At 48.4% G+C, this 71,712-nt stretch overlaps 1 protein-coding gene and 2 non-coding genes across 4 annotated transcripts; 1 reads left to right on the top strand and 2 right to left on the bottom strand.

The window, feature by feature from the left end:
• Positions 1–8,138: 8,138 nt before the first annotated feature.
• On the bottom strand, positions 8,139–8,212 carry Trnai-aau (transfer RNA isoleucine (anticodon AAU)). The gene has a single exon. It is a non-coding gene; the product is annotated as a tRNA-Ile (tRNA).
• A 12,459-nt stretch (positions 8,213–20,671) lies between these two features.
• On the top strand, positions 20,672–20,794 carry LOC144163436 (U5 spliceosomal RNA). Its single transcript, XR_013320938.1, has one exon. It is a non-coding gene; the product is annotated as a U5 spliceosomal RNA (small nuclear RNA).
• A 5,636-nt stretch (positions 20,795–26,430) lies between these two features.
• On the bottom strand, positions 26,431–52,452 carry LOC144162126 (pancreatic triacylglycerol lipase-like). Of its 2 annotated transcripts, XM_077692616.1 has the most exons (10): positions 52,249–52,452; positions 48,881–49,158; positions 46,266–46,412; positions 43,949–44,057; positions 40,142–40,264; positions 37,881–38,000; positions 36,486–36,755; positions 32,914–33,028; positions 29,343–29,516; positions 26,431–26,602 (listed from the first exon to the last, which is right to left on the bottom strand). In XM_077692616.1, exons 1-10 carry the CDS (start codon positions 52,358–52,360, stop codon positions 26,521–26,523), a joined length of 1,530 nt encoding a protein of 509 aa, XP_077548742.1. In that variant the 5' UTR covers positions 52,361–52,452; the 3' UTR covers positions 26,431–26,520. The 2 variants fall into 2 exon arrangements, with proteins under 2 accessions (XP_077548742.1, XP_077548743.1); XM_077692617.1 differs by lacking the exon at positions 36,486–36,755.
• Positions 52,453–71,712: the final 19,260 nt, after the last annotated feature.

The following is a 71,712-nucleotide window of genomic DNA, read 5'->3' as shown; positions in this document are numbered from 1 at the left end:
TAACCGAGGTCCGGGACCTCAGTTAGCCGTGGTTAGCCGCTAAATGTCATTTGCATCAAATGTCGTTCGGTATTCTCGTGTAGCGCCGAATTAATGACATTTGGAGCGAATGACATTTGCTCTAAATGTCATTAGATCTGCTTTACTTTAAATCCGCTTTACCGGAAATTTTGACGGTCCGCCCCATTTATTTTCTATTTCTAAGACACCTGCAAACGCCTGAAAAATTTGGTGTTCGTAAGCCGCGCGAGGTCACGGAGCTATAAGACTCCGTGTTCGCCCTTGCATTTCGCTCTTGCGTGTAGCTCGTGCTACAAGTGTTTGTGTGTAGGAAACGAGGCGGCAAGAGTGGCTGCGAAGTTGGATCAAAACAAGCCGGTGCTCGGTTGCCGGGGGGCGGTGGCACCGACCTCGATGTCTCGGTCGGTCGGCCGGTCACAGGTCTGATCCCCGGCAAACCAACCACGCTTCGAACGTTGGCGGTGGACGAAATAAAATGAGGTGCATGTCTTTTGGCTGGGTGGCCCTATAACGTCCACCTTGGTCTCCTGAAAATTTACTCTTTCCCCGAAGTCAAATAATGTAGGTGGGGTGATTGTCTTGCTGAAATACCTAGCCACGACCACAATCCTGTTTTTAGTCATGTGAGGACGAAAATGTTCTCATCAATGATTTACTCGTGACACTAGGGGGTCGACGCCATGAGCAGATCAATTTTGCCAGCGATATATATATATATCACACAGAAATAAGGGTTGGCAGTCAAGAAAACCTCGGAAAGCAAAGGGGAGGTTGTGGTTCGTCATTGAAACAGATAAAGAATTTGGAAAGAAAGAAGGAAAGCGGAGAAAAAATGCCCGCCAGGTGGGATCCTAACCCACGACCTCCGGTATTCTGGAGGTCGTGGGTTCGGATCCCACCTGGCGGGCATTTTTTCTCCGCTTTCTTTCTTTCTTTCCAAATTCTTATCTGTTTCAATGACCTACCACAACCTCCCCTTTGCTTTCCGAGGTTTTCTTGACTGCCAACCCTTATTTCTGTGTTATTTCTACGAGCCCCTCATTTCCTATTCTGATTCGCTACACACACGCACACACGCACGCACACGCACGCACGCACACGCACGCACGCACACACACACACACACGCACGCACGCACGCACGCACGCACGCACGCACGCGCGCACGCACGCACACACACACGCACGCCTGCACGCACGCACGCACACGCACACACACACACGCACACGCACACGCACTTACACACACACACACATCCGCCCATTTAGCGCATGCTGTTGGGCACTGCGAAGGACGCGCTGTTCCCCGTGTGTGTATTCTATGGCCATGCGCACTTAACGGGATGATCGTACGCTTTGTGAACGTCCATGCCCAGCACAGAGCGAACACGGTGGGATCGGCCGTCAATAAGGATAATCTCGGAGAGGTCGCTCAGACCATCCTCTGCACCAAGGTCGGGACGAAATCCAATTTGGCATGGGTGGTATAGATGGTGCTCGTCGAACCACCACTGAAGGCATGTGGCAATCATCCGTTCCAACAACTTCCAAATGGTCGCCGTGAGTGCTATTGGTTGGAGGTTGCGGATATCTGTACTCGGTTTACCGGGTTTCGGGATAGTGATAATAGATAGATAGATAGAAACTTTATTGTTCATGGGATGGTGGGGCGAATCAGCCGCCTCGACCCAAGCAGCCGCTGAGAGCCCTGATGATGTGGGCCTCCAGTTACAGTTGTTGTTGGAGACTCACCGCAACAGCCAGCCACTCTCCGGTGTAATTGTGTGGTTGGGTAGGGTTGTGGGGGCGCTCCCACAGAATGTGGTCCTGGGTAGGGGTAATAAGGCAGTGCGGACAGAGTGGGACAGGGGTGTCTGGCGTGCGTTGGAACAGATGGAGCCGAGTGGGTGTGTGCAGTTGCGCCTGCCGAATGACTACTTGCTCGCGACGGGTAAGCCCGGAATGGAGGGGAGGGAACGTGCGGCGTATGCTTAGAATGTCTGCTAAGGTGGGGAGCGGAGGGGGAGGACAAGGATTTGTGTCGCGAGCGTCGACAGGGGCCCGGAGGAGAGCTTCGGGCAAACATGGATCCCTGGTCACGCAGGCGTTGCAGGGAACGAACGCGGATAGTGATAACATCCGCTTGAAGCCAGGCCGGGGGGATCGTATACACGTGAGCCAAGCCCGGTTGTACGCCTGTAGGAGTCCCTCCAGAGAAGAATCGTCGAGGTTCTTGAAATATTCAAATGTTACTCCGTCAGGGCCGGGAGCTTTGCGGAGTGCAGCCGCGGTTAGTTCCGCAATTGTAAATGGTAAGAGTATACCCTCGGTTGCTGCTTCCGATGGTGGCGTACTAGCACCGGGCGGATTTCCTCATACCTACGAAACCGCACCTTCTCCATCCGTCTCAACGGATCTCCCATATGTTCCTTACGGTATGGTCTGTTCACCAGGACCTTCACGTCCAAAGTGTCCGCCCGCAACAAGCTCTAGATGAAACCAATTCTTGGTGCAGGCATCTTGGCCTCACGCTCTCGCCTAACAAAACAGCCCTTCTCACCGTGGCCAACGCTGGGGGCCGTCGGCGCTTGGCAACCTCCCCTATCCGTCTTTCGGTTCAAGGCACGCCTATACCAACAGCATCTACCCCATGGTTGTTGGGCTTGGATATTACGGCCACCGGTTCCGCAAAACCTTGCATTCGCTCTGCAACGCATCAAGCTTCACAATCGCTACATCTGTTCCGTCGCACGTCTCAAAAAGCCGGCAGTGCGGCCTCCAAGATGGCCCGCATGCTTTTTCGAGCAATTCTTCAGCCTCGCATAGTTTATCAAGCGCAATTCCACTTTCTTACAAAGCCAGACTGGGCACTACTCGAATCAATAAACAATTCGGCTATGCGAGCTATAACTGGTCTTCCAGCCCTCACCCCCGTCTCTATTCTCCAACAGGAAGCACAGCTCAACACGTTTGATGAGCTAGTGCATCAGCGTTGACAAGCCCGTGTCCGAAAACAAGCCCTTGACCCAGATTCCGCCGCTTTTGCAGCGAACATGATTGGTTCGCCAGCCCCACCGCTATCAAACACCAATATACGGCCCCCATTGAAGTTCCACCAATTAACAGATACACGACGTGTTGCCGTATTCATCCACGAACAGTTGGTGCTCCAATTCCGCCTTCTATGGACATTGCTAGCCCTTCCTCTACGCTGATGTTTGTCGACGCCAGTGCTTCCGATACCTTACTTCATAGCGCTCTACTCTGCCCGACTGTGGCTCCCGATCCAGTGACCTGCACTTACATAACAACGGAGAAGTGGCCATCAACGCAGGCAGAACTCCTTGCAGTGCGGGATGCTCTGCTACACACATCGTTGATAATCAACCACGCTTCACCACAGTGTACAATTTACACTGATTCGTCGGCAGCTGTACGAGAGCTTCGCAAAACTCTCACGTCCAACGAACTTCTGCTAGAAATCCAGAACATCGTGGACACTTACCCATGTCGTGTGCGCGTGTCATGGCGCAAACGGAATAGCCACCCCGCAATGCAGGCTGCAGATGCCGGAACACACCCCGTGCGTGTGCAACATCCAGCTCCTCTTGCACCTTTGTCAAATGGTGTTCGCCTTGCCAGTGAAAAAGAACGTCTACGGCGCACCGCGCGTGCTCTCATGCCCGCGTGCTGTCCCTGGCGGGTTGTCTCGCCAAGATGAGGTCCTGCTCAGACGTCTTCGCCTGGGAGTCGTCCTCACGCCGGCTGTGACGAGGCCCTGGCCACCTCAATACCATGCCCTGTTCAACTTCACGTGCCTCTTTTGCCCCGCTCCTGTTGACCAGGCTACAGCAGATCATTTGGTGTGGAGTTGCCCGCCCTGCACCACCTGCTGCCCACGCCCCGGACGTCCGCCAGATTTCATGGCGTGGGTACAAGGTCCACATCATGGCCCCTGCTCCGGTTCCTTCGGGAATCCGAAGTGTATCTGTACATAGTTTTCCACATGCTGAATAGCAAACTTCCGCAATAATAATAATAATAAAAAACATGGCAGAGGTATTCGCTCTGCAGTGGATACAAACAGGCAGGATGATGATGACGACGACGATGATGATGATTTACAAGATCGTGTTACGACACGTAACTATAGACTCGCTCGGCCGGATAGCTCTTCTCCTCAGCATGAGCCGCATAACCATTTTTTGCTTTGTGATGCGGCGCTTTTTTGGCTGGCCTCCAGCAGCGCGCAATCAGTTCTTTACAGTTGAAGGAGCCATTCAGGATTTCTATTTCGCTCACAGCATACTTCAATGTCTGACAGTGCCCAGCGGACGTAATGAGGCTTCGACCTCTGCTGTCCTATAGTTAATTCCCGCTTAAAAGTCATCACCCTCGGCTTGTTTTGGGAAATTTAAAGTCCCTGTCCTGGAAAAAAAAAAAAAGAAAATGCGAAACTTGCGCAAAGTCGTGCAAGGCTTGAACTACAGCGAAGCTCGAGGATTTCTTTTTATGTAAGCACTGATGGACACACTACAACGCATTGCTTTAGGTTTGAAATTGTTTACATGTTCCGTCGTCGCTTATTTTCACTGTGGTAGTAGTAGTCATCGTCATATCCATCTATATCGTTGTGTTCCTCGTGCATGAAGGGTGCGCACGGATCGTTTTTTTTTTTTTTTCGCAGGCTTTCACATTTCTCCCAAAGTGGAACGCCTCAGCACGCGCTAGAACCGGCGGCAACCGGCTATGCACGCGCAAGCCTGGACGACACGGGCGCTCCTCGCGAGGCGCGTGCTCACGTGCGCGGTAAGCGCCGGGAGTAACTGTGACCAGGGAATTTCTGATGACGCCGCGCACATTACGGCCAGCAACGACAGCTCCGCTGTATAAAAAGCTCGCGGACAAGGAAACCCTGATAATGGCGGTCTGTGTAGCCGTTCCCTTCCGAATTTCGGACACAGGTACGTGGGACAGTATCGCGGAAATTGCGATATTTATCCGCGACATTCGAGAAGGCCACACTACCGTACTTTTTCGATTCTAAGCACCCCCTATTCTAAGCAACATCAACTACTTTCGGAACAAAATTGAAAAAGGAAGTTTGCAAGCGAATCTAAGCTCCCCCTTTTCTAAGTAACGATCGCAAGGTGGGTTTCAGATGCGTGGAATGTCCGTACGACGATTATTCCAGGGCCGATGGACGTCCCGTCTACGTCCGTGGGACGTCCGGATTTAACACTTCCGTACGTCGAGTCGGACGTCTGAAATTGGATGTATTTTGGATGTTCAGTAAAAATTTCCAGAATCACATAAGGAGAAGAGTATATCCCTACAAGGAATATTACACCGCCTAAGACCAACGCAATACCGGGCAGACAGGCATACATGAACATAGTAAACTTGCTTCACATGTTTTGTTAGCGGTTCTCAATTCTTACATATCCTTCCACAAAGATATCATCGTTGGAGTCGGCGAGGCGCTTCATTAAAGTAAAAAAGTAAAAAAAAAATCGGCTTAGATTTAGAAATATCCAGATGAAACTTGCAATATACAAGTCAGGAAGTTGATGTACAAAATCTTTTTAATTAAAAAGTAAAGTAGCTTTTTCGTTTTTGCTTTTCTATTCAATATAATTAAGCCATTATTTTATGCTCCGTAGTAACTTTGTACGTCCACTGGCGGATGTCATTCGGACTTGTATATCCGCTTCTGGGTGTCAACTGTACGTCCGAAAGTGTACATCTAGATATGGACGTACAGTGGACGTACAGTGGACGTCCAAAGTGGGCATTGGATGTTCGGCTGTATTTCGGACGTCCCACGGTCGTCCGTGGTTGCTTGGGCGAGCTGACGTTGTGGCCAAGTCATTTATGGAGTTTTCATTTACAGATTACTTCAACGGAACAGAAGACGACCTACTGGGGGACACTGAGAGCGGCAGACCAAGAGGCACAACGGACTCGAATGGTAGTGGGGTTGACTGAGTATCATACGTAAGCAAAGGGTTAATAGTTTGTACCTATTTTTGGTTTGAATTTTTACCAAATAAAACATTATACCTTGCGCCCGTTTCGTCGAAATACGGCTGCGAGAAAAAGTGGTGCTGAAGGGGGGTAATTTGTTTTTTGAATCTAAGCACCCCCAGCAGTTTAGGAATCGCGAGCGTGGAAAAAAGGAGGTGCTTAGAATCGAGTAAATACGGTATATTGTAAAAGGCCGTGCGGGATGTCGGTGCGCATTGTACGCCGCATCTGTGAACACTTAACTTCGTACCCTTACAAATTACACCGGGAAGGAATTATATGCCTATGTGATTACAGACATGCACATCCTCGGCGCGTGATATTCACGGCACCCGTGACATCCGGACGAGCCCTCTTCGCCGCGTCAACACCGCGCAGGTTCCGTCGACTGCAGGGTCGGGCTGTTTTGCGCATTGTGGGCGACGCAAGCGGTCGTTTGTCCAGGCCGTCCCGTTATCGCTAACTGCCGCCGCTGAGCTTTCGGCGCATTTCCCATCCAGGAAGCGGCGCAACGCTCGAGCAAAACAAAATCAAACTAAACAGAAATACGTTGCTGGAGCACGTGTACACTGCGGGATGTGTGACCTGCGTCCAGCGTTGGGGGAGTTTCGTTGGGGGACAGGTGACACGCATGGTCGCTGACGTTGTGCTGACACGCACGGTCGCTGACTCAGGCGTTGTGCTTACGTGCCCAAGGACGAGGGTTCGATCCCGTCCGCGGCGGCCGCTTTTCTGGTGGAGGCGAAAAGCAAGAACACCCCTGTGTACGAGATTTCGGCGCACGTCAAAGAACCCCGGGTGGCCTAACTAATCCGGAGCCCTACACTACGGCGCGCCCCGTAGCCCAGATGTAGCTTCGGCGCGTTAAAACCCTACAGTCAACAATCAAGCAATCTTCTGAGTAGAGTGAGAAGGCGCCCTCACTTGACACTAATGCGCAGAGGGGGATCACCCCATCCCGCTCCTTAACCCTTTCTTCGAGGAGTGGCAAAACACGGCAGCATCGCGTTGTCGAAAGTATGCGGGGACCCGAAAGTTTCATTCCGAAAGTTTCGTTCCTGCGGATATACAATTTGTTCAAAAAAAAAAAAAAAAAAAAACCAAGCACAAGAGGGAGGGAAGCCTAGCAAAGCTGCCGCTCTGGCGGGATTTGCTACTTCGGGGTTTGTTGAATTGTAAGGACAGTGGCGCCATCTATTCGTAAAAGACAAAGGACACACACGATTGGTGGGTAGAGACAATGACGTTTCTAGTACGACGCGCAGGTGGCCGCCGAAGAGGGCGCGCGGCATCGTGCAATGTCGGAGGAGGGAGACGCCGCACGTGGCAGTGGAGAGGAGAAAAATTGGCCGCGTATCTGCTCCATTCGTTGCAAATGTCGACAAAAGACGGTAGACTCTGTCGATATTTGTAAAATAAGTGCCTCCCTTCGCTTTCCCGCTCACCTCTCCAGTGGTGAACCGAGCGCACGTGAGCGGGCGCTTCGTGAGGAGCACCCGGCGTCGGCCAGCTCAACCTTCGAGAACACTCTGCCAGCGTTCGCGGCGCGATACCTGGCGTGCTCTTCTCCTCACCAGCTCACGTGCGTCCACCCCTTAAGTGGGGAGCGTGGGACAGCTGGCGCTACACACGCAGAGTTCGCGAAGCCGGTTGCCGCCGGTTCTGACGCGGTCCACTTTGGACCGCGTCAGAACCGTCAGCACGCGGTCCAAGTGGACCGCGTGCTGACGCGGTCCACTTTGGGATACACGTGAAAACCTGCGAACGAAACGCTCCGGGCCTGCCAGGCATGGAGAACTTTCAGCGGCAAGTTAGGAAATTCTTGTGAGGCGCAAGAGCCTGGTCGCCGACGAAGGGAGAGGGGCCGCCGGCTCTGCTGTTTCTCTAGCCTCGCACCACTAGTACAAGCTGCGCCAAGTTTTTTTCTTTTTTCTTCAGTAGCAATAAAGGCCTTCTTTTATCGAAAAATTGGGGCCCCAGGGCTCTTTTTATTTGTTTGTGAAGGTCTTTTTCTATACGCTGAAAATCATTACCCTTGTTCTGTCTCTCGCCAAAAACAATAGTTTGCTGCAAAAAAAAAAAAAGAAAAGCTGGCCTGCGCAGGGATCGAACCTACGACCTTCGCGTTATTAGCACGACGCTCTAACCGACTGAGCTAGCAGGCCGGGACGAAGCTCCTTCGCTTCTGGGTCGGATCCAATTCAAACGAACAGTTTGTCGCATACTCGCGAGCAGACAGCGCGAACCACGCGTGTTAAAGTGAAATTGAAAGTGAAACTTGAAGTGAAAGTGAAACTGAAGTTCCGCAATGCTTTCCTCGTGCACTAAATTTCACGAGATGGCGATCGTGAAACACGATCGAGTGCCCCAAAAAAGCGCTCCAATTTCTATTCTCCCGAATGCGTTACCGGCTTTCGTAAATGTCTCAGTACCAAATGAAATACATTAGAACATATTACTAGAACCGCAGATGCATATATATTGGCACCGCACGTAAAAAACTTTATAATTATCATCGCTGCACCGATGACATCGGTGTCCCGTCATCACGCGTGAGCTGCTTCGTCGGTATAATCATAGCATAGAGTTAATTGGGTAAGCAACGTTTGTCTTCCTTGATTCGCCATATTGTAAATATAACCACCTAGGTATCACCGGTGCGTAGCGGCCCTTGGTCTATATTATTAAACCACAGATAAATTATTTTCTTTGAATATACTGAAAAACAGCGCGAAGTCGGAACGACGGAAAAGGCAAACACGGGCGCTGACTAACGACTGGCTTTTATTTATCGGGCAGGCAATAAATAGAAAAATACACGTGACGTTCTACTCGGCGTCATAAAATAAATAAACAGAACGACGAGTATTAAAAAATGGGAACACGATGAAGGATGATACACCGACGACCACGGCACCAAAAGGTAAATGCACTGAACTGGCTGCAACGTAAAGCCCCTGATCCGTCAAAATATTGAATCGCAGTGGGAAGCAGAGCCACAGAATGGGCGCGGACGCAGCGATTACCGTTCACAGTGATCACAGAAGCTTCATAAATTTCGCGCGTGCGCGTACGTGTTGCCGGTACTTTTCCAGTATCTGGGTCGCCTCAAATTGGGGTGAACAACCTGCCAAGGGCTTGCAGTGCTGCACACGATGGCTGCCTGCGGTAGGTGCTGCCGGCGGATGCGAATTTTCTTTTCATTTACGTTTGACGATTGATTGCAGGGTTTAACGCGCCGACGCAACGCAGACGATGAGGCGCGCCGTAGAGGAGTGCTCCGGATTAATTTTGACCACGTGGGGACCTTTAACGTGCGCAGAAATCTCGTCCACACGGGCGTTTTTGCTTCTCGCCTCCATCAGAAAAGCGGCCACCGCGGCCGGGAATCGAACCCGCGACCTCGTGCTCAGCAGCGCAACGCCTTAGCCACTGAGCCACCGCGGCGGGTTTTCATTTACGTTTAGTAATATATCACGGTGAGGAGATACTTTTTTCTTCAGCAATTACGGCTCATTGGTGAAGTAAGTGGCAGAATCTTGGTTTGGTGTGGTTAGCCACTAAAGTACCTTAAGCCCTGCGCTGTCAAATCACACGTAAAGTGGCGCGAAGTGTTGCAACATTTTCAAAATCCCATTCGGTGCAACATCCACTGTGTGGAGGTGTCGCAAGTAGGGCAAATAGTTCCGCGAAACAAGACATTTCAAGTATTCCGATATGTACTCAAAAGTGGGTCGCTGACAAAAAAAAAAAAAAAAAAAGAAACCGCCAATTTTCTTACCTCCAGAGCGCATATACGCCCCTGCCCGTTATCAGGGTGCTTAAAGCTCTCCCCTTCGTGTACCCTGGAGCTTAGCGAAATGACCCGCTGTTTAGATAAGGGTTAACGCTCGCGCAGCTGTCTAGGGTAAACACTCGGGCCATTGCGCACAGCAGCAGCGATAAAACGGGGCTCCTGACAGGGGTTTACGCCCCGAAACAACGCCGCGTTTATGCTATATGGGCCTGCTGTACAAGTTAGAGCCCTGATATGCGCTCGAGCTGCACGACGTCAGCACGTGTATGCGTTATGGTTGAGGTGAACTTTACACACGACATTTTGAGCCCTGGATCGTTTTCCTAGTGCGCTCTTAATTACAGCCGTGTTGGGGTCAAGGAGGGTGCGTATATCACGTGTACAGTGCGGGAGGAGGTTAACTGCCTTTAAGCGCACGTGTTTCAGAAATAGAAAAAAAAAGAATTAATTTACACGAGCGTAGCTGCGACAGTTGGCATGTAGTCAATTAATGCGAGAGGGCACAACAGCGGGTTTTCACCTCGCGTATATTATAAATATGTTCTATTCGGGAGTAAAGTAGTGAGTTGGCGTGAATTTAGCGCGAACACACACGGACTGAGGTATGTGGAAGAACTTTGGGAAGAAAATAAATTTGCATTATGTATACATAGAGGCGTCTTCTAAGCAGCCATCTTGGCGCCTCGCCTCGTCGTCTTCTCATTCTTCGCGCCTTATGCGTCTGTTAAGCTCGGTGCCAGCTTCGTACTCGTCTTCGTACTCATCCGGACTTTGCCTTTCTTCCGACTTTGGGCCTATGTTTCTCCATACCACGTGCGTTTGCGCTGTTTCACGATATCTACTTGGGAGGGTGTGTTGGGAAGTTGGCGGGTATTATAAGCTCTGACCCTTTGCTCACGTGAGCTGCTTCGAAGGGCGCATCGCAAGGACGTATGTATATACAGGTGCGGACGCTCAACTGGCAACGAATTTCGGTTTCGTGGAACGCACAGTATCAATGCGCAAAGGCCATGGAATATAGTGTACAGAAAGAAGAAGAAAGTACGCAGACACAGAGCCGAATTGGGCTTAGCAGACACGGATAGTAAATGTAAAAATACGGGGACTTGCGGCAAGGTTGCACGTAACATGCGCGCACAGAATCACTCGAATCGGGCAGGACAGACGCACTGCATGCTATTTCTTCAATTGGAAGTAAACTAGATGCAAAGCTGACACATTGCATATTTAAAGCGGTCGTCTTTCTTGCTTGTAGTTTGCCGCGTGTTAGATTTTTTTTTGTTCCTGTAAAACGAGTGTTTAAAAAAACAAAAAAAAAATGAAGGAAGGTCATACTAACGCGTAAGACTTGAAGGTAGCGAAGCTGTGCGCAACCTTCACGACCATCGCGACGGTTTAAGTCCATGATTGCAGCCGACTTGCTTCTCGTGCGGGACCCTCGACACGCACTATCATTTTTTGTGCGAGTTCCCAGCAAACCCCTTTCCCCCCTTTCCTTCCCCCTCCCTCTGGGAGCAGGCGCTGCGCAGCCCGGAGGCATCGAGTCAAGACTTGGTGACCACCCGAGCCCTGGCGGTTGCGGCGGCCCTCTGGACCGGCCCCACCCCCCTCACCTTATCCCTGAGTATCAATAAAGTTGTTTAACTCTCTCTCTTCTTTGCTGCCGCAACGACATTTACTCCATCATTGTTGCTATAAGTGTGAGCTTCTTCAATTTTTTTGCAAGTGATAATCATTGGACATCACCTTCGAGGGGCGTACGTTATGACGTGTCCGTCTCGTTCTGGGCAAGTGTTGCCACGATTACGGCTAACGCTGGAGTTTTTCCTTTTTTTTTTTGGGGGGGGGGGGGGGGGTGTGAAGGGGCAACCTTTGCCAGTCTCCCTAAGTAGGCATGCTTGGCTTGATGAACGTGCGCCCGAGCGCTCGGTTTTCTTGGTTCTGTTAACTGCCGAGCGGCCTGTGCGCGCGCTCGGCGATTTTTTGGTATTTTTACCGGGGACACGAAAAATTACGATTCGCTAAACAGCTTCGCCGTAAAAAAAAATTGGCCGCGTATCTGCTTCTTCCGTTGCAAATGTCGTCAAAAGACGATAGTCTTTATCGACTTTTGCCAAGTAAATGTCTCCCTTCGCTTTCCCGCCCACCTCTCATGTTGTTCCTCTTGCGTCGCGCTCCTCTCAAGGTAAAGACGCCAGAAGGTTTGCTTAAATAATTTTAAACTGTGAATCCTCTATGCGTGCTCTGACGCGTGGCAAAGTGTTACGCATACACACAGAGTAGCACGCACCCTCACTGGGGCGTTGGAGAAAATTTGATAAGCAGATATGTACGCTTCTTTCACACTACATTTCATTGTTGGCTCAGATAAACCTTCTGCCAATTTTTCAATGCTGATAGCTTGAAGGTAGGTTTGCCCAATTGTCTCGAAAACGCGCCATTCTTTCAACCTTTATTATCTCAGTGCCATCCTATCTTTACTAACAACTAGGTTACATACGCCTAGTCGATCCTTTCAGCGTTACCACAGAGTTAATGATTATGTTCTGCACAAAATGCCAATGGCAGAGAATTGCTAAGGACATGCTAGGGCAAGTGATCTCAGCCCACAGGATCTCACTCGTGATGCTTAAACTCCGAATACCAATGTTTTTGCGGGCGAAGCACCTTAGGACCTCGCTTTGTCCGAGGCCCTTGGCATCCGTGTACACAGTATTGCGCATGTGCGAGGAGCATTGGATTGGATTGTACTGGATTGGATTAAATTGAATTGTATCGGATTGCATGTGCAACTTTCCCGCTCACGGCAGTCCTTTCAACAGTGATTACTCCGTAGTTCTTCAGCGAAATGTAAAGTTATTTTGCGCAGCTAACATTGGGGGAGAAAACTTGCTTTGTGCGCAGTTTCAAGTCTCGCACATTGCGCGACTAGGTTCCTGAGCCATGGAAACTGTCCAATAGAAATGCATGGGGAGTAAGATTTGACATAGAATTACCCACAAAATATTCAGAATCCTGGAATGTTCTTTTAGTATTTTGATGTTCACGTTGACTCCTTGCTTTATGCCAAATATCACTTTCGTGAAGTGGTTTTGCTAGGTTCCTCAGAGGTCGGAATGTTGAGCGAGAAAGCTGGGTATGGAATTGGATTGGAATTGTATATACTGCACATACTCGTTGTTACTCATTTACATGCGCGAGTGGGCAATGCCACGTGTGATTTACGGTAAGAACGATCCCAGTGCTCCGCCCACTCGTCATGATTCACTTCGTGGAGATGCGTGAATTTTTTTGTTTCATTGTTTTATATCCCCGCAACAACGCTGCGTCTACGGCTGTGCGCACCTGTGATGGTTGTAAGCGACGCACCTGCTTGCTCAATGAACTCGGGGGAAGACAGAAATGCAGTTGGTCGGGTTGTTCGTCCGGGCTAATTGCGGCACTCTTATTTTCGCACCTGTATCGAGTCAAAAAACAAAACAAAAACAAGCGATCCCGCCGAGAGTTGCCAAGCGGATGTGAAGCATATACATATGTCGCTTTGAGATATTTGCAGTAAGTGATTTCATATTGTGCGTTCATGCCCACGATGAGAACATTCATAGGCTTAAAATGTCAAATACTACATAGAGGTGTGGTCTGACGGTGCACTGAAATCACGTATTGCGACTGAAACCATTCTCCCTTGCCATTTCTATCAACGATATATCAACAAGAATCACTCACCTCGTTCATATGTTCCGTAAGGGCCTTTGATCAACGCTAGACACACGTGCTTTTCGCCTGAGAACTTCAAGACTGACTCTTCGTATCTCAACCGTGAGCCGGCGTTTCAGAGTGACCCCCCCCCCCCAGTGCGTCAACTGGTCAACACATTGCAACCTTTGTTAGACCGCGTGAAAAATCGTACAATAAAAGTTCGTAAACCAGTGGTGAAGTTTCCCATCCTAAATGCAACGTCGAAATACAGTTCACAGTCTGCACACGGCGAGTTCCGTGATGTCTCAAGCTGACCCAAACTGATTGCACTGAAAGATGCTCCCGTCCTGTTCCTCTGTTTCCGCTAACAGACTACAGCTTAGGCATTTTCTGTGCCAAGATATGCCTTTCATCGTCATCGCAGTGGCTAAGCGTCATGGTTTCTTCAATATATATTATACACCACGTGGCTGCCACTATACATGGCATCCACTGAAAAGTTTAGCTGTCAATTTCTTCGCTTGACAACACTGGAAACGGTCACGGACATGGGGTGGCTTGTGCCACTGCGCCCGCACGCCGCAAAGAAAAGAAAGAAAAAAGAAAAAAGAAAAAAAATAGAGAAAAAAAAAAAAACACCGGCGTGCGTCGTCTGCTGCGTTTCAACCCGATTCTCAATGGTGGTGTCACAGATAGGTTATTAATCGCACTGGCATTGGAGTCGAGGCATTACTTTGCGTTGGGTGGGGTAGAGTTTGGAACATCCAACACACCTCACGTGCTTAGCACGGCCGTGCTAACCGTGCTAAGCCCGACGTAACCAGTGACAGCGCACTCACATGGTTGCCTGCAAGAGTGCCTCGCCAGTGAATACAGCCTATAGCCTCAGTTAAATGATTCGCTGAACACGTTTGACCCGGTTCGATCTGAATTATGGACTTTAGTTCTGCGGAGTTATTTGCAACTCCGAGTTAGCGACAGTCTGGCGGCAACAATCTGCAAAACAGCCAAGACGTCCGGAGTACGGAGGTTCGCGGCGCAACTTAGCGCAACTTTTCTTTGCTCCCCGAGTGAGACTTTAAGCAAAAGCTTTCTTAGTGGGACTCATGGCGTCCTGTCAATAAACCAATACATTTACTCATAGACAGGTTGGTCGACCGAAAAGCTCTGATAAGATCTCCGGACACACGGCGCGTGCATGAAACCGGTCTTACATTGTGTCAAAACGGTTACTTGAAAATCGCGAACAACGAGCGGTTCTAGATGAAACTATACACGCATCGATCATGAACAAGGAGTACAATGACAAATTTATCTCATAAACCACGTATCTGTATACATTAAGGTCGTTCGTATAGATGCATTTACTTAGTGCGCAAGGAATCGTCGCATGGGTTTGTTCTCCGTTTGCGACTTGGGTCTTTGAAGGTCTGGAGATCGACTGGGCGCACTTAGAGCTAAGGTTTTTGACGCACTTTTAGCGAAGGTTTTTTTGACGCGCTTTCGACGCAGTTTTGATGTGAGAAAGCTTTCGTTCTCTCAGCTTTCTTTGGGAAAGAATGGTGAAGTTTTTCGTTGCAGCGCCTAATCTCTGCTCCTTTTTTTAACACGAAAGTGTTTTATTCCCGGACACAGAAAGATTTCGCTGACGTCTTATCCGTCTCGGAAGTGACGCCAGTACAAGGAAGCAAGCGGCCTGTAAAGGGTGCACCCCTGCACACAGGTTCTTCTTGCGGAACAGCAACCTTTAGTGCTAAAGAAGACGTTATACTTAGGGTTGTTCGTTTTCGGGTTTTATATTTTAACACGAGAGTGTTTTATGTCGCGGTACCGCAAAATTTCACTGACGCCATATCCCTCACGGAAGTGACGCCAGTACACCTTTGCCGAAGCGACCCGCCAGCAGGATGACACTTGCCAGGCACACCCACAAGACAGCTGCCGACCCCCAAATCATGCTCAGCTGCAGATTTCGCTGCACATGTCACTTTCATTTTCTACTGGTTCCTATGGCAGAAAAATCAACAACTTTTTAGCAAAGTTTTTTTTTTCGTCGCGTAATGTACTGGCTAATCCAAAGTTGGTGTCCCACTTCATGTAACATTATTACTAATTCATTTTACGTTCCGGTGCCTTGCACTTGTCTAGCTTGCATTGTCCCACAGGTGCAAGACGGAAAATTCAAGTTTCAAGGGGCATTCCTGCTCCATTTTCTGGGAAATTTCACTCATTCGTGAGGGAGTAGCCGGGGCCCGAAAAGTGCAGGTGTTTTAGTGAGTTGTGCGTCTGCAACCTAGCTGGTTCTCCAGATACGAAACTAGTCCCACCGCATCTTTCCGTCCCGGTCGTAGTACCCTCCGTTACTGGGAAGCAGCTGGCGCGCCTCTTGCAATCTTAATGATCAATATTTTGCTCATTACCCTGCCATAAGTGAAGCCTAAATTTGTTTCACACGCAGTCTTTTTCTGTACGGTGCAGTTTTGTTTGTTTTAGCCAACGTCCTGCTGTACCAACTACCATCGTTCATAGTTCTGTAAACACTGATATCTGCACCGCACGGAGTCAGGAAAATGCGGCAGCGCTGGAATTAGTCGACTGCAGTGGACGTAAAAAAATTTGCTCCAATCCACGCTGTGAAGGTGGTTGGAAAGCACAGCTTTAAACGACATCCACATCAATTGCCCATGCGACGTCACTTGAATTCACACGCGTGGCTCGACAAAGAGTGAAATCAGATATTCTGCCAGCCGTTACCTGGAATGCGCAGGGGGCGGCGTCCCGAACGCAGCAGCAGCGTCGGCCACGGCCGGGCTAGAGCGGCGGACGCCACCGCTGTAGCCCGGCCGTGAGTCGGAAGTGAGAGAAAACGGAGAGGAGCGTCTTTCGAAGGGTAAGACAGCGGAACCTAGCCATCCTGGTGTGCTAGCTTGGGGCTACACCACCGCGCGACACAAGCGCAGACACCGAAACCATCCGGCATGTGAGCTTAGCTGATTCCCATTTATACGCAATTAAACTAGTTAGTTTAGTAAGTTGGAAATTTGCGAGAAAGCTGAGAGAACTTTTATAATCCCCATTTATCAGAACCAGTTGCTCCTTTCGCCTTTTGTAATACCTCTTGAAACACAACGGAATTGGTATTCACCAACTTAGAAAACGGAGTCCCATTCGTGGGTAGTAGTGCGCAAAAGGTAGTGTTTCTCTAGCGGCCAGATGTCTGTATGTGGTTTCTGCATTTTGTTTTCCCGCCCTGAAAACCGATCCTTAACGTATCTTTGCCGTACGACCACTTAATTCCGTCGGGGCCGGGTTACCCAGGACATGCTGTCGAAACAAGTTAATCCAGCCGTGCGAAGGAAGCACGCAATTCACGCGAAGCTGTTCCAAAACAGGCCCAAAACAACCGCCACTGAAGCAGGTGACATAGCCGACGGAATGCGTTACCCCGTGGCGCCCGCCGTGCTGAGCAGGCTCCGGCGCGCGGGGAACGCTGGGTACGCCGGGGAAGAGCGCGCCATCTGCAGTGTGCTTCGTAAGTGAAACCCCCCCCCCCCCCCCCCCTTCCCCCTGCCGCCGCCGCCTCCGCCGCGTTGGGAGTTTCTTGTCCCGCACGCCACGAAAGAATCGTTGGCTGGTAGAGCTAGAAAGTTTTGCTTTAGAAGAGTGCACATCTAAGAGTATACGCAAGCGTCAAAACAGGAACAACAAACAAGCGTAATGTGACACGAAAATGCCAGCGTGGTTTACGATAGCAGACGAAAGCTATGATTGCGGTTGTTAGGGTTGTTGTTGTTTGCGCTGTCCAGTTAAAATTGTTTCTCTGCAACTTCTCCACTCCTGTCATGTCATGTTTTCGCACGGAGTAACATGTAAACGTAGTCACATAATTATTTAACCCATGATTCATACGCAAACTTCGAATACAACTATGCATTTCTGTGTCCAAATAGACCGGTGCTAAATGCCAAAAATGTATAACTCAACTACGTCATAACATGTTGCCGCGTGATCTCGCTCTACGTGTGAAGGTCAAATGAAGTTATACGAGTCATAGATATGGCTGGCGAGCCCGGACAGACGTCGCGACGAACACGAAAAGCAGAAAGTGCAAGCCTGTAAATGCACAGCTGTGCATAGCTTTGCGCACCTGTAGTTGTGCGGAGGTCGTAGAGCCTCTTTGTTATACCATGCCTGATTATCTATGGTATGCGAGGCATTCATACTTTTGTCATTGTTCAGGTGCGGCCGCTGCATGATACGTGTCACATACCTGGACTAAGAATTGGCGTACTGCACAAATCTCTCGGCATTTACGGATGTTCGTTGTGAGGGACATAAGCACTGAGCCGCACGTAACACACAAAAAGGCGCACGTTGCAAGCTGCGTCAACTAACCGTGACTTTGTCACCAGGGAATCGCATGTATACACATACAGCTGCCCCTTGCCTCCGTCTGGGTAGACGTCGACGTGTCGCAAGTTATAGACATGCCCAAACGGCCCTGCAGGACGACGCTATTCCATTTGATTGTAGGGTTTAACGCGCCGACGCAACGCAGGTGATGAGGCGCGCCGTAGTGGAGGGTTCCGGATTAATTTTGACCACCTGGGGTTCTCTAACTTGCGCCGAAATCTCGTACACACGAGAGTTTTTGCTTTTCGCCTGCATCAGAAAAGCGGCCGCAGCGGCCGGGAATCGAACCCGCGACCTCGTGCTCAGCAACACAACGCCTTAGCCACTGAGCCACCGCGGCGGGTAATGCATTCACGATCGACCGCCTTGCCGGCGTTCTCCGCTAGCGGCGGCGGGCTTTCCCACACTGCTCCGCGAGCGTGCGGCTAAACGGAGGAGAGGCAGGTGCTTCTAGTTTTGGAGAGTGCCAGTTGGCTCCTTGGCATTAGGCCAACTCCGCCCTCGTGCTTGTCTTTTTGTATCCTGATAATGCGGTCGGGCTCAAGCTGCCCTGGTAAACACTTTGCAGATGAGAATTCCCAGCTGCGGGAAGTTATAGTCCTCGAGTCCCCTGTTTTCCGAGGCAATGACGCGCGAAGTGCTTTCAGGTCCAGCTTTCCGGCTCATCGCAGTTAATTCAGAAGTGATTACTGTGGAGTTATTGCTGTATCATGCTTTTGTTCAAAGGCAGGAAAAAGAACGGCCAGGGCAAGCCGGACAGCGCCCATCTTCCGAAACTAACAGCTGGCTTTTTTAAATGCAGAGCATTTCAGCAACTCACGATGTCACCCGCGTTGACGTCCGTAGTCCGCACCGTCGTTGTCCCTACTATATAAAAAGAAATACTATCCGGCGCCCGGTTTCGATCCCTCGACCCTGCGGGCGGAACGCAATGTACATGGTGCTCTACCCACTGCGCCACAAAGCCGACACAGAATGGGACGCTACAAACGCGCCTTATATCGTTGACTCATTCAAATTACTGCTGACGAGCGCTCTCTCGTCAGCAGTTGCCACAAGTTCAACAACATTAACGTAACGCAAACTACTTAACGTCGTGCGCCCCCGGAAATGCTCTGCATTTGATCGTGCCCCTCTCGAGGGGGATGTTTCACTGCGTCTTCTCTCGATCGCGGGACCCGTGGCGCCATCTGGCGGAGGCGCGGCACAACTCGTAGCACTTTGAAAAGATGCGGCGCCAGCCATCTGTGTGTGTGCGTGCCGCACTTGTACAAATGGCGAGTGCATTGGCTGTCCACAGAGCAAAGCATTCGTGCAAGTAAGCCGTTGCAGTCAGTCAGTCAGTCAGTCAGTCAGTCAGTCAGTCAGTCAGTCAGTCAGTCAGTCAGTCAGTCAGTCAGTTAGTCAGTTAACAACTCCACAAGCATTTGCGTTTCTTGCTTTGTAAACAGAGCGAAACACGCAAGAATGACGAAATTTCTGATAACGCCTCACACAATATGGCCAGCAATAAACGTTCCGCAGTTAAAACAAACGCGTGCACGCTACGAAGACACGAAGCCGGTGGAATTCGCGACAAAAGACGAAGACGGAGAAGCGAACAAACCGTCGCAGATACTGTGTCCCAGTGAAAAAGTTACTTTTTCATGCGTCATGCAATGTGTGGCATATTCACTTTCTTAAACCATTCTAAACAACATAAATAAAGATAATAACACAAATAACGATTTTTGTCGCGTATATGTTCTCTAACTCATATGAAAGCAAGCGTTTTATATAGTCCGGTAACCACAAGCAATTTATAAACAAATTGGCGGAAATAATTTTAATTTGGCAGCAAACTTCGTGAAATCGGAAGGGTGGCGGTTCGTAGTGTCGAAACTTGACACTACAGTATGTGTCCCGGTCACATGACCTGCAAACCTAGCCGCTACTGCAACTGCTGAAACGTTTATTTACGTATTGAAAACCTTTTAGCACAAGTATTGGTATAAGTTTAAAATTTATGTGTATTTTAAAACATTATTTTGAATTTTTTAAAGACACGCCGCCCGCCGTCACTGGGTTGCTCTCAGTGAGCCTCCATGCCCAGAATCAACGGCAGCGTTCAGTAAACAGACCCAGTAAAGGAGCCTTGACGATTCTGCCTGATTCAGGGGCGTTTTTTCTGCCAAAATATTTTATTTCAGTTTCCAAATACACGAACGGCAGCTTAAAAAAAGGAACAGGGAGCTACGACAACAAGGCGAGCCCCTAAAGTGTTCTGCACTTAAAAGTAACAGATTCAAGCTATTTTAAACAAAAGCGGATAGGTCTGAGCAACAAAGCTTTGTGTCATTTACTTTGGAGACTAACTCATCAATTGTGGCTACATGTATTACCGCGTCCGGTGTGCGGGAATACGAAAACTTCAAGCGGCATGCTAAAAGGTGTCCTATCATTTTCAGCAGTAACTGAAACTCCGGCTTCCGGTAACACGATATACGGTAACGTAAACACGGTAACGATATTCTAAAACTCCAGGTAGCGTAGCAGTTGAAAAGTCTATTTAAAACATTATGCCCAAACGTATTCTTAGTCATACTATTTACACGATCTACGCGCTTACTGGTTATAATTTTCATAATTTTGTCTGTACTTTGCACCACCAGCGACGCTTCTGAATACATGCCGCCGAAGGGCGCCCTGTGAAGCACGGTTTATGCAGGCATCGCTCAGGCTCAGGTCTCTCCTCACATCCACGCATTAATCTTTCGCCTTTTACTAAAGATTACCGTGGGGAGGGACATTCCAATGAGCCCATAGGCCAATTTTTGGGAGGTCTTGCCCGTTTGGGCTAGGCCTAATCTCGAAATCCAAAATCAGAAATGACACTACTCTACCCTCATCGTCGGGGTTGCGACAGTTGTGCCCGTTCCACATGGCAACTTCCAAATGGGACTTCAACCGCTGCAACGCGTACGGATACCCAACCTCACGTACGTTACTGAAAATTTTAACTCGGGGCACATGAAGAAAGAAAATTTCGTCATTCTTGCGTGTTTCGCTTTGTTTACAAAGCAAGAAACGCAAATGCTTGCGGAGTTGTTAACTAACTAACTGACTGACTGCAACGGCTTACTTGCACGAATGCTTTGCTCTGTGGACAGCCTATGCACTCGCCATTTGTACAAGTACGGCACGCACACACACAGCTGGCTGGCGCCGCATCTTTTCAAAGTGCTACAAGTTGTGCCGCGCCTCCGCCAGATGGCGCCACGGGTCCCGCGACCGAGAGAAGACGCAGTGAAACATCCCCCTCGCGAGGGACACGATCAAATGCAGAGCATTTCCGGGGGCGCACGACGTTAAGTAGTTTGCGTTACGTTAACGTTGTTGCACTTGTGGCAACTGCTGACGAGAGAGCGCTCGTCAGCAGTAATTTGAATGAGTCAACGATATAAGGCGCGTTCGTAGCGTCCCATTCTGTGTCGGCTTTGTGGCGCAGTAGGTAGAGCACCATGTACATTGCGTTCCGCCCGCAGGGTCGAGGGATCGAAACCGGGCGTCGGATAGTATTTTTTTTTTATATAGTAGGGACAACGACGGTGCGGACTACGGACGCCAACGCGGGTGACATCGTGAGTTACTGAAATGCTCTGCATTTAAAAAAACGTCACGCCCAGGGAGAATCGAACTGCCAACCTCCACAACGTGAAGCTAGATTCTACCTATCGTCTATCCCAACAGATGGCGCATTCGTGCAAAATAGATTGTTGAATTAAAAAAAAACACATAAAGGAATAAGGAAGCCTGCAATTCACACTTTTTTTAGCTGGGCACAGCTTTTAGATATCGTTTTTCATTTCGTATAGAGACAAAATCTTGTTGCCGCGCTACTGTACGTCATCGTTGCAGCATTATTTTTCGTGAGGACACATACGGCTCGTAGATCTGAAAATTTCGATTTAAAAAGTTCTATGGCGTTATCAGCAAAACCGTTTCTCGTTGAGGTGCTTTAAGTGATGCCCTTTCGTTTGAGATAGAGACTATATACTCGGCAAAAATCGGTTTTCTGTCCCTTTAAGCTTATAGGTGCTATTCTGAGTGCTAACCGTAACAAGACAACAGTCATGCAGCGAGAAGCCAAACATAAAGAAGCTTCTGCAAAGACTGAGGGCAACAGAAGAACCAGGGTGAAAGGGACGTCATCAATCGTTCCCCACGCCCTTTTTTTGAGGCTCAGCTTTAGAGAGAAAAATCCATGCAGCCGCGCATGTCTTTCTATCGTTACAGCGTGGAAAAATATTTAGTGAAAGCTGTACGCTTTATATGTGCAAACCAGTTGTTAAATGGGCGGTAACAGACATGCGCAGTTACGTTTCCAAAGGGGTAACGCCAATGTAATAGACTTGTCGCAATTCCACTAAGAATTGTCGAAGGTAGCGCTTGCCTATCGTCCAGTCTATCCGTGTAATTGTTCGCGGAATTCGCTGCTCTCTTGGTTTGGAAGAAAATGTGTTTAGCGTTTTTGTCGATTTTCTGGGGTTATTTCACTTGCGACCTCGTTTTTGTGCCTCTTCTTTATGGAAGCCGGTAGCACTGCTCAGTACAAATGGTTAATTTGGCAAATTCTTTAAAAATTCCCTCCAACCACCGCACTGTGAGGGTTGTCAAATATCCCCCACATCTTTTATTAAGGCGATGACATGTGTCAAGCGTGCAACACTTAATTCTGACGTAAATTTACTACGTGTGAGTACACTAAAATTGCTTAACGTTTGATATGCGAAATACGTTTTTTTTTCAACCAAAAATAGAATAATTTGCCGGTTAATAGAATAATTGATAGAATAGAATAATTGGTTCTATATTGTCAAAGGGACGCATACATTCAGTTTTTCGTATTAGTAGAGTCGTTGAATATATAATAGAAAGTGTGCATAAGATGAACTCCCAGACTGTGCAATAAAGAATAAAGAAGTCACCTTCATTATATTTTAAATCTGCTCATATACCCATTCGTGGTGGCTCAGTGGAAAAGAGCTGTGCTGCTCAGCCCGGGGACGCGGGTTCGATTCCCGACCGCGGCGGCCGCTTTTCTGATGGAGACGAAAAAGCGAAAACGTTTGTGTGTTCGAGATTTAGGCGCGCGTTAAAGATTCCCAAGTGGTCAAAATTGATCCGAGTACGAAGCCCTCCACTACGGCGCGCCTCGTCGCCTGTGTAGCATCGGCGCTTTGAGCCTCATAATCAATAAAATATGCTCATATACACATCGTCGTTTCTGTTCATGTATATGTTCCCGTACCTCCAGATTCGTTGTTTTTACAGTAGAGTGCTCGTACACTTAAGTTGATGATTACCACGTGTAAGAGTGGCGATTCAGCTAGCAGAGAGCCGTCTAGAACATTAAATTTGCTATTTATCCATCGGGGACGTTGAACGTGTGTCTATGCTTCTAATCAGATGTTACAGAGCACAATGCTTCCTGAAAGCAAAAAGGCAACGACCGAGCTTTGAAAAAAAACTGGAATCCTATGAAAACTCTCTGCGTATCGAAGCGGCTTGTCATAGTTCAACATAATGCTTGAAGCAGATGTGACACCAGCCAGTTGATTTCCGGTCGCTGCCCCCACACCGCATCCGAGTCACCCCGCGAACTGCTGTGCCTTTCATGACATCGGCCGGTGTAAAATTTCCCTGTTGAGCATAAAAAAACAACGCGAAGAACCTATGTAGGGGTGTCGTAACCGAAGAAGTTCAACTGAGGTTGGCTTCCGGGGCTTGTTGCGGAATTTTTCGCGCCCCATAGACAGTTATAGCTATCCAATAGATTCAGACTAAATCAGGTTCATCGCTAACGGAAGTTTAAGTCTGGCGAATGCGGGGTTTAACTGAAAATACAATTTAAACAACTACAGAAAAAATCAAATGCATAAAACTGAAATATTCTGCAAAAAAAAAAAATTCCCCGCTTTTCCCCGAGGGGAAGAATGTGAAAGTGCGAATGCAGGAGTTGAATTTGCGCGGTTCGGTAATGTTCGCGAAAGAGAGATCACACACACACACACAACTACAAAGAAAGAAAGATGCATTTATTCACGGACACCTATTTGTGTTGTCGTTGTACTTGATTGCTAGAGCGGATCTCAGCTTTGAAATTTCGTGTCAGTACTCCTTTAAGCGGGTGCATTAGCCCTTCTCACGCCCGATTCCTGGCCAATCCCCCACGTGAGTATGTGCCATGCACAGACACCTATTTGTGTTGTCGTTGTACTTGATTGCTAGAGCGGATCTCAGCTTTGAAATTTCGTGTCAGTACTCCTTTAAGCGGGTGCATTAGCCCTTCTCACGCCCGATTCCTGGCCAATCCCCCACGTGGGTATGTGCCATGTCAGCGGCCAGGCAGGGCGCGCCCATCTCCCCCCGTTGCCAAGGAAGACGAGGAGATTCCTGGCCAATCCCGTGGGTATGTGCCATGTCAGCGGCCAGGCAGCGCGCGCCCATCTCCCCGCGTTGCCAAGGAAGACGAGGAGCGCGCGCACCCGCAGCTGTTGCTATGTGGACGGACGGCGGTCACCGGAATTCAGGGTCGCTTATAAAGTGCATTCGCACTTAAAACTTAATTCGGCTAACTTTGCAACAGCTTGATATTTCTATCGGGAGCCAAACAAGCCTAATTCACTTTGAGGTCATATTCGTTAAAACTTCGGTCAGTTTTAAATGCCGTAATAGGATTTAATGGAGATACATGGCTATTGCAGTTTAATAAATGTTGATTTGATTGTTTGTATGTTGTTTTCGAGGTTCTCGATATTCATAAAAAAATGGGAGACGATTATATGCTACGGAGCGTCAGCCCATCTCGCAACCCTGCGTTATCGCCGAACTTTGGCTTTAGCGAGCAAGCTGTGGACCTGGTGATTGCCTTGTGGCCTTCGGCTTGAAAACTTGAGCCAGAGACATGTCTCCGAAGCCTACAGGAGTAATCTGAGCATGCTAATTACAGAATCAGTAAATCAACTTTACGCTAATAGGGAATACGTATACGGTTTACAAAGGCGAAGAAGAACAAAAAAGAAATGGCAGCATCTCGACTCCGTGGATGATGGCGAGGGTTCGGAGTACGGGTACTCGAAATGACATCCGATTTGCGCCACGACCGTCATTCGATTTGAGCCGTGAGGCACCTTGATTATTCCTAAGTGAAAGTGCAACTCACGGATCAAATCGAATTTCGCCTGATTTTCGCTTGATGGTGGTGTGTGCACGGATGGACGCGGACGGACAGTGGTAGGTCCTAAGTTACTCCGCACCGTTACAGGCGAGGGAGGGAGTAAGCCATTTGACTCTTACGGTCGTAACCCAATTTTAACTCACGGTCGTAGCCCAATGTGTAAGACGACTGACGCTAACTCTGTCTGGTCTGCCCGACACAGGCTCTAATCCTGCCGGTGCCTGTGTGATTTTTTGCCATTGTACATGCTCTGCGCACGGACGCGGACAGACATTGTGCGGTCCTAAGGTACTCCGCACCCAAAAGAAAACAATCGCCTTCTGTGCGCACGCGCCAATACCCTAAAGTAGTTGTAGTAGTAGTAACTTTATTTTGCCCAAAAGTTGTGGGGATTGTACCACTGAGTTTTTGGCTCAGCCATCTGGGCAGCGGGGCTCCCGATGTTTTGGGAGCTCGGTGTCATCAGCCAACTGGGCGAGAGCTTCTTGCACGAGGGGAGCTGGGCTAGATGAGGATTCATGAAACCAGATATAAGGAAACCGAGGAGAAAAAGAAGAGAAAATGACCATGACGATGGCAATGTGAGGGCACAATCCCACCTTTGGGGTTCAGCCTGCAGAAGGGGACGCGATAACGACGAAGCTACCATTAAACATAGAGGGTCGCACAGCTTAAAACTGAGCTCCAGAACTCGGGTTCGATTCCCAGCCGCGGCGGCCGCTTTTCTGACGGAGGCGAAAAGCGAAAACGCCTGTCTGTTTGAGATTTCGGCGTACGCTACAGATCCTCGGGTGGTCAAAATTAATCCGGAGCCCTCCACTACGGCGCGCCTCATCGGCTGTGTAGCGTCGCCGCGTCAGCTTGAAATAAATGTGCATCCGTGTTCCCACACGTAAGCAGTCTTCAGTTCCCCACGTAATGCGTTACAGTACCATTAGTGCTGGTACACTCTTTGCCAACATTTTCTAGACCATTCCAAGAGTGCGTAGGACACGGAAAGTCAAAAGTACAAGCTTACCTCTTGAGCGTGTCTGAAACGATTTATACCAGAAAGCGGGCAAAAATACCTTTCTTTCTTACTGTCTTAATATATTTCAGTCACAAGAAACTTTGAACATTTACTTTGAAGTCTTTGTAGCCCAGAAACCTTTGGTGTGGCCTAGAAAAAAGACCGTACCTCATGTGTGTTTATGGGCAGCTCGAGGAACGTGGGAACTCAACCAGTTACAAACCATAACATTCGTGAGCTTCTTTTATTGTTCTTCAGTTGCTGTACTTTGTACACACTCTATCACGTGCTTCGTGTTCTCGCCTTCCACAGTTCATATCGCCGACTTCCCTATCCGCTACGTGTCGCACCGGGAAAGCGTTATCCTTGCTTCATCCATCGATGTCGGCCTCAAACACGTTACCCTTTTCTTCCTGTACCTGGAACAAACGGTCGAAGTTAATCACCGTGAAAGCTTGTGCGCTCCCCTTTGCCGCAGTGCAAACACTTGCTAATTAGACGGCACGTGATGTCGAGAGGAAGTGAGCGCAGAGCTTGAAAATGGGCCAGGTTCAATGCTTGTAAGCCTGCAGTCAAAACGAGCGAAAGGTCTGTTTGGCCTGTTTTGCAAACACTGCGCTGCTTAAATTAATGCAAGTTAGGCTTCTGGGCGATTACATGGACGTTTACTGTCGCTTGCGCGGGTTCGCACGCACAGGTGTCCCAGCCAGCGCGCTAGCCATGGCGAGAATGAGCAACTAAGAATTTGACGCTAGCGTATATGCGGTTCATATCAAGGCCGTCTGTGTCGTCATGGGCCGCCATTATACCGTGCGCTCGCCTTAGTTTCGTCATTGGCTTGGATTGAAACGTTTTAGTGGCCGTATATTCGAACACAGTTCCGCAAAAACGTAAAGAATGGTGTGTTATTACATAGGTGGAGAATAAAACAGGATGTTTTAAAGTTAAGAAAAAAGGAAGTAAAACGCATTTTTGCCGGAACGGTTGGGCCTACTATTCTGCAGGCCGGGCTGGCAGTTAACAACAATGTTAATATTTTGGGGGAGACTTACTATTGTTTTATTAATTTTACCATTACTCCAAATAATAAGTTGTTTGAAGAGCTTAGAAATGTTTTTTAGCGTGCCTATGAAAACGACGCCTTCGAGTTGGACCGGTGCTCCGACCGTCAGCTACTTGTTGCTGAGCGAGTTCGTTACCCGCTCAGTCATACGTTCCGGCACGATGCCGGCATGACCAACGTTAGGTTGGTTAGGTACGATCACGCCCTGCCTGCTCTTTCAGTGAACACGCAGTTGCCACGGCTCACGGCTACCACAGAACAGGGAGGATTTCAACTATCTCGTCGCTCGGATACGTGCTAATGCATAGTGAAGAAAGTAAATCCCAAAAACCGCATAAGAACCCGATTGTCATGCCAAGCTCAAGCCAGAAACTGAGCTCTTCCCATAACCACCCACGACGACATGGATTCCCAGGTGCACTTTCCTCTGTAGTATACTACTAAAAAACTCTGTGCCTAAACCGTCGGTTAGTCACGTGGTACCACAGCGTCGAGGCTGTGAGCGCGCGTAGCTGCGGCGCCTATCCGCAGCGGATTAGGTGGCGTGACGTCACACTTGCCGCACTCGCGCTCCGGCGGCTCAAGTTCATTGCGACGGTATACCCTGCGAGATATAGCGTAATATAGAGTTTTCGCACCAAAAATTGACAATCGTTTCACGGTTGTGAAGGCTACACGAGGAGCTCAAGCGGGGGGAGCGCCGCTTTGTTATTCTACGTTATCTCGTTTTTGCTCCGTTATTTTTTAGCTAGGCCAGGAAGCACAACCGTATCAACGGACGCACGCGGAGCTTGGAGTCGTTTACGCTGTTGCCCAGCTCGATGAGCTCGACGCTGGCAGCATCGGCGGTGAACATCGGGTCAGCATGCAGCGTGGCTATGGGCTTAGGGGGAGAGAGTAACATTAAGAAATTTGTCATTCTTCGCCGACAGAAGGTCTCCGGAAATTATAGGGCGATACGGAAAGCTCCCGACGTAATTCAAGAAGTAGCAAGCAGCAAAATGTCAAGCAACTCTGTGCGTGCGTGCGAACGTCCGCGTTTGAGCTTGCGCGCGTTAACGATTAAGTGGCAAGCACTGATAACATTACATACGAATAAGCCCTCATTCACACAGCCGTCACCTTCTCCGTCACGTCAAAAGACCGCGACGGAGACGTAAACGGAGTAGCGTTAGTACTGGAGCTCTCCGTCAGAGTACAGGGTCGTCTGCCTAGTGATCAGTTTAGCCTAGAATTGAGCGTGCTTAATCTGAAAGGTAAAGAAAATGGCTTAGATTTTAACGTGTGCTCACTTTTCGCTAAATTTAGCCGTAAAAATTCGTTTTCTGATTGGCGGGTTTACCACGGCGTGGTCCCGTCGCGTTGACGGAACGGAAACGTAGAGCTCGGCTTCCCGTCACCGTCGCGCCGTTTTCGGCGAGAAATCGCCCGAGAAACCGTCGCCCATGACGGAAGACGGTGACGTGACGGGGTGAAAAACGGCAGTGTGAATGAGGGCTAACTTGTCTCCGTGTGAGGAACCTCGGCCTACTGAAAGGGAATGTGAGTGCTAGCGGGGATACGATCCCCACAGGGGAAGGGAGGATGCTACACTCTGTGTACTCGCGGGGATGCGAGCTCTGCACATTGACACAGGTCGTTGCAACTGGACATCGTGGGCTGGGCTGTTAATAAACCGCTGGGCTGTTAATCATAATAAAAAAAATCCCGGGCCATCTCCCCTAACGTGAAACCTGGGGAGGGGCGAGCATGCAGTGTATATATGAGTGTATTCTTGGCATCTAGGCGTTTTTGCCCACGGAGATGAAACAATTTAGGGGTAGAGGTATACAGCTTCACTGTAAAAGTCTCGCGTTTTTGAAGCACGAAGTGTTCCAGCACGAGGCGTAAACGAGTGTCCCGGTGTTTTGGTACCGTGACTACATAAGGCGACGATTACGACGACGACAGGAGACGCCAACAGCCCGAGCCCCTAAGGGGCTTCGCCCCTAAACAAGAAAACATCGGCGGAAAATTTGACGGATGCCTCGGTTTTGTAGGAACTCGAGGGGGGCCCGTGATGGACACTTTAAGATGACGTATATCCGATTGCCCACCTTGCCATGGCCACGTCGTTCATGAGAAAGACGATCACTCGGTGAATCACTAGTTGACTTGTTACGTCTTTGCCGTCGGAGACCATACTTAGAGACCCTTCCAGCAAGTTGCCAAGTCTTGTGGCCGTAGTCGAGAGGTAGGTCTTGTTGGAGTCGGAGGAGAATTCTTCCTCCCTGTAAAGATGGCAGTAAGTTTACAGTCGAACCTCGTTATAACGAAGAAGTATATCGGGACAGCAAATTAGTTTGTTATATCCGATATTCGTTGTAACAGTAGAGGTAAAGATCAGCTCTAACAAATCGACAATCTGGCTCGCGGAAAAATACTTGATACAAAAATGCATTCTTTAGGCTTCGAGTCCACTATAAACAAGGCAACCCTTAGCTTTCTCCTTGTTGCATTTCAACCTCAATTAACCGGAACATGAGTAGGCGAAATTACAACATAACAAAGTTCACTTGACAAAGCAGGCCTGCGTCTTTATTTATTTGATGAAAGATGTGATCTTCGTCTGGTGGCTACTCACAGCAGTGAACAGGATGAACTTTTCCACAGTGCCTACGAACAAAAGGGCCTGTATACTTCTGCAGTTTCGGACGACGGGGGTTTTCTAAGTAGTTTTTAACACTCCTGGTCAAATATTTTTTCGTTATATCTGATATCGCGCGCGGCTATCATGGTTTCAGCTTCGTTATAAAGAATAAAAGTCATCGAAATAAAAATGGCCAACCAAAGTTAGTATTTAGTTCGCTATTGCCGATAATGTCAATCGGCTATTGCCGATTGACATTATGAAACTGAACACGAAGAAAGCCGTCGAAATGTTCCTTTAAAAAGTGCTTGTGACTATCTTTTGTTTTTAGTGTGTTTTATTTCAATGTCATATCATAATATGTTTTTAAATGTATGTTTTAATGTTTTAATGTACGTGTGCTTCGGTAACTGCATTGTGTCCACTGCCGATGGGTGTCCGGAGCCCCGTCAAGCCGCAAATGAGCGGCTTTTTCTCCGGCCCCCCTTTTTTCGCTGTACTTTTTGGAGCGAAAAATAAAACTGACTGATTGATTGATTGATTGATTGATTGATTGAATTCGCTATATCAGTGTTCGTTATAGCGAGGTTCAACTGTGCAGTCAGGCTCAATTTGAAGGTTATCGCGGTAGCACCGAGCAAGCAAGACCAGAGCGCCGTTCCACGGCACTTTTTTTCATTCGCGAAGATGAGATTATGCTGCCCTCCCTCACCCCTTGGCTGTTGCTTATAATTCGCTCACCCCCTTCTGCAAAGGCCGACTGCCGCAGTTTTTTTCTTCATTCCATTTTGGGTGATGTATCCGCGTTTTGTTCCTCGGCAACCTGATAACACCGACGATATCTCTGCATTGCGGCATTTCGGAAGCAAATTACAATTTTTTTTTTCAAAATGCCCCGGCATGCCGCAATAGTTACCCTGAGAAGTTTGCGTATCAGTGTGAAGTATGTCGATGAAAGGATAAAGAAAAAATAAACGAGCGTGTCCTTTATCGTTTTTGACGGCAGTGCGCGCACTGCCTGGAACAGCCATGGGAGAAGCAAACCTAGCATAATCTCGTTATGGGTGATGGTAAAAAGTGTCACGCTAAGGCGCTGTCGTCGCGGGCGGTCGGTGCTCCCGCGATAACCTTCAAATTGATCCCGACTGTACTTGAGACCCGCCGCGGTGGCTCGTTGGCTAAGGCGTTGTGCTGCTGATGATGACGCAGGTCTGAACGGGTCTGCGTTGGCCGAACTTTTTTTTTTTCTTGAGGCAAAACACAAAAATTTCCGCTGTGTCAAGATTCCGTCAGGGCCCATATGTAGCTTCGTCGTGTCAAACCCCACGTCTGAACCAGATGATCAGTTCATGACGTCCCCGCTGATTGTTTTCAGCGGCCGGATCAAATAAAACCTCCGAAGTGCGTTTTCCATCAGGTGGTGGTTATGCAAGTCATCTGAAGTTTTTGTTTTCTTTTTTTTTCTTTTTTGCAGGTCAATTGTGCTGCGTTTTTGTCCGCGCGTCGAATGTCATTCGTCGAGCGTTGTCTACGTCGTGAACCCTATCGAGTGCTGCAGTAATCACCGCCCCTGAAATTTTTTCGTATGCCCGAATCTTTCTGCGCAGTGCGGGAAATATTTAAGTTTTGCAACAGCAATGTGCATTTCACCCATAATGTTGCTACAAACATATATCCGAATTCGGTTTATTTTATTTATCGACCTGCCTTTAAGTATGGTTCTTGGATGTCCCTAAAACTCGCTTTGAAAATTACTGAATAGTATTCTGGGGATATTTTTGGGTATTATGAGCAGTTATGTATAAAGAACTGAACAAGTCGTGGTTAACTTTAAAGTTAGCTCTCCTAGAGGAAAAATGAACAAAATGAGTCGTGGCATACTTGAGCAGTGTATCAAGTCTTCTTTAAGCACCAGCTGCATTAGCCAAAATATGTATCCCAGCTCGCTTCGTTTATGTGCTGTCAAACGTTATCTCCCGTAATCGCTTATCTCCCACAAAGTCAGTGTCATGAAGCCAGGGCACTATGTGTCGGGCATCGCAGCACATCGGGCAGGCCCGGCGGCCGCTTCAGGTTTTCTTGGCGCCGAACGTGGAGGCACACCTATCATCATCGTCGTCACCAGCGTCATCATCATCATCGTAGTCGTCATCATCATCACCATCACTATCCTATTTAGGTCTACTACTGTAGGCCGAAGGGGCACTCAATTACACATTAATGCTTTCCCATTCACCACATATAAGTGCTTAGGTGTTCTCGTACATATTTTTTGTTCTCAAACCTTGTTGCCGTGTATAGCTTAGAGCAAGGGTCGGAAACGCATGTGGCCCGCGGGGCAGTAATATGCGGCCCCTGGTACGACATCCTAATCCCCTCCCCTTGTCGCTTCCTTTCTGAAGCCCGTCATGGCAATCTCCCCCTCAAATGGGGCTAGACGGGTACAAAGAAAGGTCGCTTCTAGTTGGCATTGTAGGCGTTGCGCTGCTGAGCACGAGGTCGCGGGTTCGATTCCCGGTCGCGGAGGCCGCTTTTCTGATGGAGGCCAAAAGCAAAAACTCCCGTGGGTACGAGATTTCGGCGCACGTTAAAGATCCCCAGGTGGTCAAAATTAATCCGGAGCCCTCCACTACGGCGCGCCTCATCGCCTGCGTTGCATCGGCGCGTTAAACCCTACAATCAATCAAATCAATCGTTGACATTGTCCCTCATCTTCACAGCTAAAAAAATAACGTCTTCACTTCCTTTCTTTGCGCAGGTACAAAAAGCGGATCAATCTACAAGCTCCAAAATTCAAAATAAAGAGAATTTTTGTTCCAGTTTTTTCGCATTATTGTCAATTCGCCAAATTTTCATCCCTTGCAAAGCCCCCCCCCCCCCCCCCCCCCCGCCCCCCCGCTCTTCTTTTTTTTTTTGCTATCCGGTGCCCGCCGTATCGGCTTCATGCAACTTCAGGCTTCAGGCTTAGAGAAAAAGGTTAAGTGTGCATTGCATTCAAGACAGCAGATTTAGCAGGGATGAAATTGTCTGAATCGTACCTCTTACTCAGCGCAAAGGTCGCTTCTCCTTCTTCCCCACTCAGACGGAGAGTGAGCTTTCCGGTTACTTTTGCGGGCAGCGACACAATATTTACAACGACGTTGAAGTGGTATACTGCAAAATAAAAATGAGACGGCCATCAGTCTGACACACTCTGCAATACACACTTTCGCAGAAGTAAGGCGGACTATTGCCGCATTGTAATAACTTTAAAGAATGACGTCATTTCACGTCTCAGCCAACCGAACTGCGTGACAGGCAGTTTTTTTTACGTCCACAGATCACGATATGGCCTTTGCGTCGGTAGTCTGAACATAGCCTAACGCAATCGTTATAAACAATTAACAATTCTGTCCTTTTGATGCACTCGTCCCTATCACGTTAACAAGAAAAGCCTGAATCCACACATCCCCCGTACACACTCCAAGCCCGCAACAAAGCCAAGCACGTACGCGCCCGGCAAAAAGTTGAGGCGACAACGAAAACAGTTACTGCAAGATCGGTTGGCGGGTGAGCATTTGTTTCCGCTCCTTCGCGAACATGATGCTTTTGTTCAGGAGCGCGCGCCTTAGCTACGGCTTTAGAATTTCACAACAGGGAGTTTCTCTCCCACCCCTCGCATACCGTGCCAATCGTGCTCTGCGTTCTAACAGCCTAAGTGGCGACGTTTGCTGGCTTTACCAGTGGCTGCCTGCTTTCCAATCTGCTGTCCACCAGTGTCGGCATTTCACCGCCGTCATTTCCCTTCCATCCTCTTATGCCGCTTGCGCGGCCCAGCACGCGCGTCACACTCTGTTTTAGAACGTGTACATGCTGGGACAAAACGTGTCGAGAAGCCGAACGATGAACGCGTCGGGCAGAGGCATGATGATGATGATGATGATGAAAGACTTCTATTTAGTATCAATCAATGGGTTTTTCAAAACCCTTGCTAGGAGTCGGCCAGTATCCCTTTGGACCTGGCGGCTGCCTGAGCTTGATTGATGATCTTCCGTTGGGCATCTACGTCTGAGCTGAGCATTGGAGCCTCCCAAGTGTCTATGGTGTGTGTGCCGTCTGACATCTGTGGGCACGTCCATATCATGTGGTCCATACTTGCCAGACTTTCGCAATGTTTGCATTTGGGTTCAAATTGACCCGGATAGAGTTTACTAAGCAGTAGCGCGGAGTTGGGCAGGTTCCAACCTCTAATTTTTGCCAGATTGTCTCTTCCTTCTCGGTGAGTTTTCGGTCTGCGTCTGGGTATTCTTTTCTCGTTAACCTATAACATTGCGTTATTTCTCGGTAGGAGAACATCCTGTCTTTTTCAGACAATGTGTGTCCTGTGGAAGCTAGGGGTGCCTGGGCCTGCCCGGAAAGTGAGTCCTCGGGCGAGCTCGTTTGCTCCTTCATTGCCTCTGAGAGCCTGATGGGCCGCGGCCCAGGTTAGCAAAATCTGGTGGTCCATTGGTTTTTTTTTTGCAAGGATTCTGAGCACCTCAGCTGATATCCGTCCTCTGTTGTAATTGTTTACGGCAAAAAATCGGGCAGAGGCAAGGTTGCGGACGCCACGCCACCGCAGCCAATGACACTGCCGGCTCGGGACTCGGCTTGACATCCCCTTCTCCACACGCGCTCTTTGTTCTGTTCTTCTGTCGCTCTGTGCCCGTGGGTTGACGGCACAAAATTTTGCCGGCACGTCCCATCTATTGCCCACGTAATATTAAGCAGCGCGCAGCCAGCTTGAAGTGACCTTGAGTGACCTTGAGGCCACTGCGCTGGGCGTCCACCGTGACGGGCAACAGTGGGGGAATAGTGGAACACGCGTCCAGAGGTTGCTGTGCTCACTTTGTGACCGAGGTGCTCCTTGGGCGGTTTGGCGAGTGAGCGAATGAGGCCCCGCGACTTTTGGAAGCGCCCTCGACTGCTTTGTGTGTGTGTGGCAGCTGTTTACTGCGAGAAATACGCGGCACGGCCACACAAGGTTGCTGCGAATTTGAGTGCCAGCCGAAGTTATTATTGACTGCGACTGTTTCTAGACTGGACGTTAATCATTTCTGCGTTATTGAAATTATGTATTACCTTTCAGATGTGGACTGAAACTGTTTCCTTGGCTACACGTTGCGCTAAACCTTGACCGCCCCTATAGGTGCAATTCGTCAACACCAGCATCAACTGGGGCAAAAATTTTTCGGCCAAATCAATCACGTGATACGTCATGACACCCATCGGCCACGTCATCAGCTGAGTGCAGTGCACTGGCCGTACCGTCGCGCAGGGTAACATCCGTGGAGTAACTGGCCCTCGGACGCTTAAAAAAAAGAAATTAAATCCGTTCCACTGAGTGGGAAAGTTGTCGGAAGTGCAGAGAAGTGATTCGCCATAATGGGCTGCAGCGCCGATATCTTCTCACTGCTTCCACCCAGTACATTTCAAATTTCCCGCCTTCACAGTGCTCGCCCCCCCCCCCCCCCCCCCCCTGCTTGAAACTGCGCCAGCAGGAGTCTGTTCATTTTGTGCTTGCTTTAATTTCGTATGCTTCAGCTGTTTTTCATTTCGAACGCGTAATTTTTTTCTTGCGCGGCTGGAGCCTTTCTGCGGCATTTCGAACGCGCCCTTTTTTTCTTGCGCGGTTGGCGCGGAATTCAAGACACAGAAAAAAAAATATCTTCAGAAATTGTATGCTAAGCGTAGCATTCTTAATCAACTTGTCTAGAGTGCGAGTTCTTTGCAGTCAAATATGGCTATGAGTAGCGAAAGACGTTGGATTATTTTATTCTCTTTAAAGTTTTATTTTTGTTTTTTCTCGCCAGTGATGTAAATTTATATCATTATAGCTATGAAGTGTCTTTACATCGCTAATTATATTTTTTTTCCGAACATCCAAGGCGTATGTACTGCAGAGTTGGTCTGTTCACGCCATTTTTAATTCGTTTTTTGAACGTTTTTCGCGGACTTTTTTTTGTTATTCTTCCGTTTTGAAGGGAAATGCATAAGATGCATATTTATCGATTTTGTCAGATCTTCGTGACAACTTTATTGTTCTATTTTTCCTATTTTTGGTTTTTCAAAATTCTGTCCGGCCAATTATCTCCACTTAGGTTATTGTAACGAATAAAGGTGGAACTTCCGCCAAATCTGCATTTTTGTGGAAATGGGGGGCGTTACATGGTCCTGGCTGCGGGGCTACTCGGCAAAGAATGTGACGCATTAAAAAAAATTCACGCATCTCCACGAAGTGAACCATGACGAGTGGGCGAAGCAGTGGGGATCGTTCTTACCGTAAATCACCCGTGGCATTGCCCACTCGCGCATGTAAATGAGTGACAACGCGTGTGTACAGTATATACAATTCTAATCCAATCCAATTCGATACTATTCAGTTTAATCCAATCCAATCCAATCCAATCCAATCCAATACATTTCAATCCAAGTCCAATCCAATCCAATCCAATGCTCCTCGCGCATGCGCAACACTGCGTACACGGACGCCAAGCCCCGGTCAAAGCGAGGTCCTAAGGTGCGTCGCCCCTAAAAGGTATGCCGTACTGAGAGGCATTGTCCATTTCAACGCCCAGCGGAGCGCACTCACAGCAGAAAGGTTCCTGATCGTTCGTGCCCAGGTACATCTTGAGCTCCGCCTGCCGCCGCCAAGACGCAATGGAAGAGAGCCCCATGACGGCGCATTTTTCACCGTTCACGCCGCAGTCAGCGCACGCCCCGGAAAGAAAGAGCTCGTAGCTGGCGCAGGCGTAGGCCACGAACGCGCACTGGCCCGGGTCCTCGATCGCCTCGGTAGTCATCGCGTCGGCCATGAACTGGATGGCTCTCTCGTGACGGCAGGTCACCGACTCCCGGATGCCTGTCTGGGAACAACACGCCGTCTGCAGCTTTGCAAGGCAGCCGACACTCTCTTCACGCTTTCGGAAACCAGTGACGGCGCATGCTAGTTCACTCAACACAACGGTGGTGGTGGTCGGACACATGTTCATCCATCGCAAGGGGCTCAGAGACACCGTGGTTTATTTTGGTGTTTGGGGAAAATGGTACAAACACTTAAATACGAAGGAGATAAGCAGGGAGGGAGTTGAATTTTCCCTCCTAGGGTTTCACTGGAGCTGATAAGCCTACATTTACCCAAAAGTTTGTCTCGTCCTAATTATGCAACAGCTGCGGGGTTCACTTCCACAAGCATCATCTCGCGTGAAGCCATCGTCCCACCAAGCGAATGATGGCGGACCTAGCAGGAGGGATTTATCCAGAATTTTGATATTGAGGTGGTCGAAATCCTCCTTGGGGGAGTAGTGTTGGGGGGATGTTAGGGGGGGGGGGGGGGTGTAAAAATCCCTGTGGTCCTGGTTGTGGAATTTTTTTTTTTTGGGGGGGGGGTGTCTAAATTCTTCTGGGGGGTGTTTGGGGGCGGGGGGGAGTTGGGGGGGGGTGTATAAATATATCTTAGCAGATTTTACCGGAACAGCGCGACTGAACTCGCCGAACAGTGTAGCGTGGTTATTGACGGCGGTGCCGTTGGGCACGCGGACATCATGGCTCGCGGATCGTACTGCCGACGCGTGACACGTTATTTTGCGCGTTCCTTATTATTTTACACTTTACAGCCAACCGGGTGGACCGGTATCCACACACTAAACAGAAATAGGCGCTGTATACGAAGTAAAAGGCTTATCCTCTATCCCACTCCGGAATCGGAGAATGATTTACTCCGCTAGACGGAAGTATTTATTAAACTCCGCTGTGAATGAGTGTTTTTGAAACATTTACATGGGGTATTTATGCGGCCCATACACCGCTAAGGAGAGGAGTTTTTGCACGCTCTTAGCGGAGTATTTTATGCGATTCAGTACTCCCCCGGAGAAGAGTTTTTCAGGCATTTACCAGTTTCCAGTTGCACGGAACGACAAATGTGAGCTTTCGTGGCATCAAGAAGAAAGAGCCGTCATAGCGGCGGTTTCATCAGCTCGAGCCTTACCTTGAGTCAGCCCGTTCTTGAGCGAGAAGTTCCTAATAATCCGTTCGCAACCAGGCTGCGTGACACCTCCGTTGGGGTAGAAGTCAATGTGTCCCACAGGTTCGATCATTCCCAGGCCAACTGAAAACAAAAATCAAAGCCCCTTTAGTAAGAGTAAGATGGTAAAAACGCGAGTCTGTCCAAAATCCAAGCTGCTTCGACCATATCGTATTGGCGAGATCGGATAGTCGTCGGCTTCATAACGCGAGGGGCCCATGTTCGATCTCGACCACGGGAAGCGTTTTTCTTGGGGAGCTCGATGTGCCTTCGCTAATCATCATCATCATCATAACCACACATCAGAATTATCACACATCATCATCATAAATCAGCATCATAATCATCATCACAATAACAATCATCATCACCATCATCATCACAATAACAATCGTCATCATCATCATCACCACCATAGTCGGGATCATCATCATAATAATAACTATAATCATCATCATTGTCGTCGTTTCGTGAAACCCATTGTGCAAAGTTGGCTTTCCTGCAGTGCGTTCTGGTGCGACATAGAATGCCATCAGTAAGGCATAGAAAGGTTCGCTTTAAAAAGTAGCAGTGACTTAGCTCGGCTATGCCAAGATATACGTAGCGTGAGATAAGGTTCACCTGGTTTTCGTTAGCTTTCCTGGTTGTCTAGGATTAGCTTGATTATCATGCATCTGCTTCAATGACACACACACACACACACACGGTATACGCATTATGTCAGACACGTATATTTATCAAGCGGCTCCGGCGCAGCGTCACCAATCGCCCCAGAGCTAAGCTGGTTCCACAGGCGCACACCGGTGTTGTTGCGACGCACGAGCCATTGAATCCACACCCGGCCACCCGTCGCATGATCATCAAGTGGACCGGGCCGCCACGTGCGGAACGGAGGTCGGCGAAGACGCTGGGCGCGTGGGGTGCGTGAGAGACGCCGGGGAGCGAGGAACGTTCTGTGCGTTGTGTGACGTCACTGCTCCTCGCGCATGCGCAGCACGGCTCTCCAGGAGCCACGCGAAACTGCTCAACCTCGGCCAGTGTAGCTCACGCTACAAAAGCGGGAAGAAATACGACGTGTTGACACCACTAATGCGATCAGATTACCCCTCGACCATGTTCTCTTATCTGCAGATATTCCGCTTGGATATACTCGAATGAAATGCATGTACATATTGTTCCAAAGATCGTGTTCGTATTCCTATTTACGTTCAGTGTATGTCGTTCCTGCGCCGTCTCTGAGACTGTCTGTCCAACGCGAATTCGCGAGAGAAGCTAGCCACATCATTGGTCCATTTTGACGACCGGATTACGTAAAAGGAATGCCTGCTGGGTCTCTCGTCAGACTCGCACAGTGCACAAAAGGCATCTAAAATGCCTTGACGTTTTTATTTGCAAAGCAGCTCATTGGTATCTAGATTGTAGCTTAGGAAGATTTAGAGACAGTGTGCAAATATACCAATCTCAGGCACCGTCAGAACGAACAAATTTACATGGACTATATGTATTCGGGCAATCATGTATTACAGCAATGGTATAGGCTACGTGGGGGATCTCACATTACCAGCCATCGGGGTAAAATATGACACTTGGACCCACACTGCGTTTTTCGCACTTTTTTGCGTTGGCCGACTTTGGACGTCTAAGAACGGCCTACAGGGTCACCACTTTGCCCTGCATGATGTTTTCCTTACATCGTTTATTTTTTTCCGCCATCCCGGCGTTATTGTTCTTTCAGTCACCGTCTCTATACCATGTACAAACCAAATAACGCCGGCGTGATTGGTTTAATGCGAAATATTTTTCCGGCTCCGTTCGTGTTCGTTGTAACACCTACCGTTAGCGTAAGAGCGTTAAAAACACACCCACCCTCCCACCCACCCACCCACCCACCCACCCACCCACCCACACACACACGCACGCACGCACACGCACACACACATGCACACACGCATGCACACACACAAACACGCACACACACATGCATGCACGCACGCACACACACCACTAATTATCTCTAGCGGTAGTCTAAGCAATCAAGGGGTTCTTGTCATAGTTATCCCAAGGCAAACAATGTGCCAATTATCCCAAGGCAAGCAAGCTCTTCCAATGCTTCGTATTGGAAGAGGATCATTGGAGACGATCTGTGTCTGTAATTTTACCTCCAGCTTTCCGGGCCTGAAAAGTTTGTATAGCTGTACGCGAACACAAGAGCGCTACATATTCACCTGGCCTGGGGGGGACAAAGCGCGTCCCGTCTGTATGAATAGCATCCACAAATTGAGCATCACTTGGGTCCAGCCGGACCAGGGGTGACATTCCCTCGAAAAATGGCTGTGCTGGGTCGAGGGCTGCAAGGAATAAAAACACACAAAAACTGCTGTTCGAGCTTCGCTTGAAGTCAAAGAGCGGTTCATCGGTTCTTAGAACGCATAACTTTGACATTTACTAAAAACTACGGCCCAATTGCGAGGCTTCTACTGCGACGAGAGGTGTATTTATCAGCTAATAATACGGAAAGAGCGGTAACATCGGGTGGGCTTACTCTGTGTTTTTGTCTCTCTCTGTTTTCCGTTCTCTGTATTTCCGATCTTAGCTGCTCTTAGCATAAGCTGATACGCACCAACTAGCGGTACAGCACGTTTTGCGGAATTTATTTACCAACTCTCGGTTTTAACACGAAAGTGTTTTACGCCTGGATACACGAAGATTTCACATACGTCATATCCGTCACGGAAGTGACGCCAGTGCAACAAAGCAAGCTGCCTGTAAATGGTGCACCCCTGCACACAGGTTCTTCTTGCGGGGAAGCAACCTTTACTACTAAAGAGCACGATATACTTATGGTTGTTCGTTTTCGTGTTGTATGTTTCAACACGAGAGCGTTTTATGCCGGGATACACCAAGATTTCACTGACGTCATATCCGTCACAGAAATGACGCCAGTCCACCTTTGCCGAAGCGACCCGCCAGCAGGACGTCTCTCGCCAAGCATACCCACAAGACAGCCGCCGACACGCAAATCATGCTCAGCTGCAGATTTCGCTGCACATTTCACTTTCGTGTTTTAACAATTCCTATGACAGAGGAATCAATCACAGTTTTTTTCCAACGTTTTTCTTATTTCCTGTTTATTTTGCCTCTCCCTCTGCAATAAACGCCTTACTAAACCATGCCTTTCTTTTTTATAACTGCTAGTTATGACGGCTGTAGTTAGGAATGATGAACTAACCGTTTAAGTCAGCGAGCGATTGTTAAGAGCAACTGCTTACATAAACTCGTAATGCTATAAATATGTGATGCCTTTGGGCTAGGTTCTATTTGGAAGCTCGCTAAATATGCATCGTAAAACCGCCTCGGTCATACAGTTTTACGGTTACGTCGGGTGGAGGGGTACTATCTTCCCCAATTCGCTACCGCGCACACCGAAATTGGCTTGCAGGGACGACCTTGAAAAGGTCACCGCTCACGTGGAGTGGAATACATCGTTGATGGCAGATCAAGTTGACCCTCTCTTGAAGGGATTAATACCGAAGTCCTGCTGCTGAACAATCAGCGTGCGCATCGGTAGCAAACAAAGCTGGTTCTCCTTCGGGCTTGTTCGTGAAGGCTGGGCACACTGTCCTTGTTTTTACACTTCCCGCTACAGAGTGGCGCGTCATTCAAACATCTCACGATGGGTGTTGTCGAGCGATGCGCGCTTCATTATGGACAGTGACAAACAACAACAAAACAACAAAAACTTGTCATCATCTTCCTACACTTATCAATATTAAAGAAAGCGCCCTGGGTAAGGTGAGGAATTGGGCTAGTTGGTTTTGCATGTTGGTTTTTCAAAGCAAACACGGGCCAGACAAGGAAATGTCTGAATGAGAGGCTTAGAGAACACCGGTACGCATGTCGGCAAACGGCCCCCTCAGGCAACTCGGCGACCCACTGCAAAAAATGTGAGTGCAGCCCACTGTAAAGGAAAGTTCAGTTCTGGCAAAATCACACAAGACCACACGCGACCAAAGCCTTTCCCATATAAACACAGCAGACCGAATGAGTGAGCTCATGCTCAATCGTGCCGCCCCCGCCCGAAATAGAATTCATAAAGAGCAATTTATAGCGTGAAGGTTTGGCAAACAAAAGCGTCAGGCGCAGATTACGCTGTAGCTCAGTTCTATAAACAAAGGTAAAGAGCCATTGAACAGATTACGGTGTTTAGCGCCTGTTTTTATCAAAAAATGTGCTTTCGTTTCCCCCTCCCCAACTTTTCCAGTAGTACTTGGTAACCCTTTCTTTTGATGCACAAGCAAAACGTTTTTCACTTATAATAAATCAGTTATTAGTTCTCGTGCTGTCCTCGTCGTTCGTTTGTGAGCCTTTGGTAACTCGCTCAGCTCCGGACCAGACACAAAACACGTTTGTTAAACCGAAAAAAACGCAAGAAACACTGAAACATTCAAATTTCGCGCTTTGGTGACGTAATGTGGGCAATAGTGACGTATTATGGGAAAGAAGTACAAACACAGCAATTGGTGTGTTAACTAAGAATCCTCGTAATACGACGAAACGGAACTTGAATCATGCAAACAAGATTCTGTGATACGTATTTCATGTGTCCCCATTTCCATTAATGAAATGGAAAGTGAAAGTAGTGGAGGTCTCAGGCACTGGTATACATATTCGTTTTCTGCGGATGCCAATTTAGACGAAGCTTTGTCTTCGGTGTCCCTTTAAAGTTGGCTTTAAACAGTGAACCAGAGGACGGGGAGCACGATGTATTGACCGCCGCCGTGCGAAGATTCAAGCAAGAATAGCCACCTGACAAAATGAACCAAATGCAGCTCAAGCAGTTTGTTTATCGAGCTAGATTGCAGCACAATGGAAGCCAACGATTATTGGTTTTATGGAACAAGTAATTAGAGTCAAATAAACTTCTTCTTAATTACATCTGTTGCAGTAACAGGCCCGGGTATTTTGCTGCTGACTGCGATGAATAAGAGTGGTGGAAGCGTGTGCACTAAAACATGCAGGTGTAGCGCGAGGAAAGGCAGGTGACACGAAATAGCCTGTGAATAACGTCATGATTATGATGTCGGCATGGGCTTGTTGGTGCGTGATAATTATGGCGTAATGCAGACGTGATTACAAGCACGCACATCGGATAAATTCAAAGACCAGCATTGTCTGCCGGCGGTGTTATATGCCCAAAGAGCTGCCCCGGACTATCATCGGTTCTAACGGCAGGACATTAAATACCGAGGACAGTGTTTGACCATCGACAGTATTTACGGTAAGGCATCCGAGAGACAGTTAAAAGAGCGCCAAAAAATCAGTGATCATTATGTAAGAGGATGGCAGAAATGTTAAGGACAGCCGTGGGCTAGTGCATATTAGAGAAACAAAAGGGACAACGTTGAACTAAGAACGATTTTTATGTTGGAACATGATAGTTGATAACTGAGCGTTGTATTACTGTTACTCCCACGCCCTATCATCATAATACAGATAATGGCCCGGTGTCATCCTTTGTGTTTCTACCCTATTCTGCCACGAATATTGTCGACAGTTCAACACTGCCCTTATTTTTTCTCCCATGTCCAGTGCATCTGTGCTCGGGTACAAGTTAAGAAAGGCAACGGAAGTTACCGCTGTGCCTCGTCACCGCAGCCAGATGTTACTCCGCGCGGCGCAAGTAGTGCGTTACTGGGAATATTTTGAACATTGCACGAACCGTTTTCGTGATTTTTCGGACTTAACATGCTTATAAAGTACTCCAGTGACGGCGAACAAACTACATGAGAGAAGGCAGACGATATCACGCATTCATAGCAATCTCCTTTCAAAACGCGCGCCCGTCGACATCCGGGTCCGTCGCTTAGGCGGAGTGGTACCGTACATGAGCTATTGCCGTTCTTAACTTGTCCCCGAGTATAGTGAAGCTTGCATTTCAATGAGCCCCACGGTCTTCTGGAGCTCAGCTTACCCTTAAGTGCGCCAAACGATGAACTGCGTATTGGAGGAAAAGCCCTGTGGTTTCGTCTCACCCGTGATTCGGCCAAGGTTGCGTAGCTTCTGTCCAGCGTAGCCGGCTATGTGAGAGCCCAAACTGTGACCTAAGATGTGGAACTTGTCCGTCGTAACTCCGAAGGCTTGCTTTCAAAGAGCAGAAAAGAATGACTTCTTAGGCAAACCATAAAAGTGCTTAGTTTCTGAACGTACAACATCTCATTTATTTTACACAGAAAAAAAAAAAGGAATTTAAGCTTTCTCTAATGACAACGGCGTTTCACTTCTCGCTCAATTATGTTACCGAATTTTTAAATCACCGAGTTGAATGATACCGAGTTTAATGTTTATTAAGGTATGATATGTCGCGAAACACACGAGGCGACAAACCGGTCATATTTCAGCACGTTGGTCGTAACCTTATTTTCTTCACATTTTTTTTGTTTTCGTATTTTCCTCCTCGCCTCCGTTGCCGTGACTAAGAGTCTTAGTCTATCTTAGGTATAACCTTAACTTAGGTAGTCTAATCACGTGCCAACTGAGGAACGTCACACTCGGAGCGCGTAAAGTTGCGGGTTGTGGTTGCCGTCATTATTACACCTCAGTGAGTGACGGTAGGCCTAACACATGGCCGTCGTATAGCCCCCGCCCCCTCGTCCTCTGCTGCGCCAGAAGTTTTGTTTGTCGGATATTGACCTTTTTTCATCATCACCCCTTTTGTAGCGTGAGCTACACTGGCCGAGGTTGAGCAGTTTCGCGCGGCTTCTGGAGAGCCGTGCTGCGCATGCGCGAGGAGCAGTAACGTCTCACGGCGCACAGCTGGCGCCGCCGCCGCCACGACTGGATTGGATTGGATTGAATTGGTTTGGATTAGATTGGATTAAATTGGATTGGATTGGAAATCGTCTTAGCAGCAGTAAGCATGATAATCAGCCAATCCTAGACAACCAGGAAAGCTAAGAATAACCAGCTGAACCTTAGCTCACGCTACGTATATCCTGGCACAGCCGAGCTAAGCCACTGCTAATTTTTTCTTCGGCCACAGGGCGCTTGCAGCCGATGGAGACGTTAGGAAGGCACACAACCGCGTTCACCGAATAGGGCTATGGCAGGCCTGCGCATACCAGCGTTTGCAGTTAATTATATGCAGTAGAAAATCACTGATACGTAGTTTTATCCACCGGATTTACCCTGTTCTCGCATTGCGGACCCATGCTCTTTTTGTTTCCGCGAGAGAGGGTTTTCCACAGATCTCGCAAGGGTTTCCGACACTACCATATAATCCTCAGAATAGGAAAACAGGAGTACCAGGGTCATATGCTTATCTATTGCACTGATCTTACTAAGAAGAACGAGTGTGATAAACTAGGGAAAAAAAAACTGAGAAATTTTGGTCCCCGCAAGAGCACCGCATAATGTGAGGCCGTTTAGATGAAGAACGAGTTTACGTTAAATGGGCCATGAAGAAAAAATACAAGTTTGTTCTATTCGAAAGATTTCGTGGTCTATAGTTCGTTCAGCGCTTGTCCGGAAGCAAACGATGCTTTACTGACTCACAAATTATTCAATTTAAGCTAAAATTTTGATTCTCGCGCCAAAACGTGTGTTTGAACGACGTTTGCAATGGCATCATAAGAACATGTCTTTCAGCTAAACTTGACGTGGAGCGGAGGCTTGCTTACTGTCAGTCAACCTAGATGGCCCCACCACACCGCGGCAAGCCGTTTTCTTCCTTTGGTTTGTTTGTGACCGTATTTAAACCTCGCTTGTTTTTGTTCATGGAGAAAATAATCGTTTCGTGAAACGTGGTGCCCGCTCGACAAATATGGTCACGTAACACACCGTCGCTTGCGTCAATCGGCCAGTGTCGTCTGAGACAACCGCAAAGCCCCGCAGTGCTGTGCATCTAAATGAAGCATAGTGCGCGCAGTACCAACAGCAGTACGCATCGTACGTATCGGTACTTTTATGTTTACGTGTGCTTTCGTAACTTCCACTGTTCGTCCCACCATTCTCACTGATATAAAAAGAATGTGCCGTAAATTTAAGCGCAAATAGCTCGTTTGGCAAGCTTATAAGCTCTGCCTTATTTTACGTTTGCTCTTTCTGGCCTCCGCCAATCGGAGAGGTGGCTGGTATGACATCGTAGGTTCTGTTGCGGGAAATGAGCTAGTCGGTCGCATGACCATTCCTTTTTTTCCTAATTATACAGCTTAGTTTACGTTAAAAGTGGTGTCGGCATGATTCTAACGAGACAATCTTTTGACTGAACTAAACTTGCATTTTGTCATCATGGCCCCTTTAAAGAGGACACAAGCCGGTGCTATGTGGGAAAGTTACCCTTCCGAAAGATACCTGTAGGAGGCCGATGAGACGAGCGATTTCCAGTCCTACGATTCTCGTATTCGCCGTGGCTTGGACGTACTCGTACTTGCTCCCGCTGGACCAGTCGACCAGGATCACGTTGAAGTCACCCAGCGCCAGGAGCGCGTCCCTGATGGCCTGAGCATTGTCACTCAGCGAAGGAGAACGCAAGGTTCTTTAAGTAAACAATGTGTACTGGAGCGAACTTGTGCCCCGCAATAAACTAGAAGAAAAACACAAGCGTCGTAGAAGCAGTCAACAGAGTGACGTGCATTGTCAAGATTCGGCGAATCGAATGGCGCTGCGTTTGCGTAACAACCGTTTGTTACGCACCCGTAACAAATGAACAAATGTGGATTTGTTCATTTGTTGTGTGCTTAGGTATGCTTCGCGTCAGTATTAAACTGACTGTGGCACAGCAAGTCATTTGGGTGATAGCAAGATGTCCACTAAGGCTGTAAAGGTTACGCAACTTATACCCAACAAAAAGTCACTGTCAGAGGAAACACTCCAGCTAGATTATTTCGGCAGTTTGAAGACGTCGACAACTATCCACAAATTAAAATAACGAATATACAGGGTGTCCCAGCTATCATGCACCAAGATTTAAAAAAAGAGAAATTGCGTAACTCTAAGAAAACCTAGTGCATAATGTTTGCAGTACTGTGAAGAAGCGGAGAGTAATTTTTTCGTTAATGAGACTTAATTAATTAATTGTAATTAATTATGTAACTCGATAAATACTGTCCTAATCACTAAAGTCTCAATGAGGCACTTGTAGGTAACCACGAGGGGCATCTAACTGCGCTATTTTCAGCGACGAACTAATTGCGTACTCATTTATTCTGACTGATAAAGGAAACGCGCGAAATATGAAAAATACCACGTGACGACGCTTACGCGCGCATTGTAAAGCAGCGTCCCCAAACAAAGCTGATTGAAAGCAACTGCTTCGCGGGTTACCCGCCCGAAGAGACAGAGCATCACCTTGATAATAGCATGCATGGAAGGAGCAGCAGCAGCAAGATTCGCGGGACGCGTGTGCAGATAAGGAACAAACTCGGTCGCGATTTCTTCTTTCTTTCTTTTGTCTATTTCATTCTGGCTAACTCAGAGGCAGCCTGTTTGAGGGCGTTGCTTTACGGTGCGCGCGGAGGCGCCGTCACGTGGTATTTTTCATATTTCGCGGGTTTCCTTTATCAGTCAGAATAAATGTGTACGCAATTAGTTCATCGCTGAAAATACCGCAGTTAGATGCCCCTCGTGGTTACCTTCAAGTGCCTCATTGACACTTTAGTGATTAGGAGAGTATTTCTCGAGTTAGATAATTAATTACAATTAGTTAATTAAGTCTCATTAAAGAAAAAAATACTGTCCGCTTCTTCACAGTACTGCAAACATTATGCACCTGGTTTCTTTCGAGTTACGCCTTTACTCTTTTTTTAAATCTTGGTGCATGATAGCTGGGACACCCTGTATATCTCACCTATCAGCTGAAATTCAAATGTACAATTTACTGTTCGGAATGCACACTAGTAGTGGTCATTGTATCGCAGTGTCGACACAGCTCACACCTCAATACAGACTGCAGTCTCTATTGAGCTCTTAGCTGTAACCCGTAGTTACATGCAACTACAGGTTTCGGATCAATCAGATAAGCATGTACGTAAATAAACTAATAGCTGTAATCTACCTCGGTCACTTTAATGAGGCCGTTGTGGGGCAATGCGGTTCATAAGATAGAGAGTCAAACGAACTGAAGTTTTCCTTTCGGGCATACGATCCCTTTAATCAAGTGATGGAGCTACGACTGCGCGAATTTGCGCGAACTTTGCGGGAAAGACGTTCCTGTTATTTAGCCACATCTTTATTTTAACACGACAGTGTTTTATGCCTGGGTACACCAAGATTTCACTGACGTCCTGTCCGTCACGGAAATGACGACATTGTAACGAAGCAAACGGCCTGTGAAGGGTGCACCCCTGCATACAGAGTGTTCGTGCGGGGAAGCAACTTTTAATTCTAAAGAGTACGTTATACTTAGGGTTGTTCGTTTTCTGGTTTTATATTTTAACACGAACGTGTGCATCTCGGGATACACCGTGGTTTCACTGACGTCCTGTCCGCCACAGAAATAACGCCGAAGCGACCCGCAAGCAGGACGTCACTCACTATGCACACCCACAAGACAGCCGCCAACCCACAACACATTCTCATTCTTTGCAGATCTCGTTGCACATTTCACTTTCGTGTTTTACCGATTGCTATGACGGAGAAATCAACCACAGTTCTTATTAGAGTAATAAACTTGATAACGTTTAGGCTGACGGGTAGTTGTACCTATCGTAAGAAAACACGAGGACCACAAATTTTGCGATAACTTTCACGGCAGTCTACTCAGATGGGCTGAGTGCTGAAACAGCATGATGGGTAACTTGAAACACCAACCATGATGAAATCACGGAAATAATCCGACATACGCACTCCCGCTTGATTAGTTGGGTCATTTTCAACGTCATATTGTGGTTAAACAACTGCATTCAAAATTGAAAGACCTTAACGGAACCCCATAGCTCGACCCAGCTGGAAAGCGCTCTTTTACGCACCTTCATTGGAGTGTCGGGAACTTTGTTGATCTGCAAATAACCATGTACGAATATTTTTGTCTCCAGACAAGGCTCGAAGTGGGAATCCCGCAGTTCGTCCGCCGTGACGGTCCACGGGAAGGCGTCGGCCTCTTGAGGGTTCTTCCTCGAGTAAAACTTGAAGTGGGTGCGTATCTTGACCCGGGGCCACGGAACGGCGTTCACAAAGCGCACCTTGGGATCGTAGAAGCCGCTCAAGTTCAGGCACCCGAGCTCGTCGTAGCAGGCCGACATTGGCCCTGCAGCGATGTTTGCGACGAGAGAGACAGGAAGAGATGGAGGGAGGGAGGGGAAGTAAAAATGTATTCGAATGGTTACAGCGGGTACTGTAGATCGTAGAAGGGTTCAAGGTCACCACGCGAAAGCTTAAGTGACTTATGACGAGAAAAAAAAAACAGTGACGTCGGCGGCTATAAAATCGGTGGCGATGCACCATGAGGTTTCTGGCGCGCCTGGGCTTAGAAATAAAAAGATTGCAGATACCCGCACGAAAGGAATAGTCAGATAAATGCGTGAGCAGCTCTGCTATTCAGCGAGCCCTGCTAAATCCTACTTCACAACTATACCTGACTGCGTTTCTGGGAAGACCTTTTTTCCTGGTCAACATAAGAAGTCTAAAGTTTAAAGAGCGGGCCTTTAATGCCACTCGAAGAACCTATGTATGAAGCGGTACACATCAAGCCCCTTTAAAGTCGACTTCACTACCATGCACAAATGCATTGCTTGGAGGAAAACTTTGGAGGCAGTGTAGGCGGCGTGATATCAAAGTATGCAGGTCCTAGGGCCGTTCTTTAAGTATCACCATAACACTCTATGTATCCCTATGAAGCGAAATACATTGAATTCCCTGAAGTTGGCTCAACTATTTAGCAAAAGAATCCCGGGCCACCTCCCCTAACGTGAAACCCAAGGAGGGGCGAAGCATACAGTGTATAAGTATAGTCTTGGCGCCTTGGAATTCTTGCCAACGGAGATGAAACCGCAGAGAGAGAGAGAGAGAGAGAGAGAGAGAGAGAGAGAGAGAGAGAGAGAGAGAGAGAGAGAGAGAGAGAGAGAGAGAGAGAGAGAGAGAGAGAGAGAGAGAGAGAGAGAGAGAGATTGCCCGATATTGCTGAACCCGATATTGCTCAGAGGGTCAGCGTTCGAGCCCAGCTTGCATCCGACGGCGGCCCCCTGTGGCCGGGCCGTTTCATGTGTGCTGTGGCGGATCTCGCTGAAGCACTGGAGGTCCCGCACGGATCGCTAGAGCCACATGAGCCTTCTCGATGTCCTTATTGGGGATGAGCAGTGCGGCCTTCCGGTCTGATTCGTTGTGGATAAAATTGCTGGGGTAGAGGTCTCTTGTGTTTGAAGCACGAAGCTCTCTAGCGCGAGGCGTAAACGAGTGTCCCGGTGTTTTTTTTTTTTGTACGCGTTACGAAGTGCTCCAGCGCGAGGTGCAAACTAGCGTCCAGGTTTTTTTTTTAGTACATTTTACGTTCTAGCGCGAGGCGTAAACGAGTTTCCCTGTGTTTTAGTACCGTGACTACATGAGACGACCACTACGTCGACGACGACGATAGGAGACGCCAACAGCCCCAGCCACTTACTTCGCCCCTAAAACCGTACCGCTAAGAATGCATTTTTTTTCGGAAGTGGGGGGGGGGGGGGGGTGGGGGGGGCTAATATAAGCAGGCTGATATAAAATAACTCCATGAGACTCCACTTATTCTATCAAATGCTGAACATCGATCCCCTGTGAAGTTGCCTTTGCTGTTGTACACGACTGCATTGCCGTGATGACATTTGTTGGGGCAAAATAAGCGGAAGGTTCTCAAATGGGATTCCGCGAACAACCAGGATGCTTACTACGGCATTTCAGGGGTCCATGAAGCCGTCCCCAAGACTTTCTCCCAAACCTTGCTGTCAATGCAAAAAGGCGGCTCCGCTGAATTTCATGTACACTTAATTTTTCTACGTAGCGAAGAATCCATCACGAGAAAACTTTGCATTCAACCGTCGTCGTCGTTAGACAAAAGGGTGCATGCTTCTTAGAATGTACCGCCTACATGGCACCAAGATAACATTTTTTGAAGTTATCGAACGGCTAGAACAAGGGCCGGTAACTCTGAAGACTATTCTAGGACCATGGACTTGTCTCCCAAAGCAGCACCATGCCCTGAAAAGTTTGTTTTCTTACTTGGAGCCATTGGTCACATTCCGAAATTGTGCATTCTGCGACGCAATATAAAAATAGTCCGCCAAGCACGTCAACCTTTGCCAGTCATTTTATTTTTCCTCCCTGCCCACCTCTTTGTGGGGCGTTTTTTCCCCACACCCCCATCCTCACCAGAGAAGAACGTAAGCGATTGAAAACGCCGGAAAAACTCTCTGCTTTTTAAAGGGTTTTCTATCTGTCTCATTCGATAGGCGGAATGAGAAGGAGAAAGTGAATTAAGAGCGGATGCATTCGAGAGCTCCGAAGATCACAAGCCAAAGGCAATCTAAGACGTTCGGCTACATTTCGAGCCTCAATATTGAACTTTTGAGCCTCAATTTGAGCCCCGAATGAACTGCAGATCACGTGACATAAAAAATGGCTGCTTTAAAAGCAACACAACGAAAGCACAGTGTTTTAGTTCCGAAGGAAGTACTGTGGGGGCCAAATGCTTCGCAGCAACGTATTCCTACCTCAGCCTGTCTAGGTTATGTTACCTGTGAGATTTAGAATAGTCGTCAAAGCGCTATTTTTGACCACGAAGTGGCAATCGGCATTCCACATTACAGAACCCGCTTAACTTGTCAGGCGGTTCTCAGATTAACTCCACATTTAAGCCGAGAATCATCCGCGTGAAAAAAAAATCCGTTCGGTGTACCCGAAAGTAACACAGATTGCAGCAGAAGATGTCGAGGTTAAAGGAAATTCTCGTTGTTCCAAGGCAGATTAATTGTACGGTGTAACGTGCCGAAGCAACACGCTGTAAGGCGCGCCGTAGTGGAGGGCTCCGGATTAATTTTCATCGCCTGGAGATCTTTAACGTGCGCCGAAATCTAGACACACTGGTGTTTTCGCTTTCGCCTCCGTCAGATAAGCAGCCACCGCGACCGGATCGAACCTCCGTGCTTGGGCTCAGCAGCGCAACGCCATAGCCACTGAGCCGATGCGACTATTGCGAGGTCCTCGGGACAGGAAATCAGCTTCGTTATAAGCGATACTTTAAAACCGGGTATGATTCGCCCTTTGTGTACGCTGCACAGGGGATCACGAAACATTTCGGATAAAGCGGAATTTCGAACAAAGCGGTTTTGTTATAACGTTATAACTGCACTTCTTTAAAACGACCACTTACGGTCTCCAAAGACGAGGCAGTGCGTTTTCTCAAAACAGACAAGAAGGGTCACCACGAGCCTGACGTGTTCGGGACCCCTGGAGGCAGGCGGGGGGCGCCGAATTCCGAACATGGTCGCTCGACCTCGCCCCAGGTTGCTACTACAGAAGAGAACCCGAGCTCACCTATATTGGAAGGGCAAATCAGCTTTCGTCAAGCGAAGGTTGTTTTGTTTCGACGCGACGAATAAACTGCGTTTTTTCTTTCATTCAGATCACCTATGATTGATCGCGACCCTGAGCGGAGTCTCAAGATGGATGACACGCTGCGTAGCCGCCTTCTCCCTGCAGACATGCCGTCTGTAAGTTTGCACAGGCGCGGAGCGCCGATGCGTTCGGCGCTGCACTTCGATTAAAAAAAAACAAAAAGAAGAGCGAAGAAATATGGGCATCTCCGCTTTCCGCTGCAAGTGACGTCGACGGGCGATTGCGTGTCCGTCGCTACGCATAATCAGAACGTGCGACTTTAGCTCGGAACATGCTTCTCTCTTCCGTCAACTTCCCGCCTCGTACTATGGGAGATCTTCTGGTCAGATTCTATCAGCCTACCAAGGTTTGACTGGCGGCCAGAGCACAGGTGGCGTGGAATGCGTATGGCGTCCAGAGAGAGAGAGAGAGAGAGAGAGAGAGAGAGAGAGAGAGAGAGAGAGAGAGAGAGAGAACATTCATTGAAACAACAGGGATGGGGTAGGGGAGAAAAAGAGTTAGGAGCTGTGGGCGGCCACCCTATTCTGGTAGGCCGCGTGCCGCGGCTGCCATCCTCGCCCGAGAGATCGGGGGCCTCCTGGTCTTCGAGCTGGCAGCTCTGCAACGCGCACTCCCACTGCTCAAGGGTAGGGGATCTGGGTGGTGGAGTGTTGGTGGGGCACGTCCAGACGAGGTGAACTGTGGTGTTAGGCTCATCGCATTGGGGGCAGTTAAGTGGGCAGTTAGTAGGAGATATGTGGTGGAGATGGAGGTGGTTGTAATACGTGTTGGTTTGAAGCCGGCGCCAAGTGCGGGCGCCAGCGGTAGAAAGGGGAGGGTGGGGAGGGGGGTAGGTGCGTCGGGTTGCTCTGTAGTGGTAGAGGATGTCAGCGTGGGTTTGGGAGAGGGGCGTAAGGGAGTTTGCAATAGTGGCTGCGTTGTTGGCCTCCAGAAAAAAAAAAGACCGCGTATCTGCTCGTTTCGCTGGGAATATTCCATCTTCTGCAGCCCATACCAAATAATACCCTTCCTCTCTCCCCCTCTTACACCTATAGTACTTACTCCCCCCTCTTTCGCTCCTCCCATGGTGAATGAAATGACGGTTTGCCCAATTCAAATTTCCCGCGTTTGCACTGCTCCGCTGAACCTGTTGGCTACTTTTGTTTCTATTTGTGCTTGGAACACCTCGAAGCGACATCGTTTGTGTTTTCTTCAAACTTTTCTTAGACACTCTTTTTAACGTTTGTTTTATTCTCAATCCTGATAAGCAATCCAACGTGTATTCTTGAGTAAAATAACGCTGGTACTCCCTGTTGTGCACTTATACTTTGCCCCAACTATGCCTGTGGCTTCGTTCGAGCTGAATAATGTGGGCATTCGGGAGTCACAGCAGCAGTGCTGGTAGTTTCGAGTGGTCTTGCTGATATATTCTCCGTGTTCAAGAATTCTTCCCACCGTTTCTTAGCCGTGGTGCTGAATTGAGTGGCAGGCAGAAAAACGGACAGATTAAAATGTTCTCGTTTAGACAGCCCACAACAAACTTTCGTCTTTAGAACCAATGTAACATTGTTCTTATAAAAGAAAAACACTTAACTAGTTTGGGTAAAGCACATTCATTTTGGCTGAAATATAGAGTAAGATTCCTTTGCGCTGAATAGTGCGGACATGTTTGAGTCCTGGAAGCAGTTTTGGAAGCTTGGAGCGATTTTGCATACACTTCGTCTTCGCTCATTCCGTTTTTTTTCTGGTTTTTTTTTGCTAGGAGGTTTTTACAAGGTTTTTTTTTTTGAAGAATTGGCTTAAAGAGCGGTTTTTTGAAAGGAACCACTTGCAAAAGTCTTCGGTTTGTTTTGGATGGCCATTAAGCGTATCTTCTCTCGCTTTCTCTTCACCAGGGATGAAGTTACGGCTGGAGAATTTCTTCGCATGGGATTTTTATTCGAGCAATTCTGGCCGCCTTGAAAAAAGTTGCCGCGGTTTAGCTCAGCTAACCTTGGATGTGCAAAGCAAAAGCTTGGCCTAGTCTGGTTGGCTGTTGGTTTCGCTTGGTTAATCTTTGATGTAGCTGTATGGCCGACCACGGCTCACAGCCGTTAGGTCCCGTGCAACGCTCACAGAAGGAGGCCCGGCCTCGCTTTCATTCACGGCGAACGCGGCGTTCCTCTTTCACGGCGAACGTGGCGCAAGACGAGTCACGTAGCCCGAGAGGACCCAACGGCGCATGCGTGGGACGCTGCGGGGATGGCCGGCTGCCGATTAGCTGATCGGCCGCAACCGCCACGGCCGTCGCCGCTCATGGTTGAGCAGAACGACTGGAAACGGGGCCTTGTGCGCAGCGCCGAAAGCTGGCCCGGCGAATCCCGTGAGCCTCTTCGAGGGGTGTGTCGCAGGGAGTGTGCCTTCGGGCAAAGGGTGAACCTGCGCATCCCCGACAAAACCAGTGGACGAAAGCAGTCAAGCTTTGCTTAAAGGGGTACTACACAAAATTTTTAAGGTGAGATAACTTCGGAGATAGGTTGGTGTGAACGCGCATACATCATCTGCAAAATATCAGCGGCAAATACAGCCTAGAACATATTTAAAATCAATTTTAAAGTGTGCGAAACGCAACCGAGCAGCCAGCGGAGGACCTCGCGCAATCGACATTCCCTGGATATTTTGTAAATAAACAACATCCAAACACGTCACGAATTTCTGTCCCGCTTCCGCACTGCCGGCGTTTTTCGCCGGTTCGCCGCTACAATCGGAGGCCGGAGCGTCTGCTCTCTATCCGATCGTTGTCGGTGGAGGCGGCGGAGCAGCGGAGGCACCGTGATTTCGTTGGCTCATCGGGCAGCTGGCCGCGACCTAAGTCTACAGCGGTTCCAGGCACTCTATTTTATTGCCTTTTATTACACTGGACGCGAAAACGTACCGGGGACACGAAAAGCGCGCTGAGCGAGCCGCACGGTCACTTCGCAAGCGGCGGCCACGGTGGTGAAGTGGCGCAGGCCGGCGCAGGTAGCTCGAGCGATAGCTTGTTACCGCTGCACGAAATGGGACCCCAGTCCCAGAAATGGCAGCACATATGAGAAAGAAGCTAATGATGCGCTGGCGGGTTGCATTAAAAATCGCCATCTGCACTGCTTACGAGAGCGGCACTCGAATATCCGCCGCAGTGCTAAGCCGAACACATCTGAAGGCGGACCTGTAGGCAGACCGGCCGGCTGATCCCAGCGCGCGTCTCCCCACCAACTGTCTCGAGCGTCGTTTCCTAGCCGCGGCAGCAGTTTGCACTCGCAGCGACTGTACGTCCACGGTCGCTTTTTTAATTAAGTGGCTTACGATATCAGTACGTGGGGGCATTCGCAGAAACTGCGGGCGACGCGGATTCGACAGTGCTTCGGCAGCTCTGCTCTGTGATATCCGGCCGACGGTCACGTGGACAGCTAATTGTTTATACAAAACTCAGGTTTCTCGGCACCCGCTGAAGCCGAAACTGCGACTGGCCGCATTGAAAACGCTTCTACTTAAACAACCATCCACGCTGAAGCAAATGAAGTTTACACACGTGATAAGTATGTGCAATAAGCTACTTATTGCAACAGAAAAAAAAAAAACCAAGATGCAAAATTTTTTTTGTCAGTGCCCCTTTAAAATAATTAATCCAAAGTATCGAATGGTTGCACGCGTCCACGGGCAGCCATGTTTAGCACGTGGACTTAAAAACACTACTAAAATCACGTCTGTAGTAGATCTTCGGTAATTGACTGATTGTTGAACGTCAGAGGTTTTCTGCAGGTTGTTAGTTACACTTACTTATGTCGCAGAGGATTACACAAAATCGTTTTGCGGCCTACCGGAATAGGAGGGCCGCCCACAGCTCCTAACTCTTTTTTCCCCTACCCCGTCCCTGTTGTTTCAATAAACGCTCTCTCTCTCTCTCTCTCTCTCTCTCTCTCTCTCTCTCTCTCTCTCTCTCTCTCTCTCTCTCTCTCTCTCTCTCTCTCTCTCTCTCTCTCTCTGTAAAGGGCGTCTTGGCGCAGTTAGAAAACTTCATCGAGACAACTTAACTGGAATTGTTAAAAACCCGGCAACCTCGTGACCGCATGCTCTGCGTTGACGCCGACAATCTTTTATTAAAGGTGTGACATACTCAAATGCATAATTTGCAGGTGTCATTGAACTGTAGATAAACGTCGTCTTTACTTGCTGTGGCGATACACTGTTTCGCTGAATTATCGCCATGGCAATGCAGAGGACAGTTTTCCTTCTTTTCAGCTTACGAATTGCGTTCAGCGCATTTTAAAAGTAAGCGTCATTTAAAGCTGAGAACGCACTGGTACGTTGCATGCCTGCTTTATCGTATTTCTTGGAAGTTATACTTTGCGTATTAAATGGCAATTTTAAGACTTGGCATTCAGGAAAACTTCGATCAACTTCGCAGAAGGCAACAAAAACCCTTCTGCGTATGACGAAGAACACACGCCCGGATGAAAGACTATAGTGCCCACAAAGGGACTAAAGTGTGCGTGCGGCTCCGCGCCTGTCTCATCTTTTTCATCTGCCCTCTCTTTCATCCCCTGAACGCCCCTTCCCCAGTGTCGAGTAGCGATCCGGGCTCTAAGCCTGGATGTACTCTCTGACTTTCCGTTCGTTTTTCTCCTCCTCGTCGTCGTTGTATCAGCACTGCGTACATTTGTAGTTATGCAAGCAGATTAGAATGGTTCTGGCGCATCGATAGCTTTTACAACCCCCAAAGATTACGGGTTATAATGAAGCGATCTTGGAAATTGTCGACAGTGTTAAAAATTACCGTCCCTCTCTAAAGAAAGTTGAGCGAAGCGCAAAAGCTAAAAGTGCGTCCAACCTTCGCCGAAAGTACGTCCAATCGATCGTCAAACCTTCGAAAACCGAAATCACAAACCAAAGAGCGGAATCGCAAGCGAAGAAAGAACACATGCGACCATTTTCCGCGCGCTTAGTAGGCGCATCTACGAATGATCTAAATGCGTACGGATACGTGCTTAAAAGATAAAGGTATACTACTGTACTCCTTCGTCATGATCGACACCTGTATTGTCTTATCTAAAACTGTTCCTTTTGCGCGATTTTCGAGTAACCGTTTTGATGCACTGGAAGCTCGGTTTCACGCACGCACCGGGTGTCCAAAGATCTTTTGAGAGCTTTTCGTTCGACCAACCGCTCTATGGAAAAATGGATGAGTTTTTTTACAGAAGCCATCGTTCCCAAAAAAAAAAGGTTACACTTTAAATTTCTTTAAATGTAAAAACAAATGGCTGCGGCTTAGCTCCGCTAACCTTGGATATGCAAAGCAAAAGCTTGGCTTAGTCTGGTTGAGTCTTGGTTTCGCTTGGTAAACCTTTGATTTAGCTGTATTGCCGTCCACGTCTCAAAGCCGTCCAGTTCCGTGCAACGCTCATAGAAGGAGGCCGGGCAAACGCGGCGTTCATTCATGGCGAACGCACCGTTCCTCTTCGCCGGGCGCGATACGAGTAACGTTGCCCGAAACGACCCAGCGCCGCATGCATGGGAGGCTGCGGGGGTGGGTGGCTTCCTCGGCCACAGCGGCGGTGGCGACCGCTCTCGGCGCCCGCAGGCGCCAACAGCGGGACCGGCGAATCACGCGATGCGCTTCCAGGGGTGTGTCGCCGGGGGTGTGTCTCCGGTCAAAAGGTAATTTGCGAATCCTCAACGAAATCGCTGGGCGAAAGTAGTAAAGCTTTGCTTTAAAAGGAAACTGTCGGATAAATGCCCAACCAGCTTTGCTGTAAGCTGGGCTCCGTTAAATTCGGCTTCACAGCCACACGTGAAGGCATTTCAGGAAATAAGTTTTTTTTTTTTGAAGGGCAATACGTGAGGTCTGATATGAAAGTACGAAGGTCCCTGTGGAAGCTTCAACATCTCCACAACACACTATGTCTTCCTATAAAATGATATAGAGCGAGCCGCCTTAAAATTGGCTCCACTATAATACACAAATGCTCCGCGGAGGAAACACTTCCTTGAGGAAATATAAGTGGTCCGTTATCGCAGTATGAAGCCGTTATATAGGCCCTTTTATTAAAGAGTACCTCCATAACACGGAATGTATCCCTACGAAGTGCGATACAGCGAGTTTCCTTGAAGTACCCGTCGCGGTGGCTCAGTGGCTAAGGCGTTGTGCTGCTGAGCACGAGGACGCGGGTTCGATTCCCGGCCGTTGCGGCCGCTTTTCTGATGGAGGCGAAAAGCAAAAACGCCCGTGTGTTCGATATTTAGGCGCACGTTAAAGATCCCCAGGTGGTCAAAATTGATCCGGAGCCCTCCACTACGGCGTGCCAGCGACTACGTTGCGTCGGCGCGTTAAACCCTACAATCAATCAATCAATCAATCAATCAATCAATCAATCAATCAATCAATCAATCAATCAATCAATCAATCAATCAATCAATCAATCAATCAATCAATCAATCAATCAATCAATCAATCAATCAATCAATCAATCAATCAATCAATCAATCAATCAATTTCCTTAAAGTCGGCGTCACTAATAAGAACAAACGCTTTGTCGAGAGCACATTTTGCAGGGTGAATATAGGCAGTCTGATATTAAGGTATGAAGGTTCCAGTGCCTATTATTAAGTGCCTCCGTAAGACCCCATGCAATCCAAAGAAGCTCCACATATCCATCGCTTTAAAGTCGGCTTCACTATTTGAACAGGTGTGTTGCTGGAAAGACGTAGGCCCTGGGAACACCGACATAGACTTAGCTGCGACGGTCTGGGGAGAGAGAGACGGAAAGAGAGGGAGGGGAAGTAAAAATATATGCAGTGTCAAGAGTGCCGTCCGACGGCACTCTAGCTTGGCGCTGCAGACGTGCTTAGAGTGCCGCCTGACGACATTCGAATTTTTAAGACAGGGCTGACACAGGACAGAGCGTCTGCTGTCGTGGTGCAGATGTTCCGTCTTAGCTTCGCGTCACTAAGGGCGGTGGTTTGAGTCCGGCTCCTCCCACCTTTTCTGTCCCATTTTAAGTTTTAATTATAATTTTTATGGCTTAATATATAATAGGTTAGTTTTCCGTGTTTTAAATGATTTGTTTTCAGTTCCTTAGGTTATGTTAGTTTAGTTTGTGCTACGTTACAGTTAATAGAGGCGAAGTAGTGCCAGGAACGACATTTTTTCATCGAAACGTTGATGGAAGCCGCTTTAGTGGAGTGCTTATAGTACTCTCGGACGGCACTCTAGACACAGCCAAGAATATACTCTAAAGCTTAAACCGGGTTCTTCCAGTCGTGGTGCAGTTTATCATGCAAGAACATAAGGTGGCTAATGAAGCGAAAAAAAAAACAGTAGCGTTGGTGGCAGAAAAAAATTACGTTGGCAATGCGTTATCAAGTTTCAAGCACCCGCCTTGACTTAGAAATGAAATATATTGCACAAACTCCCACAAACAATAATTGCCGGAAAAATACGTAAGCAGTTCTAATGTACACTGACCCCCGTTAAAGTCGGCTTCACAGCTGTACCTGAATCAAGGCGGTCTGATATGAAAGTGTAAAGGCCCTAGGTTCCTCGATTCCGCCACAAGACTCCACGCATCCCTATAAAGATCAAAACAACCAGTTCGGTTAAAGAAACGTGCTTTACGGGCTACCAAAGCTCTGATAGAGTACCTGCAACACACAGGTCTAGACCAGTCGCTGTGAATAACTCGCCGTATCTGTACGCATCAACTTCTTGAACATCATCGCAATCATCTTCATCACGTCATCAACTGGCGTAGCAAGTTAGGCATTTTAGCCCAGCTAACATCGCCAGACTTCATTAAAGATCGCTCTATCTCTCTCTCTCTCTCGGCTTGACAATTGAACACGAGTGCATTGCTGCGAATACATTTTTTTGGGGGAAATATAAGCATAAGCATAAGAAATATACCATACGTGCTGGATGGTTATTTGGTTTGTGCATTGTTTGACATCTGTGCTGGTGACCTTGATTGGGAATCTTGTTGTGACCTGGTATTGAATGTTTGTATTGGTATTTTATTTGTAAATACCGGTATTCGTATTGTACGGCTACTTAAATGTTTGTTTTTTTAAAACGAAAGTGTTTTATTCTCGGCTACACAAAGATTTCACATACGGCATATCCGTCACGGAAATGACGCCAGTACAGTGAACCAGGCGGCCTGTAAAGGGTGCACCCCTGCACACAGGGTCTTCTTGCGGGGAAGCAACCTTTAGCACTAAACAGTACGTTATACTTCGGGTTGTTCGTTTTCGGGTGTTTTATGCCTGCATAAAACACCCGAAAGTGTTTTATGCAGGCATACACGAAGATTTCACTGACGTCATATCCGTCACGGAAATGACGCCAGTACACCTTTGCCGAAGCGGCCATGCAGCAGGACGTCGCTCGCCAAGCACACCCACAAGAAGGCCGCCGACCGGCAAATCATGCTCAGCTGCAGATTTCGCTGCACATTTTCTTTCGTGTTTTACTGATTCCTATGACAGAGGAATCAACCGCAGTTTTTTGGACCCAGGACTAGCCATTGGCTATGGGTCCAAATAGTCTGATGATCCTTTGTATTATATGCTTTGACATATAAAAGAAATGAAAATGAAATGAACGCAGTTTGATATGAGGATATGGAAGCCCCTACGGCCTATTAATAAATGACATGTATTGCTGCAAAACGCTATACATTGATCTTCTTTATGTTAGGCTTCGCTATTATACAAAAATGCATTAAAGGGAAAACATCTGCAGTCGAACTATATCGCTCGCGTAGGAAATTATCCGAAGCGCTATAATAGGGCCTTTTATTAGTGGCATTTTCAAAGCGGCGGAAATGTCACCCATAAACCATTACAGACGAATAGATGTGTTTCGTCGTTGAGACCAAGAAATTCCTAAGCAACTAACAAGTTCGCCACCTGTCCAGTATTGTCTTTGCCGTGCAATCGAGTTACACGGCTTCTTCACTTGTTCAGCAGCGACGACACAGCGGCGATCTCATCAAAAGGACGATATAGCCACGGCTCGTGTTTAACCAGCGGAGGTACCTTCGCGCCTCTACAGAAACATTCCTGCTGGCTGTTTGAGCTGCACGACTCGAGTAGAGCTAATAACCTCCCTTTCTTTGTACAACACAGCTCTCAGTATTAGTCTGGCTGGAGTTCACGAGCGCCGTCCACGTGTGAAAAAACGGTGGTTCGATGCAGTAAACTAATTCGCTAGAGCGTACATTTTTCCATTTCTTTTGTGGCTGCTTACATAGTTACTCTCTCATTGTTTATTTTTCGTTCGTGTTATTGTTTGTGGAAGTATTTATCTTATTTTTACCTCACTTTGAGGCAGCGCAATTGCTTGACTATTTTATTTGGCGTCTCATTCGCTAGTATACGGTACTGTTTTTGTAATGTACTGACGGCAGTAACCGGTGATGCCCGTGTAGTCCAAAATACCAAAGGGCATAACACATATTCAGACGGAAGCCTGAAAGGGACCCTACAACACTTCTTTTTAACTTTTTTTGAAATCTTAAATGCTTGCAGAACGTACTCACCCAACACACCCAGTACTTAGATTAGGAGGTCCCAAAGTACCTCAGCCAAAAATTACTGCTCTATGCCCATCAGATAACTTGTACACTCGCTGAAAAGATTTATCTCTCTTTCCCTGTCTTGACGTTCTTTGACGGCTCGAATTACGTCACTAAGGTCATGTAGCGGCTGTTGGCCGGTTTTCGTTCAGTTGCAGCAATGAACGCTTTTTGATAGCAACTGAAAAAAAACCCCACAAAAACAAAGCAGAAATGGAAGGCGTATCTGGTGCTGCGAGAAAATCACGCAGTGCCGCTCCGATAACTATTGCTTTCGCAGCGGTTCCAGACGCGAAGGAAAGAGGGAAAGCGCTTATCGAAGGTGTTTCAGGGTCCCTTTAAGTGCCTCCTTCTGCGAAAAAACGTCGTCGTCGTTGTTTTCGGGTCTGTCTGTCTGTCTGTCTGTCTGTCTGTCTGTCTGTCTGTCTGTCTGTCTGTCTGTTCTTCCATCCGACCAAAAGACAGGTGACAGAAAGTTTCAACACGAAGGATATACAATTAATACCACGTTATAACAAAACTGGATCTAACTATTTAACGGATATAACGAAGCACTGTAAATAGGTTATTTTTATGCCAACGGGCATTGTATCACAAATAAAAAAAGTGTAATTCCCCTTTAAATTTCTTAGACGCTTATCTATTTAAGACCTCGTTTTAACGAATCTTATGTTTCCTCGCAATGGGTATAACGAACCTTTTTTTCCCAAAACGACCATTTACGGACCATTTTGGTACCTGTCAGGTAAATGCCTTACGGAGCGCGACGGGCTACGTCGCATCTCGGATGCGGTAAATCAAAACTAGCTCTAGCTAGGAGCCGCCGACTCCAGCGCGTTAACATGGCAGCAAGTGCTCGGCAACAGGCGCGCGGGTGCGCGTCTCCCGGTCTCGGTAGGGTGGACGCGACAGACCTGCTGCGCCGCTTCTTTGGCGCTCACGATGACGGCGAGGACGGACTCGAAATCGCGGCTGAAGCGGAAAAAGCCATCATTCGCCTGAAGAAGACGCGACAAAAATCTACCGAGGACTTTTTCTCTGCGAAGTTAGCCGCCAGGTCGTGTGCTGTCGAACGATCACGGATGAGTCGTTTGGTATGAATGACGTAACCATTCTTTGCTGTTATTTTAGCTTGTGGTATGGGGTGTATTTTGAACCAACCAACGAGCTCCTGAATTCAGCACCAAGCCAACGGCTCTGCTATGCCTGATCAGGCGTAGCACCCTGGCTTCAGCGCCGCTGCTGCACGTGCGCTGCACGTCAGCGCGCTGCGGGCAAATCTCGCTTCGCACATGGATAACATCTTGGAAGGAGAGGAAATGGACCCCGCAGAGTTTGAAAACCCAGAAGTTTCTACATGCGGACTCTACCATCGCCTATAAACAACTAAGTAATCCCCACCGGAATCCCCTCAACCAAGCGACCTTCGCGAAAACGGCCAGCGCAACGGACACCTCCGGACACGCCGATCCCATGACTGCTGATATCAAGATCGTCCTGTGCCGGCGTGGGGGATGGGCTCTCACTTTTGTCCCTCATGCTCCGTGCAGTCAAGCTATCCTCGCTTAACTGGGCTATTCAAGCCCAGGCACGAATTGCACCCAACACAAAGGACCAAACACGACCCCAGCACGTTGCTGACTACGTCATAGTAAGCACACCCTCGGAAGAACGCGCGCACAGGAACTTGAGCATTGGCGTCCTTTCGCTTCGCGGGCGCGAATATGAGTTCTCCGCCCATGTGGCCGCTCCAGCCAACACACTCACAGGAGTTATCTTTAATATTGCCGCGAACCATGCATTGGGTTTGTTTATTTAAGTTTTGTTTTTTTCCGACAGGCTGCGCCGGGATGTGCTATCTGTGTTATCCGTGGGCCAAGTGAAGCGCGCGTTTCATTCTTTATTTTTAACGTGATAACGGCATTAGGCTCATTTTTCGATTCCCCTGTGGCTCCTAGCCGTCCGCTATCAGTCGTGCCCATCAGGCGTCCACGGAAATACGTCACTGCTGCCACCCGGAAGCTACGACTGAGGCAGAAAGATTCGAGGGCTCCGCTGAACCTGTAATGCGGCGCTACAGCAACAGAAGTTTGGAAAGGACAATGATACAACGTCGGATACGAAATAAAGGAGACGCGTTTTCAGCAGGTGCCGCGCTTGCGCGGTGAAGTTTATTCTGTGCCCACTCAGTGGTAGCATGCGCGGCAGACACGGTCTCCAGCCGCGCCCGCAACTTACGTCATCACACCATAGCGGGTTTCCACCAGAAGACCAAAAACATGGTAATTTATGCCCAGAGACTACTCGTGGGCTACGAGGCATGTCGTAGTGGAAGCCTCTGGAAGAATTTTGACCACTTTAGGATCTTCAAACTGCGCCGAAATCTCGACACACTAGCATTTTTGTTTTCTGCTTCCATCAGAAAAAACGACCGCCGCGGCTGGGAATCGAACCAGTAACCTTGGGGTCTGCAGCGCAACGCCTTACCCACTCAGCCACGGCGCTGTGTTTTCCGCGTGGACTTTCGCCGGCACCAGCAGTGGGGGACCTAACTAAAATATGGGACAAAGGATTAACCCCGGTCTCACAGAAATCAAGGAGGGCATAGATTGTAAGCCAAAAATTGCTAAATTAAAGCCCGCTTTATAGCGTGTAATCACATAGGTTTTCAAAAAAAAATATATCAATTTTCCCATGGTTATGTCTCCGCTGAAAGCTCGGTTTGGTAAACGACAGATCGCGCCACACGGCCAAGTTAAAAATCACTCTAAAAATAGGTACGAATATTCTCCCAGAAAACAGCCATGTACGAATACTCGGAGGGGTTCTAGACAAGCGGGTAGTTACAACTCACAATCGCCAGAACCAGAAAATCTTTAACCAATTATTGCCCCCAAGCAAAACGTCAAACCAAGAATGAGCAAGAAAAAAAGAAAAGAAACAATAAGACTCATTCAACCACTGACAATGACCATAGTATTGCATGCAGAGCCTGCCGTACCACAAACTTACCCGCAACAAAGAAAGCGAAAGAAACACCATTATTAGGACAGCATATAACGCTGTTCTCACCCTCGCAATTTTGACGATGAGACGAACTAACAAAGGTTGGGCCACCAGGGTAACGAAATGAACATGCATAGACGGGTCTCGAAGAAGAGGACGGCCATTAACTCGATGGAGGGATGAAATAACAGTATTCGGAGCAAAGAATGGACTCGGGAAGCGCAGGACAACAGCGGGTGAAGGTCAATAGGACAGGCCTGCACGCTCCAGTCGTCCTAAATAGGATGCTGGTGATAATGACGATGAGTAGATCCTCAACTTGTGTCTTCCTAACGCATTTCAAGAAATAGGAAAAAAAATTTATTCTCTTAGCACCAAGAAAGCAGTTTGAAAAACCAAATCGGGATGGGCCATCATACCCCGTTTGAAAAGAAAAAAGCACCCCCCAAACAGAAAAGAAAAGACCCCGAGAAAAGGTTCAAAAGAAACCACTGCACGCCATGATAGACGTGGCACCGATCCAGTGACTCCTCATAAAGCCTCTCCTCTCCCAAAAATACGGATTTTATCCTACATAAAAAGGATATCTATCCTACATATGTAGGATATCCTACATATCTTACATGTTAATTCGGGGAAAGTTTCAATGTCATGAGACCACAGTATACACCGACTCCGGGATGTACGAAAGCACGAGGCCCCCATTGTCGTAGTTGACTACTCTGCAATATTTGTGACAGCATGACCCTCCAACGCACATGAACAAATAAGTGGAAGTTGGAGCCAGCCTCTTGGCAATCCGAATAGTGGGAATATCAAATAAAAGCATAGCATCATTACAGACTTACAAAGGACATCATACAGCTCTCTGGAGGCAGATTACCAAGAGCTTCGGTAAGATATTCCCATCCATAATGCAGAAAGTTAACAACGTCACCTGGAGAGCCGTAACCAATGGTCTGAAAGTGAACTATGCACTATGTAGGAGACACACGAACTCACATACCGTGCTCCTTGTGACCACGGCTACCACACTGCCCTCTTCGAAAAACGTTGAGGACGAATCCTCATCCTATGCCTAGGAACACAAACTTTCCTCTTACTACAACGTGGTCTCAATGCCGAAGAATCCCAGACTCTGTGGACAAAAAACCAACACAGTTATCTGAAAATCCATGTGCGTTAAGGTGTTCGGTGGGAACATTGGACATTAGCTTAGAACTCTGCTTAAATAGGGGAAACATTCATCCTCTTGCGCGCTACCAAGCCATGTTCAAGGTTATGGCCAGGGGAGAACAACTCTAACATAAAATTTTGCGCTTCTTCGAAGCATGGCAGGCAGATTTGACCAGCTCGTTACCTCAAGATCAGCGCGAGCTGATTTAGAGGGCAAGGGAAGTAGCTGCTGCATCTGGTGCCATCGACTCAGGTTCCACCTTTGAGCTCCCTGCCATCACTTTACCCCATTTTCGTAAACCACAACTATTTCTTCCTGAACAAAGATATTATCTCTCTCTCTCTCTCTCTCTCTCTCTCTCTCTCTCTCTCTCTCTCTCTCTCTCTCTGAAAAAAGCAAAATTGTTGAGCTCGGCCTAGACATCACGGAATAAACATTTTGGTACACTAACACTGACTGCTCCTCGCTCAAACTGACCGACACCTCGCATTACAACCTTTCACGCTCACATTTCAAGCCTCAGAAGCGCAGAGAGCCGTTGTCTCTCCTGTGACACGGCGATTAAAAACCCTGGTTGGCAGTCTTCCTCTTTTCGATAACCTTTCGTGCTCGTGACGCATAGATCGGAAATGCAGCAGCTGCGTACGGAAACGCTCCGTGGGAGTCGAAGTATCGCTATCGCGTCGTACATCTTAGGACACAAACGTATATGTCTCTGCTACTTTTTATACCTCACGTGTTATCTCCTTTGATAGGGAGAGTGTTTTGAACTAACGTCACCAGCCTAGAATAATCTTCTTTGATCTACAGTGTTCTGGATGTAATTCGATGGTTCGAGAAACACTCGCGCCAAGATATAAATGCCCGCAGAGCAGACGCCGCGGTATTCGATTCGCCGACACCCGCCTGCGCACGTCACTTTGTTGACTGCTGCTTCACAGCCTCTGTATTCTTTGAGTTATTAGGGGAGCATAAGCTCGCTCCAATAAACTTGTTTTTCCTTCGAGACAACTGCGTCATATTTAGCTTCGTGACAATATACCCAACGTCTCAAAATTGTCCCGACATCAAAATTTACCTGAATGAACATTTGATCCCAGAGGTGCGCACCCTCAAGGTCCTTGGTCTTGTCATTCAGCATCATTGCACCAACACAAAATTTATCTCGCAGTTAGGCTCACTCGTTAATCAGACATTTGGACTCATCCTACGAATTACCGGACACCACCATGGTCTCAAGGAGACGGAGAGGATCAGGCCGTTCGAAGCATTTATCATTAGTCGCATTACATATTCTCTCCCCTACCTTCGAGTTTCGAAGGCAGAAATGAACAAAATTGATTGTATCGTCAGAAACGCCTACAAAGCTGCACTAGAAATTCCTATGAGTGCATCCACTGCGAGACTTGAGCATCTCGGTATTCATAATACTGCCCAGGAACTGGTCGAGGCACGTCATATCAATCAGCTCCGTCGCGTGTCCACTACGTCCACTGGACAACATATACGGGCCCGCCCTGGTATCGGGGCCCCAGTTTGTTCCGAACCGGCTGTTCCCCATTCCCCGAGCTATCCGCGACTGCCTCCGCGTCCGCCCTCTTCCGAGGAACCCTACCTACCACAGACGTAGAAGGGAGCGACGAGCGCGGGTGTTCACCAAAGAATTCCTCATCAAACCTGACATTCTGTACGTAGATGCAGCCGAATACCGCCATCACTACTCCATTGCCGTCGCAGTCATTCATAGCCCGAAAGATCCCCGTTGTGAACTCTCTAAGCGTCCGCACCAGCACCCCTTCAGCGGCAGAGGAGGTGGCAATAGCGCTCGCACTAACAAACTCGGCCGTCACCTACAATCATAATCATCGATTTGAAAACGGCCATCCAAAACTTCGCCCGCGGGTACATATCGTCCGTGGCGTCCAAAATTCTCGTTCAAAATCCCCAGACCTCCCTGGTAGACATCGTCTGGACCCCGGCGCACACTGGCTTGGGGGAACTAAGGCAGCGCACAACGCAACACGAGGATTCACTACCCGTGCCGGTGCCAGGCTCGTCCCCTACCACGGCGCCAGGTCAGCCAGGGATCAGTTAATCCCGTACCATGATATCACTACGCATTACCGCCGCTCTCACCGTCGATACCTTCCTGCCCACGCTAAGCTAACCAACCGTCAGGAGCGCTTATGGCGACTCCTGCAGATAAAGTCTTTGGCCTGCCGAGCACTACTGCATCGTCTTCACCGCTCGCAATTTCCCTCGCCAAATTGTCCCCTCTGTCGGGACCAAGCCATGCTGGCCCACTCTATGTGGGCCTGTCCTCAAGGTCCCTTTCCCTCCATAGTTAATGAAGTGCAGTACGACTGTAACTTTTGTTCAACCGAAACTATCCCGCGACAAGTTAATGACAATTAGTCACCGAGGAGGCTCTAACATTACGCAAAGTTTCATCTACATTTTTTAATTCTAATCTAAGTTCACTGTGAAGTTGCAAATATTCTGCAGTTCCCGTTTACTCTCAATATAAGGGCGTCTACGGGAGTAAAACAACGTGCCCCATGTTTTCCTCATAGAATAAAACTGGAATAAAACACGAATTTTGCTCCGAAATGAGCAGCACTCGAGCGAGCGATACGCGATGCTGCGTCATTAAATCCTCTCAGTCATCCTCTGGCAACAGGCCTCCTGTTTTGCCTGCATGCTGATTTGTGATTAGATGGTTTTTTTTGTTGTTGTTGCAATAATTCGACATCGAACACTTGAAAAGGTATGACGAGGGCATGCTGGCCATTCCGTAGTTGCGTACGTTTGGTGGCGCCAGGGTAGCACGTGTGCCGATAAGACGCGCGACGTCACCGCCCTCGGCGCCATTTCTTGCTGGGTCCGTGCCGGGCGGCGACGGCTGTAATGCTTTCTTGCTACCGGCAAAGGCGTTGGTTGCTGAGAAGGGTGTGCGTTTCTTAGCAAGTTTAGCGTTGTATTTGTGCGTGTACTGTGCCTTTGGGAATACCGGACTGTGGTCTTGGCCGTGGTTCGGGAAACCTGGCGGCCATCTCGGGGCGCTTGGAACCATTGAGAGCAACGCTGGCGTCGCGTCCTCGGCGACTCGTGAAAATGGTGAGTTCCGTGGCAAAGCCACGGGGCGAGTGTGTGCGGGCTAAGGAGCCGGGCTTGGGTATAACATTGGTCTGCTTTGACGTCGTCCTGTCGAACGGAGCGGCATTCGCTCGTGAGCCCACCGCTTTTTAGTCCACCACTCTTGGGACATTGTCGTCGTGAAAGCCTCGCGATGGGTGGTTAGGCTTCAGCTGTCGCGGCAGCGGCGCAGTGGTCGCGTGAACTCTGCGCTGCTGCCCCTAGGCCTTTTAGTTTCCGGGACGGCAACGTAATGGCCCATGTGGGACCTATGCGTTGCTGCCTCGATAGGTATAGCTTGCAAGCCGTCACGGGGTTTCCGCGACGCTCAATGACTCTTTCCGAACGCCGTCAGGACTGGGCAAGCGTCATGTGAAACTCTAGAGGTTGTTTTTTTTTTCGCAATAAACTATACCTAAATGTCATGGCGTAAGCCCTACGCTCACGGCGTTCGGAATTCTCGCCAAACTCATCCAGCGCCAGTGAAGCACGGATCCCTGCTCGACGGTTCGTCTCTTCCGACGCTGTCCGGAGCGGCGGCAAAGGCGAGTGCTCGCTTTCTTTGTCCTCGGTTCGTTCCAGCTGGCCTGCCTGCAGTCTACCGAGCGTTCCCTTCCCTTTGCGTACTGTCTCATTGCTGTTCACTTTCACGCAAACACTCACTATGGGTATTTAGTCAGGCAGGTACACGTCTCAAATCTGTCCTGTCTTTAGCTTGCCGCTCTTTGTAATAGGTTTTTATAGCCAAATAAAGCTGTTTCGGTTTTCCCTCGGCTACTGTGCAACTGAATTCCCATCCAGCTTCCCTCGTGCTCCCGCCTGGCGTGGTCCCTGGAACCCGTTCTCCATGAGTTGACTACTATGCTGCTTCGGGAGTGTTTCCTACATCGTTTTTCTTTCTTTCTTTTTTGTTTTCGAAGGTACACCTGGCCGTGCGGTGGATTGGAAATCCTCTTCCTGGACTTCCTCCCCTGTTCACGTGGTCCCGTGTAGGAGTTCGTTTGCCCGCGCCCTGCACCCAAGCTGTGGTTCCAGCGGATGCTGCCTGCAGTGTTCACATCTTTGTACCTGGAATCGGGTGGCCGATAGTTGCAGAAATTAAACTGTTAACTGCATAACACTCAGTGTCGCTGTCTTGAATCCTGTGCTCGCCGACTTGGTCGGCTTGAGCGCAGTGACGTTTCATCGTAAATATTCCAACTGTAAGGCCTGCCCATTCCATCGTGGTTGCCGGAAGGTTACGCATGCTGTCACTGGGAAACTTCTTTCAGACAGCACCAAAACTTAGTATTCCACCCATCCTCGCTCAATTCCTAAATAAATATTCGGCGTAGAACGCGGTGCGCATACACGTGCCCAGAAAGTAAAACAGTGCATGCGAGCGGCGGCGAAGTTAGGAAAAAGTGCACGTCAGCGCGCACTGTCGGATGCGCAGCGTAGCGAGGGGACGTCCTATCACCCGGCTGGCTCGTTCTCTGCTGCTTCCGTTGTCGGCGGCAGGAAAGAAGCCGCGATTTGCTGTTATCACGGCTGGCCAGGGGCTCTTCTAACGCTCTATGGAAGGCTATTTTCCCGTAGCGGTCGGAAACGCTCATCTTCGGCGGTATGCTGCCAACAGTTTCAATATGCGTGCCTGCCGCGGTTCGGGCGTGGCTTTGCACAGTGGTTAGATTTGACATGCGGTCAAGTTCCTGCTTCGCTAAAGGGAACGCAAGAAATAAAACTGGTTGATTCCTCTGTCATAGGAATCGGTAAAACACGAAAGTGAAACTTGCAGGGAAATCTGCAGCTGAGCATGATTTGTGGGTTTGCGGTTGTCTTGTAGGTGTGCTTGGCCAGCGATGTCCTGCTGGCGGGTCGCTTCGGAAAAGGTGTACTGGCGTCATTTCCGTGACGGATATGACGTCAGTGAAATCTTGGTGTATCCTGGCATAAAACACTTTCGTGTTTAAATATGAAACCCGAAAACGAACAACCCTAAGTAGAACGTACTTTTTAGTGCTAAAGGTTGCTTCCCCGCAAGCAGATCCTGTGTGCAGGGGTGCACCCTTTACAGGCCGCTTGCTTCGTTCTACTGGCGTAATTTCCGCGACGGATATGACGTCAGTCAAATCTTTGTGTATCCAGGAATAAAACACTTTCGTGTTAAAAAAAATCAGCGTCCATCCATTCTGTTAAATAGAGCTTTAGCTGACCGTTTTCGACGGTCCGCTCCGATATCGGCGACCCACTCAGCGCAACCGAAGTCAATGCCGTTTGTTGCCAAGCGCGCCACGCATGCGTAGTGGCGCTCCGGCTTGCTATCGGAGCGGAGCTGACCGTGAAAAAC

The sequence above is a fragment of the Haemaphysalis longicornis genome, unplaced genomic scaffold (assembly GCF_048455015.1).
Source record: "Haemaphysalis longicornis isolate Haplotype H1 unplaced genomic scaffold, Haemaphysalis longicornis Haplotype H1 scaffold_12, whole genome shotgun sequence".
Lineage (NCBI taxonomy): Eukaryota > Metazoa > Arthropoda > Arachnida > Ixodida > Ixodidae > Haemaphysalis > Haemaphysalis longicornis.
Note: the sequence above shows the minus strand (reverse complement) of the source record. Positions and strands in the feature narration are given on the sequence as shown.

Coding starts and splice junctions, on each gene's coding strand:
- LOC144162126 (XM_077692616.1), bottom strand. CDS start 52,360: ATGTTCGGAATTCGGCGCCCCCCGCCTGCCTCCAGGGGTCCCGAACAC. Junction 49,159..52,248: donor CTGCCTCGTCTTTGGAGACC/GTAAGTGGTCGT, acceptor ACATCGCTGCAG/GGCCAATGTCGGCCTGCTAC. Junction 38,001..40,141: donor CTTTGTCCCCCCCAGGCCAG/GTGAATATGTAG, acceptor TTTTGTTTTCAG/TTGGCCTGGGAATGATCGAA.